Source organism: Henckelia pumila, chromosome 4, assembly GCF_033568475.1.
Source record: "Henckelia pumila isolate YLH828 chromosome 4, ASM3356847v2, whole genome shotgun sequence".
Lineage (NCBI taxonomy): Eukaryota > Viridiplantae > Streptophyta > Magnoliopsida > Lamiales > Gesneriaceae > Henckelia > Henckelia pumila.
In genome coordinates, this window is record NC_133123.1 from 39,407,485 (window position 1) to 39,468,432 (window position 60,948).

Genomic DNA, 60,948 nt, shown 5'->3' on the forward strand with positions numbered 1-60,948 from the left:
TTCGAGCTAATCGTCTCATTCATTCAATTGTCGTCTTCTTACCTTTTCAAGTTCGTCGAGGATTCAAATCTGAAAATAACAACGAACTTAATTAATATCGAATTGAATCAAAACAAGCCAAACAAGAAGTTAAATACTATACCGTCTTCAATCCTTGAAACGATTCAACTTCCAGTTCGTTCCAACCCCGAATCCTTTAATCAAACTCTGAAAAAGTTGAACATACGGATTCGATATAAATCTTCTAACTCAAATAAAACCCGGAAATCAAACCGAATAAACAACCGATAATCCAAAACTCAATTTCGACGGCATAACGGCTATAAACGGTCAATCCAAAAATCAACAACATCATCAAACCACTCAAACCAATCCATATCATCTTCTAAACCAACCAAACAATCAAAATCCAACCAAAATCTAAAGACCCATTTTCGAAATTAACCTCCAAAAATCATATAAAATCCAAACTTTGTTCTTTTTCTGAACCAACTTCGAATACACGATCTATGCTAGCTCAAGAACAACATACTCGAAGATTATCAAATTCTGACAACCCAACAAAATCAAAGTCTATGGATCGTAGCAAAAATTACGTCCAAACGAAGCCCTCGTTGCGGTGATCGTGAATCTCAACTCGAATCTGAAATCTGACGGTCGAATTGAGCGAATTGGACGGAGCAAAAACTTGGAAAAGAAAGCCATGGCGTCTCGGTCTCTCTATGGCGTGAGGGAGAAGGAGGAGGAGAGAGGAGAGAATGATGGGGAGTGATGGTGATGGAGATAATAATAATAACAAGTCAATGTCTTGACTTGGTCCAACTCCTCATCTTGCAACTCGGTCCCTAAATTTCCAAATTAAATCAATTCCATCTCGGCTCAACTAATTCCCATCAATTCAATTCTAATAATTAATAAATTCCACTAATCCCAAAATGATTAATTTCAGGGCCTTAAAATAGAGGCCACCCTTGAAGAGATGGTTAATATGCTTGTGTCTTATGAGGCCACATTAAAGAAGGATAAACCGGTACTCTTGGTTGGCTCCTCTTCTTACTCCAAGAAGGGGCCAAGTGGAAAGGGTAAGAAACGTTCTGCCCCACCCAAGAAAATTGTACCACAGAAGAAGGTCAAGACAAAAGCTTCAAACGTGAACATATCTGGAGATGTTTGCCATCACTGCAAGAAACCCGGTCATTGAAAATGTAACTGCAAGGAATACCTCGAGCAGTTGCGAACTGCAAAGGGTATGTTTTACATTGAAATAAATGTTTCACTTAATACTACTTTTTGGATATTGGATACCGGATGTGGATCTCACATTTGCAATGATTTGCAGGTGATGACAAGAAGTCGTAAGCTTAGGATGGGTGAGACCCAGCTGAGGCTCGGAAATAGTTCCAGAGTTGAAGCCAAAGCAGTGGGAGACGTTTATTTAGTTTTGCAGAACAATTTTAAGTTATTTTTGAGAGATGTTTTATTTGTGCCAGATTTAGTTAAAAACATTATTTCTGTTTCTATGCTTGATAGAGATGGTTTTTCTTGTAATTTTGTAAATGGGATTTGCAATATTTACAAGAATGAATGTTTGATTGGAAATGGACAACTTGAAAACGATCTATATAACTTAAAATTAAAAGATGTTCCAATTAATTATGTTGATAAACCGGTAACAACAAATAAAAGGAAAAACGATAGTCAAAACCCGGCAAACCTTTGGCATGCTAGGCTAGGTCATATTTCCTCAAGGAGGATGAACAAGCTAGTGGGAGAGGGCGTGTTTGATATGTCTGATATTAACTCTCTACCTACTTGTGAGTCCTGCCTAAAAGGAAAAATGACTAAATCTCCTTTCAAAGGGAAGCCTGAGCGTAGTCAAAATCTGTTGGATTTGATCCATACAGATGTTTGCGGACCATTTAGTATCGGTACTAAATTTGGTCACACCTACTTCATTACCTTTACTGATGATTATTCTAGGTATGGGTATTTATATTTAATGAAATATAAGTCTGAATCATTTGAAAAGTTCAAAGAATTCAAGGCTGAAGTAGAAAACAAACAAGGTAGAAGTATTAAAGCACTTCGATCGGATCGAGGTGGAGAATACTTAAGTACCGAGTTTTTGAGCTATCTAAAAGAGAATGGGATTCTCTCTCAGTGGACTCCTCCTATGATACCTCAGCTGAATGGTGTCTCGAAGCGTCGCAATCGAACTTTGTTGGACATGGTTCGATCTATGATGAGCTTTACTGAGCTCCCTCCTTCGTTCTGGGGCTATGCACTTGAAACGGCGGTGTTGTTGTTGAACAAAGTTCACACCAAAGCAATGAATAAAACTCCATACGAGTTATGGAATGGCAAAGCTCCTAAGTATTCGTACTTGAGGATTTGGGGATGTCCTGCTTACGTGAAGCAGACTGTGGGAGATAAGTTGGATAGTCGATCCACCTTATGTTATTTTGTAGGATATCCGAAGAATTCAATCGGATATAATTTCTATCATCCTACTGAAACAAAAGTGTTTGTTTCGAGGAATGACACCTTCATGGAGAAGAGTTTTTATTAGATAAGAAAGGCAAGATGATGGAACTCGAAGAAATTCGAAAAGAACCTGAGATACAAAATAACGATCCCACACCTCAAGAACCTTCAGTGGACACGCCTACATATAGGAGATCCGAGAGGACTTCTAGACCTCCTATTCGATATGGTCTTCTTCTTGAAGGGGATCAAAGTGAACCCGACATTGGATGTGATCCAAAAAACTTCAAGGAAGCAATTTCTGATGCGGATTCGAATTTATGGCTTGATGCTATGCAGTCGGAAATAAACTCAATGCATACAAACCAAGTTTGGTCTTTAGTAGATCCTCCCGATGGAATTGTTTCAATAGGGTGTAAATGGATCTACAAGAGAAAACTTGGGCCTGATGGCAAGGTACTAACCTACAAGGCACGATTGGTAGCAAAAGGTTATACTCAAAGACAAGGAGTTGACTATGATGAAACCTTTTCATCAGTCGCAATGTTCAAGTCCATAAGAATCCTTATTGCCATAGCAGCATGGTATGACTATGAGATATGGCAAATGGATGTGAAGACTGCATTTCTTAATGGAAACATTAAGGAAAAAATTTATATGACGCAGCCCGAGGGATTCACATCCATGGGAAGCGAGCATAAGGTATGCAAGCTTCAGAGATCAATTTATGGTCTCAAACAAGCATCAAGAAGTTGGAACCAGAAATTTGATGAAATAATAAAGGACTTTGGTTTCATCAAAAACCCGAAGGAACCGTGCGTGTACAAGAAAGTAGTTAAGGATGCGGTGACATTCTTAGTGCTTTATGTTGATGACATCCTACTCATTGGAAATGACGTAGGAATGTTGCAGTCAACAAAGATATGGTTATCAGGTAGATTCTCGATGAAGGATTTGGGTGAGGCCTCCTATATTCTAGGGATAATGATCTATAGAGATAGATCTAAGAGAATGATAGGACTCACTCAAGCAACCTACATCAACACCATATCGAAAAGGTTTTTTATGGATGAGTCCAAGAGAGGACATCTACCTATGTGTCATGGAGTTTCTCTATCCAAGTCTATGTGTCCCAAAACTGACGAAGAGATAGAGAAAATGACACACATACCATATGCGTCAGCCATAGGTAGTATTATGTATGGGATGATATCTACCAGACCGGATGTAGCCTTTGCTCTGAGTGTCACGAGCAGATATCAGGCCAACCTCGGTCAAATGCATTGGAAAGCCAAGAAGGATATTCTTAAGTACTTGAGAAGGACTAAGAATATATTCATGGTTTATGGAGGAAGAGAATTGAAATTGGAAGGCTATACCGACTCTAGCTTCCAAAGAGACGTGGATGACTCAAAGTCAACCTCTGGATTTGTATTCATGCTCAATGGCGGTGTTGTCTCTTGGAAGAGTTTCAAGCAGGACACCATAGTGGATTCCACCACTGAGGCAGAATACATTGCAGCATCAGCTGCTGCTAAAGAGGCCGTTTGGATGAGGAATTTCGTCCAAGAGTTGGGCGTAATTCCTGAAGCTGTTGGTCCAGTTCCGGTGTACTGCGACAACACTGGTGCCATTGCTCAGGCAAAGGAACCAAGGTCTCATCAAAGATCCAAATACGTACTGAGAAAATACCACATCATCCGGGAGATTGTGGAAAGAGGAGACATCACTGTCGAGAGAGTGGCCTCTACAGACAATATCGCTGATCCACTTACTAAGCCCTTGCCAGGACCATTGTTTGACAAACATCGCGAAGCAATGGGATTACGTAGTATGACTAGTTGGCTTTAGGGCAAGTGGGAGATTGAAAGAGTGGGTGCCCGGTTAGCCAACTTGTGGCTAAGGGCTTTTATGACTCTATGTATAAACAATCTTTGTTTAATATAATTTACATTCATTAATGGCATTTTCTTTGTCTTTCTTCATATTGTTATATTGTGATATACTATTGTTGTTTTGATAAAGACCTTGAATATACTATAGTGTAAGTAAGATGAGATAGTGAATAAAGAGAGATCACTATTATGAAACACATCTTATAGTCACTGTATATTCTAAACAGTTCCTAGTCAATTGAGCCGTCCGCTAATAAGGATAAGGATCGCTCGAGATTGAGACTAGCATTTGTGATGCCAAGTACCACGTTTCATTGGTAATGGACATGAAGATGTTCAAAGCATGCAAATGGATATTCATATGATGAATGATCGAACTACCCTATTCGGACTTTCCAAGTGGTTATTATTATTTGAGTGGATAAGTCCGCGGTTTTGGTTGTACACCATTAGTCCTTACTACTTGAAACATCATTGAGACTCTATATGCTAGTACTGTACTTTGACTCATTTACCGACTCTATTGAGGTCATCAGGTATCGGGATTGGGTACAGTTAAGACACATATAGGAGTCGATGCTTTGTTGTCAAGGATTCACCACATATTTGCTAGTGTGGATATCCTATGCGATCTGAGGAGATATTAGTGTGATGAATCTCTGGCCAGAGTACATGATGTGTTTTAGGTTACTCGGTTTCCTAGTAGCACATGCGATGTCACTATTTGATCTTCAAGATGCATTGCATAGTTATCGAATCTCGAACGACTCTCGATGCACCAATGATTATTGATTCGATCGGGATATATGGATGAAGGGACCGTACTGTACGCTAACCAAAATCTACTGGTTCTTGCAGGCACTATCAGTGATACCTAGGGAATCATGGGGCGATGTTGCTAGGCGCTCTTACCATGATTCGATGGGTAAGTCGGAAATTGTTGTTTCGAGTCACAAGGAGTTGTGAGCCCACGGCTAGCTGTATCCCTGAACCATTGAGGGTCACACAAGTAATGGATTACTAAATCCCGTTGAGATAGTTAAATTTAAAGAGTTAAATTTAATGAAAGAGAAGTTGGACTTCTTAACTAAAGGGAGTGAAATTTCCTAAAATGACATATGGATGTGCATTTTTGGAAATCACTGAATTCGGATTCAGAAAAATTATCTTGACTTTAAAAGATGCAGAAATGTTTTCTGTGCACACTGGTGAAATCAGTTTATCAATCGGAGTCATGATAAATTTTATATTAATTTCTATAATTACAGGCTTGGCTTGTTGGGCTTAAGTTATGGATTATGGGCCCTAAGGAGTTAGAGTCCTAATATAATTATAACTTAATCTAGTCTAGAAATTATCTATAAATATAGGTGTAGTGTTTGAAAATTAGATGTATTCCATCCTTGAAATTTTAAAAAATCACTTATAATATTCTAAGGGAATTTTCGAAATTCTCTTCTCCTTTTTGAGATAATTCAGGCTGTGATTTTTGTGAAAAATTACATTCTGAATTGACAGATCAAATCTGTTTATTCTCTTCGATAAACATCTGATTGATTTCTAGTGCAATCAATCAGAAGGTTTTAGTTTTTCTGTTCGTGGACCTAATTCCGAAGATTGATCGAGCAAGTCATCGGTTCCTGGGATTTACAAGAAGAGCAGATTAAATTCTGTTGGAGTCCATAATCAAGCCTTAGCTTGAAGAGGTAAAAATATTTAATTGTGAATTTATATTTTTACTTGCAAAATTTTAATCGTTTGGATTTGATACCCACGATATGGAATCGTTTCATATCGAAAAATAAAATTTTAAACTTCCGCTGCTCCGGGTATCACATCCGTGTGATCAGAGAACGCGTGTTCCAACAAATATCGCATGCTATCTCTTAAGTTTGATGAAGTCAGAACAAATGGAAAGAGCACAACAGATAAGTCAGATCAAAGTAACTCGAATGAGTACACTGGATCAGACAGTCTAAGAGCTCAGATAAATTTGCTAATGACCGAAAACAATGATATGAGAAGCAAGCTACAAGAAACTTTATCTGAAAATCAGAGATTAACAGATCTAGTAAACTCTTGGAATAAGGCATCTATATCCTTAGATAAACTTACCGGAATGCAAAAGCAAGCTGGAGATAAATCTGGCTTAGGCTACAGCACAAATGAAGGAATTTCATCTACTCCAATCACTCAATAGTGTGTGAAAAATAACAGCTTAAAGTATATGAAGTTTGTGAGATCCAGCACGATATATGAACCAGAGATCCCTATGACATATTCAATACCTCATCAGAGCAAACTCTTATACAAAGGGCTGGGATATGTTGAGCCAGATAGATCTAAGTCAGGATGGACTAGATCTAGATCAAATTGGTCTAGAAATAGTTCTGAAAGACAGAGAACTTTGTCAACTCAACATAAACCACATTCTAACAGCTCGTATAGAAAGTATTGGAATTCAAATGGGAATAATTGATCTAATCACAACACGTGGCAGACACAGCACAAAGCACAAAGGTCATCAGATAAATATGTTATTCCCAAAGGACAACATCATGGAAAGCCTGTAAGGATAATCCAAGTATGGATTCCAAAGGGATTAATCCAGCATGAACCCAAGTAGGAATGTGGACCAAAGTTATTTTACTTTCTTTTTGTAGGAAAACAAGGGCGAATTGATCAAACAAACAGTGTGGTATCTGGATAGTGGATGCTCAAGGCATATGACAGGAGACAGAAGAATGCTATCTGAATATATACCAGGATCAGGACCTAAGATTACTTTCGGAGATAACTCTAAAGGTACAACCATGGGTAAGGGTAAGCTTATCCATGGAAATATTCATATTAAATATGTATTACTCGTAGAAAATTTTAAATACAATCTGATTAGTATTAGTCAATTGTGTGACTATAACTACTGCGTAGAGTTCCAAAAGCACACTTGCACTGTAAAATATCAATCTGGACTAATCATTATGAAAGGTGAAAGAAATGGAAACACTTATAAAGTCAATTGGTCGGATCAACCATTCACTTCAGTCTATCTGGTAGCAGCAAAAGTGAACCAAAATTGGTTATGGCACAAGAGACTCAATCACTTGAACTTCAAAGCTTTAGCCAATCTGAGTAAACATGAATTGGTTACAGGTCTGCCTAAAATTGAGTTTTCAAAAGATAAAATTTGTTCTGCCTGCCAACTAGGTAAGCAGATCAAATCAACTTTTAAAAACAAAGGATGTAATTCATCCTCCAAAAGCTTAGAACTATTGCGCATGGATCTTTTTGGTCCTATACCAGTAACAAGCTTAGGGGGAATGAAGTACACCTTGGTTATTGTTGATGATTTCTCAAGATTCACTTGGGTGATATTTTTAAAATCCAAAGATCAAACTGTCACCCAATTGATTAAACTCCTTTTAAGACTTCAAAATGAGAAATCTCAATCGATTGATAAAATTAGAAGTGACAGAGGAACCGAGTTTACAAATCAAACTCTGTCTACTTATCTTGAAAATCATGGAATCAAGCATGAGTATTCAGCAGCTAGAACGCCACAACAAAACGGTGTTGCAGAAAGGAGAAATAGAACTCTAAAGGAAGCTGCTAGAACAATGATTGCTGATTCAGGTATTTCACAAAAGTTTTGGGCAGAATCTGTAAACACAGCTTGTTACACTCAGAACAGATCAATTAATAATAAGAAAGTTGGAAAAACACCTTATGAGATCTGGTATGGTAAAGTTCCAGTGATATCATACTTCAAGGTATTTGGTTGCAAATGTTTCATTCACAACAATGGTAAGACTCATCTGACTGCACTCGATGTCAAATCAAATGCTGGTTTGTTTCTTGGATATTCATTTGTTAGTAAAGCTTATAGAGTATATAATACTAAATCTCTAACAGTTGAAGAATCTATACATGTTGTTTTTAATGAAACATCTGTCACTAATGAATCTTCAAGCCTAAATGATCTCAGTAAAAGAATTGAGGATGCAAAGCTTGATTCAGATGATGAAGAAGAAATCCAGATCATACAAAATATTAAATGTGAACCAGATCAAGTTGAAGAATAGAGACCAGAAGAACCACCAGTTGAGAATGAGATTACTACAAACACAGATCATATTCCACATCACGATGATCAAGATTGATAAGTGCATTTTGTGTGCATTATTTCATGTTATTTTTATATCTATTTTATGTGCATTCATATTGCTTTTATGTGTTTTTATGTGTTTTAGTTCATGTGTGTGTATTTCACTCCTCGAATTAATTTTGTAGGAAAATGGATTTTTGAAGAGTGAATTACGGAGCAGCCTTGATCGAAAAATCAAATTTAATTTTAAAGAGACCCAAATCCGATCTCCACCGTTCGGAATAAATTTCAAGATATTTAAAAGTTGCTGTCCAAATTTCAGCTTGATCCGACGGCTAGATCTTAATATATGAATTTTTCCAAATCGTCGCGCGGAGCAGAAAAATTAACTCGCTCGAGCGAGAGTCTATGCTCGCTCGAGCGAGCGAGACCTGGACTGAAAAAAAATATATTTGGACAGAGATTTGCTCGCTCGAGCGAGACCTGTGCTCGCTCGAGCGAGCGGAGCGTGCAGAATCTGTATTTTTAGAAACTCTTGCTCGAATTGGATGCTATCTTTTGAAGACCCTTGGGCATTTAAATACGAATATATTCATCAGATTAGGGGTTCCAACACGGAGAGAACACAGACAAGAGGCGAGAGGCGGCTACGGGCGTGGAGATTGAAGACGCTCCATCAGAGTTTTTCTTCTTTTCTTCTTTTCTTTCTTAATTTTTGTTTGACTATTGTTTTAAATTATTGAGTAGTTTATTTTCAACCAAGACGGCGTGATTGGACCGAACAAATTCATGTAGAAAATTTGGATGTTTGTTTGGGATTTTTCAGAGTTGATTTTGTTTTATTGATTGTCAGATTTATATTTGTCTTGTGAATAGTCTGATTAACTGTTTGCTTGCATGTTAATCGATTCCAAGTCGACAGCGGAGGTTTCGATTTTGATCACTTTGATAATCAACATATTGTAAAATCGACTAGAAATTGAATTCGGTTTCAGTGTGCAGTTTGGGTGTAAACTGAATTTTCACAAATTTTTAATGCATTCAAATTTGATTAGAATTACGAAAGATTAGTTCATCAATATTTGAATAGGTTTGATTGTTTTAGAAATAGTCCTTTGAACAAATTAGGAGAATTCCCGTGAATTAAGATTAAATCTGAGTCCTGAATCAACTACATGTTACATGATTTGTTCGGTACCTACGTGTGTTTTGGTTGTCTTTGTTTTAATTATTTTTATCTTCAGTTATTTTTATTTTTATTTCTTAAGCAGTTTTTTATTTTATTTTCTTATTTTATTTAAATCAAATTGTTTTTTATTATTTTGTCTAGATTAAGTAAAATAATTAATTCTTGAGAATTGACAACAGTCCCTGTGGGATCGATACTTGGACTCTCAGTCCACTTTACTATTACTTGACCTGGTACGCTTACCAGTAGATTTATATCATACCGATTTAGCCGGTCAAAGATCAACAAGGAAACACAGATCAACTTGGTCCAAATTACAGATGGTCCAAAACTCATCCACCAAACTTAGTAATAGGTAATCCATCTGCACATTTGAGAACCAGAGGTCAGATGATTAATGAATTCATGCATGCTGCTTTTATTTCTCATATAGAACCTAAGAAAGTAAAAGAAGCTCTTCTTGACAGTAATTGGATAGAAGCCATGCAAGATGAATTGAATCAATTCGAAAGAAATTCTGTCTGGCATTTAGTTCCTAAACCTTTAGATAAATCTATAATAGGAACTAGATGGGTATTTAAAAATAAACTAAATGAAAGTGGTAATGTAGTAAGAAATAAGGCTCGATTAGTAGCACAGGGTTACAGACAAGAAGAGGGCATTGATTTTGACAAAACCTTTGCTCCTGTAGCTAGACTTGAAGCTATTCGAATTTCCTTGCTTATGCTGCTTTCAAGAATTTTAAGGTATTCCAGATGGATGTTAAAAGCGCATTTCTAAATGGTCTTCTCCAAGAAGAAGTGTTTGTATAACAACCCCCAGGATTCGAAAGTCAAACTTATCCAGATCATGTATTCAAACTAGATAAAGCTCTTTATGGGTTAAAACAAGCTCCACGAGCTTGGTATGATACTCTTTCTCTTTTTCTTAATGATCACGGTTTTACTATTGGCTCTGTAGATAAAACTCTTTTTAAGTTTGTCAAAGACGATCATACTTTATTAGTACAAATATATGTTGATGATATCATATTTGGGTCATCTAACCTCAAATTATGCAAAAAGTTTTCTAAGATGATGCAGGACAAATTCGAGATGAGTATGATGGGAGAACTAACATTCTTTCTGGGATTGCAAGTCAGACAGATGGAAAAGGGAATATTCATTAACCAGGTCAAATACACAAAAGAACTTCTAAAGAAGTTTGCAATGGAGAATTGCTCTGCTGCTAGTACTCCAATGAGTGCTTCAATCAAATTGGATAAAGATGAAGCTGGACCTTCGGTAGATCAAACTCTATTCAGGGGACTTATATGAAACGTCTAAGACTCTTTAAACTTAAATGCGGATTTTTTATTTTTTTTTTTATAATAACAATACATATATGTCCATACATATATGTATCACATTTAAAATAAAATACTACTTCTTAATTAGTAGTAACTTAAATAAAAATAAACAAATAAATAATTAAAAAAGGTTTCATGCATGAAACAAAAATAGTAAATAATACATGTTTGAAACTCTCATATGGGAAAATAATAAAATAAAAATATGCAACTTGTTTTAAAAACTCAACGTCATAAAAATAAATATATCTTAAAACATCATCTAAAAACTACAACGGTCACGGGGCCACTGTTCCGTGAGCTCATATATCCTCACCACCGGTAGGAGCTACATAAGTATCATCTGACTCACCTGCACCATATAAGCGTAGTGAGCCTAGGGGCTCAACATGTCTAAACTTGGATATCAAGGTTTAAAATAACGCATCACATAATCATACTAATACATATACATGATACATGAGCATGCAAGGAAACATTTTTCATAACATAAATGTTGAATCATAAATCTTAAGCATAAACATCATCTTTCTTCATCATACATAACATAGTTGAGCATGATATTTTTGAAACAGTCTATGGTCCTATCCGTAAGTGTGACGCTTATCTGTGCCGACTGATCAGTCTCATGAACCAACGTACGTGGCGGTGATAAATCACCTCCTATGGTAGTAAACTACCTCATAAATCATATGATGGATAACCACCCTTATGTCACACTACTTCAATTTCCATCATGAAAATATTTTATTGCTCAACACATTCATAATCATAAGCATGTAAAATTTCATGAATGCATGCACTGAAAATTTGTCCTTGATATATATTTAATTAGTTTGTCATAATATATACTTATACTTCAAATATTTTCATGCACTAAAATAATTAAATATATATTTCGGACTTAGGGATTTTTCATGGTTTCGGTCCAGTCTGCTGGTCTCTCTACTAAACCCCTTAACTGACTTAAAGCCCATTATCTAACTTAACCTCATAATTCATAAATAATTTTAAAAATTATAATTTTTACTAAAATAAAATACTTAAATGTTATTGGGCTTAAATAAAATATTTAGGCCCATTAACTAATTAATTCATAAAAATTCCTGGACTGGCCCAATAAAATCACTGACTGGCCCAAAAAATTTTATGGGCCCACAAGCCCATAAAAATCATCGGGCTAACTTAAAAATAATTTTGAAAGCCCAAATAAAATTATTTGGAGGCCCAAATAATTTTATTTCTAATTAATTGTCCTAAAAACCAATTAAAACATAAATTACTTAAAAATTAAAAGACTCGAGGCCCGGCCCACCTAACCCAGACCCAGACCCTACTGACCCGACTCTTGACCCTACAGACCCGACCCAGGCTCCTGACCTAACCCGGATCCACCTCAGAACCCAAAACCCGAACCCCCCCTTTTCCTCTCCTTTCGGCGGCGGGCAGCAGCCAAACAAGGGCTGCTGCCGCCCTACTCCGGCCGCCCCTGGCCGGAGTACCATCGCCCAGACGAGCCCACGTCTGGGCGGTCCTAACCCACCATGGCTCAGCCAGAGCCATGGTCCCAAACCATGAAGCCGATGGCTTCTTCCCCTAAGCCCCAATCTGCCACACCCTTGACCAAACCATGCTCCAGTTTGAACCCAGCCCAAACCAGCCCTAACCACCTGACCCTGCTCGACTCTAAGGCATCTCAGGACACCTCTTGACCGAGCCCTAACCTCTGGACCGAACCACACAAGGCAAAACATTAATTATGATCGTGAATTCTCATATACATGCATCAAACATCAAAACTTATATAATTTCAAGCTATCCGTAAAAAAAATCTGAAATAAAAACATTATGCATGAGTAGTAGCTTATATGGTGGCCAAACAAAAGTTTTAGACATGCCTTTTTAATTGATTGACGAAGGTTGATGCGTATACGGATCTCCGGGACAACGAACGGACCAAAATCTTCACGAACGAGGTTTGATCGGCTATGGGGCTGTGATTTTTCTGAAGAAAGCATGAAGAATGGTTGGAGAGGGGGATGGAGACAGCTGTTAGGATTTGGAGTAGATTAGGGATTGATTTGTTTTAAATTTTGGTAGATAATAGGTTTAAAAAAAAAGATATTACTAATAATATAAATATTATTCCATAAAACTAATATTTAAAAACCCCTAATAATAATAATAATCTGATGGGAAATGCTAAATCCCGAAATATTATAATAGGGAATTTTTAAAATTTAATAAAGGTCATTAAAATGACTTATTTTAGCTAAAAATCAACCCTTAAATAAATATATAATTAAATACTAAAATTTTTCTGACAAAATACCTTAAAATATTATTTTAAGGCTCATAAAATCATAAAATATTTTTGGCTAAGAATTTTGGTATTTCGTCCGTCCACGGTCCCGTCTACGCGATCAAAATAATAAATTCTTTAAAAATCTAGAATTTCCATAATTATGGATTAAATGCTAAAATAAATTAAATCATGCATAAAAATTACGTAATATCACATAAATACATTTAACCCTTAATTAAAAATTAATTTCTCCTAATTATGCATGCGGATTTACGTTTTAAAATTTTCGGGTGTTACAATTCTCCCCCCCCCCCCCCCCCCTTAAATTGAATTTCGTCCTCGAAATTAAAGTACTTACCCGAATAGCTCTGGGTAGCGAGTTCTCATGTCTGCCTCGGTCTCCCAAGTGGCTTCCTCCTCGGAGTGATTCAACCACTGAACTTTGACCATCGGTATGACCCGCGTCCTCAGTCTCCGCTCCTCTCTGGCTAAGATCCGAACAGGCCTCTCCTCAAATACTAGATTCGGTGCTAACCGCAAAGGCTCTTAATCCAGTACATGCGTCGGATTCGAGACGTATCTCCGTATCATGGATACATGGAAGACGTTATGCACTGCCGCAAGCCCTGGTGGCAAAGGAAACGGTAGGTCAACATGTCAACTCTCTCCAAGATCTCAAAAGGTCCAATATACCTCGGATTCAGCTTACCTCTTCGATCAAATCTCATCACCTCTTTCGTAGGTGATACCTTCAGAAACACATGATCACCAACAGCAAATTCAAGATCTCGTCGTCAAGTATCAGCATAACTCTTCTGACGACTCTGAGCAGTCCTCATACGATCCCGAATCTGAATCACAACATCTGCAGTCTGCTGTACAATATCAGTACCAAGAAGAATTCTCTCGCCAACCTCATCCCAATGCACGGGAGATCTGCATCTCCTCCCGTAGAGAGCTGCATAAGGAGTCATACCTATAGATGTCTGAAAGCTGTTGTTATAGGTAAACTCCACCAACGGTAATCTAGTCTCTCAAGAGCCCTGAAAGTCGATGACACAAGCTCTCAGTAGATCTTCTAGAACCTGGATCACTCTCTCAGACTGACCATCTGTCTGGGGATGGAACGATGTACTGAACAATAATCTAGTCCCCAATGTTGTGTGCAAACTTTTCCAAAAAGCAGATGTAAATCTCGGATCCCTGTCTGATACTATCGACACTGGTATGCCATGCAATCTAACAATCTCCTTGATATAAAGCTCTGCATACTGTGTCAACGAGTAAGTAGTCCTCACCGGCAAGAAATGAGCTGACTTGGTGAGTCTATCCACGATCACCCAAATAGCTGTACATCCTCTAGCACTCATCGGAAGGCCAACTACAAAGTCCATCGTGATGTTCTCCCACTTCCATACTGGAATGGGTAGAGGATTAAGCAATCCTGCTGGACGCTGGTGCTCTTCCTTGACCTGCTGACAAGTTAAGCACTCCGATACAAATCGACCAATATCTCTCTTCATGTCGGGCCACCAATATAACGACTGCAAATCTCTATACATCTTCGTACTTCCGGGGTGAATGGAATAAAGAGATGTGTGAGCCTCTGTCAAGATCTCAGTCCTCAACTGATCAACGTTCAGTACCCACATACGACCTCGGTACTGAACGATGCCATCAACAACAGTATAAAGAAGACCGCCCTTAGCTTCATCCCTCTGCATCAGTCGCTGTAACTCCTCATCTGCAGTCTGTCCAACCCTGATCCGATCTCGAAGATTCGGCTGAACTACTAAAACTGCCAAACTCGGTGCGTGACCGCCCGAATAGTACTCCAAACCAAATCTCTGTATCTCCTCCTGAAGTGGCAACTGTACTGTCAAACAGGATACCACTTAAGTCTTCCGACTCAACGCATCAGCCACTACATTAGCCTTACCCGGATGGTAGCTAATGTCACAGTCGTAGTCCTTTACTAACTCCAATCATCGGCGCTGTCTCATGTTCAACTCCTTCTGGGTGAAGAAGTACTTGAGACTCTTATGATCTATGAAAATCTTGCACTTTTCACCGTATAGATAGTGCCTCCAGATCTTCAAAGCGAAGACCACTGCAGCAAGCTCCAAATCGTGCATCGGATAGTTCTGCTCATGAATCTTCAACTGTCTCGACTCATAGGCAATGACTCTGTCACTCTGCATAAGCACAGCGCCTAAACCCAGTTTAGACGCATCTGTGAACACCACTAACTCCTCATGGGGCACTAGCATCGCCAACACTGGCGCAGAAGTGAGTGCTTCTTTCAGCCGATCGAAGCTCCTCTGGCAGTCTGCACTCCATATAAACTTCGCATTTTTCTTGGTCAAGGAAGTCAAGGATACTGCAATGGAAGAAAAACCCTTGATGAACTTCCGGTAGTAGCCTGCTAAACCCAAGAAACTGCGAATCTCAGAAGCATTATTCGGAACTCCCCAATTCTACACTGCCTGAACCTTAGACTGATCCACCGCTATCCCATCTCTCGAAACTATATGGCCAAGAAACGCCAGCTGCTCTAGCCAAAACTCGCACTTACTGAATTTCGCATACAGTCGATGCTCCCTCAAAGTCTGCAATGCTGTCTGCAAGTGCTGTCTGTGCTCCTCCATGCTCCTCGAGTAGATCAATATATCATCAATAAAGACTATAATAAACTTATCTAAGTACGGCTGAAAAACGCGGTTCATGAGATCCATGAAGACCGCTGGAGCATTGGTCAACCCAAATGGCATTACTAAGAACTCGTAATGCCCATAGCGTGTCCGGAAAGCAGTCTTGGACACATCCGCATCTCTGATCCTCAACTGATGATAGCCAGATCGCAGATCAATCTTAGAGAAAACCGAAGCTCCCTGCAACTGATCAAACAAATCCTCAATCCTCGGCAGTGGATACTTGTTCTTCACTGTGACTCTATTGAGCTCTCGGTAATCGATACAAAGCCTCATGCTACCATCTTTCTTTTTCACAAACAACATTGGAGCTCCCCAAGGAGAAAATCTAGGGCGAATAAAGCCCTTCTTCAACAATTCCTGAATCTGCTCCTTTAACTCTTTCATCTCTGTCGGAGCGAGTCGATACGGTGCCTTAGAAATAGGCACAGTGTCGGGCATTAACTCAATACTAAACTCCACTTCTCTCGCTGGTGAAATTCCTACAACATCATCGGGAAAAACATCTGAAAAGTCACGTACCACCTCTATATCTGCTAGGGAACTGGTAGGTGGCTCTGCTGTTGTGACTACACTGGCAAAAAACCCCTGGCAACCACGTCTCAATAACTTCCTCGCACGTGCATAAGAAATCACAGGCGAGATCTCACTGCTCGGAGATGCATAGAAAACAAACTGGTCGCCCTCCTCTGGTTTCACTGCCACTGTCCTCTGCCGGAAATCAATCACGGCTCCGTTGACTGACAACCAATCCATACCCAAAATCAGATCGAATCCAGTCAACGGTAAGACCACTAAGTTTGCCCTGATAGTATGCCCCTGCAAATCCATTCCCAAGCCTCTGCAGACACTAGTGGTAGACAGAATCTGTCCAGACGGCATGGTCACATCATAACCCGTCTCAGCAACCTCGGGTCTAATGCCTATCTGTCTGATAAACTCCAGGGAGATAAACGAATGCGTAGCCCCTGAATCTAGCAACGCATACGTGGAGTTTCCTCCTACTAGAATTCTCCCTGCACGCAGAAAATCCCAACAATCGCATACTAAACTTACTCTCTCCCAATTAAAGTTATAAATATTTCTCCTAATTAAACACAAGTAGAAATACGTCTTACTCTAATCATGCAAACAGATAACCCATGCAAATTAAAATCATGAAGTAAATTCCCAAAAATTTCTTAAAAGAATAAGTTAGGATATACCGATGATTAAGGAGGTATCTGGGTCTGCCTCCTCAGCCTACATGACAAACACCCGCCCAGTGGTGTTATTCTTCTTCGGGCAGTTGTATGACACATGCCCTGACTCCTTGCAAAGATATCAAACATTGGAACCCACTAAACACTTCCCGGTGTGTGGCTACTGACACTGCGGGCATATCAGAACTCCTCCAGTCTTAGGGGCCCTGCCCCTCTGTTGTTGCTGGACCTGCGGCCTCTGCTGATTTGGGCCCTTAGATGACCCTACGTACTGCTTCTTCGCAGGAGGCTGCGAAGTCGCCCTCTGAAATCCTGGCTGAAATTGCCTCTTACCCTGCTGCTCTCTCTGAATCTCCTTTCTGCCCTCCTCATAACGCAAAACTCTGCTAACTGCAGCCTCATATGTAGTGACGTCCATCATCTGAATGTCATGCTTGAATTCAGCCCGTAATCCCTCAACGAACTGTCTAAGCTTCTCTGGTGCACTGTCCGCAATCAAGGGCACAAAGTGACAGCCCCTCTCAAACTGATTCACGTACTCCACCACTGACTTGTCCCCCTGACGGAGCCTCATAAACATAGAGATCATGCGACTGCGCACATCCTCCATGAAGTACTTGGCGTAGAAGATACGCCTGAACTCTGCCCAAGTCAAGGTAGGAAGGTGTACTCCCCTGACAGCGCCCTCCCACCATAGAGCTGCATCTCCCTTCATCATGTAGGTTGCACACTTGACCCGGTCAGCATCAGTAATCCCCATGTAATCGAAGATGGTCTCCAGGGATCGAATTCATCCCTCAGCAACTAGCGAATCGGTAGTGCCCGAAAACTCCTTCGGTCCCTTCTTCTAGAACCGCTCAGCCACGTCCTCCTCGTGGGATAGCCTCAGACGTACCGCCTGCTGCTCCAATAGAGCAGTAATCGCAGCCATCATGTTTGCATTGGCCTGCTCCAATGCTGAAAGAGGGTTCTGCGGAGGTGGAGATCTCCCACGTCTGTTAACCGGTCTCGGAGGCATTCTGCACTACCACATGTTTCTTTACGTAAATCGCAATGCATAGCTAGGGTTTCAAAGTTTTACTAAGTATGAAATTCTTAAACTAATACATAAGCTCCTAATAAATCTTATTAAAGCATTTAAAACTTACAGACCGATAGTGAGATTTCTGAGCTTCACGTGGCAGATGGACACCCTCCAAGGACCGTGCTTTGATACCAATTGAAACGTCTAAGACTCTTTTAACTTAAATGCGGAATTTTTTTTTTATAATAACAATACATATATGCCCATACATATATGTATCACATTTAAAATAAAATACTACTTCTTAATTAGTAGTAACTTAAATAAAAATAAACAAATAAATAATTAAAAAGGGTTTCATGCATGAAACAAAAATAGTAAATAATACATGTTTGAAACTCTCATATGGGGAAATAATAAAATAGAAATATGCAACTTGTTTTAAAAACTCAACGTCATAATAATAAATGTATCTTAAAACATCATCTAAAAACTGCAACGGTCACGGGGCCACTGTTCCGTGAGCTCATACATCCTCACCACCGGTAGGAGCTACATAAGTATCATCTGACTCACCTGCACCATATAAGCGTAGTGAGCCTAGGGGCTCAACATGTCTAAACTTGGATATCAAGGTTTAAAATAACGCATCACATAATCATACTAATACATATACATGATACATGAGCATGCATGGAAACATTTTTCATAACATAAATGCTGAATCATAAATCTTAAGCATAAACATCATCTTTTTTCATCATACATAACATAGTTGAGCATTATATTTTTGAAACAGTCTATGGTCCTATCCGTAAGTGTGACGCTTATCTGTTCCGACTGATCAGTCTCATGAACCAACGTACGTGGCGGTGATAAACCACCTCCTATGATAGTAAACTACCTCATAAATCATATGGTGGATAACCACCCTTATGTCACACTACTTCAATTTTTATCATGAAAATATTTTATTGCTCAACACATTCATAATCATAAGCTTGTAAAATTTCATGAATGCATGCACTGAAAATTTGTCCTTGATATATGTTTAATTAGTTTGTCATAATATATACTTATACTTAAAATATTTTCATGCACTAAAATAATTAAATATATATTTCGGACTTAGGGATTTTTCATGGTTTCGGTCCAGTCTGCTGGTCTCTCTACTAAACCCCTTAACTGACTTAAAGCTCATTATCTAACTTAACCCCATAATTCATAAATAATTTTAAAAATTATAATTTTTACTAAAATAAAATAAATGTTATTGGGCTCAAATAAAATATTTAGGCCCATTAACTAATTAATTCATAAAAATTCCTGGACTGGCCCAATAAAATCACTGACTGACCCAAAAATTCCTATGGGCCCACAAGCCCATAAAAATCATCGGGCTAACTTAAAAATAATTTTGAAAGCCCACCAAATAATTTTATTTCTAATTAATTGGCCCAAAAGCCAATTAAAACATAAATTACTTAAAAATTAAAAGACTCGAGCCCGGCCCACCTAACCCGGACCCAGACCCTACTGACCCGACCCTTGATCCTACAGACCCCACCCAGGCCCCTGACCCGACCCGGATCCACCCCAAAACCCAAAACCCGAACCCCCCCCTTTTTCCTCTCCTCTCGGCGGCCGGCAGCAGCCAAACAAGGGCTGCTGCCGCCCTACTCCGGCCGCCCCTGGCTGGAGTACCACCGCCCAGACGTAGCCCACGTCTGGACGGTCCTAACCCACCATGGCTCAGCCTGAGCCATGGTCCCAAACCATGAAGCCGATGGCTTCTTCCCCTAAGCCCCAATCTGCCACACCCTTGACCAAACCATGCTCCAGTTCAAACCCAGCCCAAACCAGCCCGAACCACCTGACCCTGCTCGACTCTAAGGCATCTCAGGACACCCCTTGACCGAGCCCTAACCTCTGGACCGAACCACGCAAGGCAAAACATGAATTATGATCGTGAATTCTCATATACATGCATCAAACATCAAAACTTATATAATTTCGAGCTATCCATAAAAAAAATCTGAAATAAAAACATTATGCATGAGTAGTGGCTTATATGGTGGCCAAACAAAAGTTTTAGACATGCCTTTTTAATTGATTGACGAAGGTTGATGCGTATACGGGTCTCCGGGACGACGAACGGACCAAAATCTTCACGAACGAGGTTTGATCGGCTATGGGGCTGTGATTTTTCTGAAGAAAGCGTGAAGAAAGGTTGGAGAGGAGGATGGAGTCGGCTGTTAGGATTTGGAGTAGATTAGAGATTGATTTGTTTTAAATTTTGATAGATAATAGGTTAAAAAAAAGATATTACTAATAATATAAATATTATTCCATAAAACTAATATTTAAAAACCCCTAATAATAATAATAATCTGATGGGAAATGCTAAATCCCGAAATATTATAATAGGAAATTTTTAAAATTTAATAAAGGTCATTAAAATGACTTATTTTAGCTAAAAATCAACCCTTAAATAAATATATAATTAAATACTAAAATTTTTCTGACAAAATACCTTAAAATATTATTTTAAGGCTCATAAACTCATAAAATATTTTTGGCTAAGAATTTTGGTATCTCGTCCGTCCACGGTCCCGTCTACGCGATCAAAATAATAAATTCCTTAAAAATCTAGAATTTCCATAATTATGGGTTAAATGCTAAAATAAATTAAATCATGCATATAAATCATATAATATCACATAAATACATTTAACCCTTAATTAAAAATTAATTTTTCCTAATTATGCATGCGGATTTACGTTTTAAAATTTCCGGGTGTTACATTATAGGTTCCTTACTCTATCTGACAGCAAGCAGACCGGATATTATGTTCTCAGTCGGTCTGTGTGCAAGATTTCAATCTGATCCGAAGCAATCTCACTATATTGCCGCAAAAAGAATCCTAAAATATCTCAAGGAAACTCAGAATGTTGGATTATGGTATCCAAAAGATTTTAGTTTTAATCTAATTGGTTACTCAGATGCAGATTATGCAGGTTGCAAATTGATCGTAAAAGCACAAGTGGGGCTTGTCAATTTCTTGGTGACAGGCTTATTTCTTGGTTCAGTAAGAAACAAACATCTATTGCTACATCTACAGCAGAATCAGAATACTTAGCCGCTGGAAGTTGTTTTGCACAATTGCTCTGGATACAACAACAACTCAGAGATTATGGTGTTGATTCATCTGAATCACCAATTTTCTGTGATAATACAAGTGCAATTGCTATCACATACAATCCGGTTCTACATTCCAGAACAAAGCATATTGATATTCGTCACCATTTCATTCGAGATCATGTTCAAAAGAAAGATGTTCGTCTGGAACATGTTTCAACCGATTTGCAAGTTGCCAATATTTTCACCAAACCATTACCCGACGCTAAGTTTTCTTATTTTCGAAATGTTCTTGGTTTAGTTGATATCGATTAAATAAATCACATGTTTAGGGGGAATATCTGCTTAACACTTAATTTTTATATCTGCTCGTTCCAGTACATTTAACAAATAAAGAACATAAAACTTATTACATTTCACTGATTTGTCTCATAAGCTATACAAGCTAGATCTATTCTTCTACGCATCTCATGGCTTCAGTTGATCATCCAAGGACTTAGGGAGCCTTGACCATTGCAGACGTCATCTTCAAAGCAAATGTTCTGCATTTCATCTCGCTCTGTGAGGAGAATGACAAGACGAACTCCAGAAGACTTCAAGACATCTCTAGCACGATGAGTACCTAGCATGATTTTACACCACTGCATCCTAGCACAATTTCGACTATGCATTGCCTGAGTCACCGGAGGAGGATTCGGATGAGGACAGCGAATGGAATCAAGGAAATTCCACATCCTCATTCCGCGCTCAAACACCTTTCTCCTGTATAAATCCTTCCGGATTTCATACTCTTGCTCAACAGATGGAACAACGGACAAAGATGACGCCCATTACCCAAAACGTTCTTCTCATCGATTTTCACACAATATTCGATCTGAAAGATCAAGGATTGGTGGATATGTTCAGAACGATTGAAGCATCTGGGCTGCGAAAATTTCTCGAAGGCGGGAAATTGCTTTACAAGCAAGCCTTACCCAAATTCTTTCAGACGGCCAAAGTTAAAGACGACTCCATCTCTGCAAGTCTTGGTGGAGAATCTGTCCGCATCACCTCTACCCTTTTCACTTCGTCATTTGATTTGCTAAGACAGGGTATCACTGATTTCTCATCAATCTCTGCTGAAACAAAGAAGCAGATGAAGAGCATGTACTCCTTGACAAACAAGCCAATTTGCATTTCGTGCAAGAAGAAGGAATTGAAGATGGAATTCAGGATTCTGCACGATATTGTGGCCAAATCTCTTCTGGCCAAAGCAGGTTCTTTCGATGCAATTACATCTGAGAAATTTGATGTTATGGTTGCTATATCTGCTGGTATTATCGTAAATTGGTCAGTTGTTCTGTTCAATATTCTATCTGCTATGATAACTACACCTACAGAACAATCTCAAGGATTTGCAGTTCAAATCAGAGATATTCTGAATGATCTTAATGTTCATCTGGGACTCTCGTCTGCACTTCATCCGCACAAGACTTTAAATGAAAGATCCATTGATGTATACAAAGCTAAACAGCTGATTATTTTCAAGCATGGTTCATCTCACTCGGATGAGATTGAAGACTTAACGCTCTAGGATGAATCTAAATCATTGGCCATCACATCAACAAAGAAATCTATGCCTACAAGGAGAACAGTTCCTAGAAGGAAGACTACAGCAAAGATAAAAGTTTTAGCAATTTCATCTGAGTCTGAATCTTCTGAATCGGATCAAATTACTACTGCTGTCATCATTCCACCTCATCCGCAGAAAAGAAGAAGAATAGTCAGGCTTCCTCGGATTCCAATGCCTATTCCATCTGCACCAGTTCCAGCTATTCCTCTCTCTATGGTAGAAGATGTTGTTCCACCAGTGACTCAACTTAATGTATCCATGCTCCAGTCCAGATTCTTCAAACAGCCTGACGATGTACCAAATCTACTGTCAAACATTCAAAGGATTATTGATCTGACTGCTGAACACATTATCAAAAATGTGGATCTAAAAATGAAGTCGTTTGACATATGGGTCTTTCATCGGACTGAGGATCATTTCTTCAACATCAAGGAATTGAACACACTGAACAAAATTGCAGTCCTTGAAGATAAAATTCTTGAATGGGCTGAAACAAGAATGGTGTCTAGAGCCTTGAACAGAAGAGATTTTGTTCAACTTAGGCTATGGGGAAGCACTCTTCGACACATCATTCGAACACAGAGAGCCAAGTTCAATCCAACCAGTCTGGATATTTTTTATAAGACCGCCGCATTTAACCAACTGGAGAATGATGCTAATCTGATGACAGCAAATGCTCAACTTATGAGATAAGAATTTCCATCAGAAGCACCAGTCAGAGTTCAACCTTCATCTTCAGCTCATCCGTCTGAAACAGATGAACTATCTCTGATAGATGAACTCACTCTCTCTGCCAAACCAATCGATACGAGCATTTCATCAGCTAAGGATACTTCTGTTTCAGAAGAGTCATTAATCATTGATGTTGTTCCCACAGATCAGTTTGCTCAGGAATTTGAATACAAGGAACCACTGATTCCTCCGATCTCTGAAGATGTGTCAGCTGATCGATCATTCAATACAGAACAGCCTGACTTTTCTGTTCCTCCTGACCTTTCAACCACTGAGAAAGAAATAGAAGTACCACTAGCTGCATCTACGGTTCTCAACACTCCACCAGTTGAAACTATTATCTCTGGTGAAGAACAAGTTGCAGATGAATTGCAAGTGGATACCTCTGTTCTGAATGATTCCCATATTGAAGATATCATCATGGACTCTCCAGAACGAACAAAGACCTCTGCTATTGATCCGCACACAGCACTGGTACCATTTGTTCCAATGGAAGAACAAAGTTGTCTCTTATCTGACGAGTCTCTGATGATAGATCCTTCTGAGCAATTGGTAATGGATTTGCCTCCTATCTTTGAGATAGTTAGAACTGATCTTATTCATAGTATATTCAGGCCTATTACCATTATGTTCAAAGACAAGTTGGATCTTCCATCTACATCTCTCTCAGAGATTTGCATCACAGATCCAGAGAGAACATCCGAGCTTATGAAGGACATTACACTTACACCTCCTGTTGCTTCTGCTTCACTACTTCAAATTAGTGCTTCTACTTCTACTGCCGCCACTGAAGCTCATCTCTCTCATCTGGTTGACATCAGACCAGATCAACACTTGTCTAATTCACTCACTCAACTCTTTACTATTGTCGGTGAACTGCAAGCTAATCAGCTGCAAACTTCTACTGAGTTGCGTGATTTCAAATCACATGTGCTGACAATGGTAAACAACATTAGTGAATCTGTTATGCATGTCCGAAAGCAACACACTGCAGAATATATAAATATTCTTTGGAAGCTTGAAGGTATCGAAGCCTCCACTGAAGCTCACACCAAACAGATTCATGACACTTTTGGTACTCAGCTCACAGTTATTCTAGATCTTTTATCTGAGGGTGGTGCTGCCAAAAAGGGGGAAAAGACTAAAGGCAAGGGAAAGAAGTAAAATTTTCAGATCAGAAGAAAAGCAGAGACAAGCAGATCTGAAGAATTAATTTTTGACATTTATTTTGTCTAAAATTATTATTTGATCTATGACAGAAAATTTTTGAAAAGATTTTCGATCTATCGTATTCATCATATTTTTTTATCCGAATATTAAATTGGTTTTGACATCACCAAAAAGGGGAAATTGTTGGAGATCAAACTCTAGAATTTCGGTGATTACAAAGTCAAAACAAAACCAAGTAAATAAATTAATCGGACTAATCAAATATTAAAGACTAAAGATTTCTACGAAAGTTGTCAGATCAAAGTATCGTGATTAAATCAAGATATAGATCAAGCTCCACAGATCTTATTACACCGGATCGATTGACACAAGATCAAATGGTCAACAACCAGATCGAAGCTTCATCAAGAATCTATCCGTTGCTGTAATTGAAGAAAACGACAAAATCATTTAATGAGAATTTGAACGTTGATCGGCCTTCGCTTTAAGTCAAGATTTGTGAGCTATTTATGAGATATGCTGGCAGCCCAATATCAAAAATTGTTGGCGGCTCACTGTCTACTTTTGGAAACTATAAATACTCAAGCATTTCGAAGATTCAAGACACGAGACCAAGAGTGAAAATTACAAAGCAATCAAATTCAAAGTCGAAAAAGTCTTCACTCAATATACCAACTCAGATACTTATTTCATCAGATCAAAGTCTCGATATTCTGAGTTAGAACACAACACAGATCGATCAAGCTCAAAGATACACTTCAAATCGATCCAGATCAAAGCTACAGCTTCCCAGTTCAAACCATCGAAGCATACTCTGTTGCTTCATCTTGTAAACTCTAAGTAGAAAAATTGTTCTACTTCGAGTTAGAGTATTGCTAGGAGTTCCTATCAAAGGATTGATTGGATTGGATTTGTACAAAGAAATTGTATAAGTCAAAGTCTTCTAGTGGAATCCTTCTGGAAATAGAAGAAGGGGTGACGTAAGAGAATTCATCTCCGAACATCCAGAAACAACTCTATCTCTTTACTGAAATTATTTTATTTCATTTGCATTAGTACTATTAGGCATCAATCTGTGAGAAAGATTATTTCCGCCTGACTTGCTCAGATCTTTCGAACATATCAAAAGTTTTAAGCAAACGAAACTTCTGTCTGATTCTTACAAATCAGATCGAAGTACTCGCAAAATTTTATATTGTGTATTCAACCCCCCCCCCCCCCCAACACATATTTCAATCCTAACAATTTATGATCATTATTTTTCTATATTTACATTATCGGTTTAGGATAAAACATTTCAATAACTCATGTAAACTTATTTCAAACAAAAAAAAAAAACAACAATAATAATAACTCATGTAAGCTTATAAATAGAGTGTATAGATGTAGTTTTATCTAGACACAAAAAATTAATATTGAAGTTTATCCAGTTATTACATCTCCAATTTTTTATTGTTTTATTGATTGATCTTGAGCAATTACTACATGCTTCGTGTAATAGATTTGCCTTTTTTTTTTAATCTAATGTATGTATGCATATTGAAGCAATATGATTTGTTATATAATTGTTAATAAGTAGTATAAGTTAAGTCAAATTAAATCCTGATTTTGTAATTTCCTATCTCATGTTCTATAGAATGTCATTTATAAAATATTCAAGATTTTATTCGTGAAATAATAAAAATAAATTGAAATAATAAATCATAGTGTACTTTTTGTAGATGATTAATCTGGTTGATAATTTGCCTCAATGTAATTTTTTCAGGATCTTTAATTTGATGTGAGACGTGTTGTTCGGATGCAATAATTGTCCATACCGGATCAGCAGTCGAACCAAGGTGCTTGGGCTGATGTGCGATTTAAAATATTTGAGTTGCATCATTATCACCAGCTATAACTTTTGGTAGAGTGATAAGCACTCGGTCCTAAAATTGGTGTAAGAGCCAAGGTCATGTGTTAATTCTCATAGATTGCAATTGGTGTAATTACTGAGGGAGATTGTTTGGATACAATAATTGTCCTTACTGGGTTAGCAGTTGAACCATATGGTGCTTGGGCTACAGTGCGATTTAAAGGAATTGAGTTGCATAATTACCACTAGCTATAGATTTTGATAAAGTGGCAAGAGCTCGGTCCTACACGTGTTATATATCCATAATATTTTGTTAAAACGTACAATTGAAGATATTCATACCATATATGTTGTTTCTTTTTCTATGCAAGACGGGTTTGGGAGCGTTGTTGTTGTTTTGAGGTGAAGTTTTCATACTATTAGTCATAAGAAGAAGTAATGAGTAATGTAAATAACTAATATTTATAAATATTTATTTACAAAATATTTTTAAAAAATATACTTTCAAAACATGTATTTTTAAGTTACAGAAAGTTATAACTGGTTTATACATCTCCATATTTTATAAAAATATTCATTCGTTAATTGCAGGATCATCTCATAAATAATTATTATAATTTAGCCTTTATAATGAGGAAAAAATAGATAAAATTTTAAATTTCAATGTTTACATATATGCTATGAGTGTGTTTGGTGTGTTTTTTATTTATTATTTTTGATTGAAACTTTACTCTATTTGAATTGATTTATTTCAACACCGGTGTGTAATTTAATCCAAACATATATTTTAATAACCTTTGAAAATCTTATATTTTCTAATATATAATTATGAAATCATGATTAATTAAATATTTATCTCAATAAGTCATTGCACAAATTTTGCGAACGTCGTTTTTTTGATCTGAACATTTTCTGTTATTGGTCATAATGAGAAGTAATGACTAATGCTAATTATAATTTTTTGTAAAGATTTATTTATAAAAAAATTTAAAATTTTACCTTCAAAACATGTACTTTAAAGTTACAGATAACTATAACCGGTTTATCCATCTCCAAGTTTTGTAAAAGTATTTCTTCTTTAGTTGCAATATCACCTCAAAAAATAATTGTTATAGTTTTTAGCTTTTATGAGGAGGAAAAAATAGTTAAATTTTTTTAATTTCAACTTTTACATATATGATATGTGATTGTGGTTTTTATTATTATTATTTTGGATTAAAACTTACTCCACTTGAATTGGTTTATTTTAACACTGGTGTGTAATTTAATTAATATATATTTTTTTAATAACTTTTACAAATATGATATTTTTTACTAAATATTTATGAATTTAGGATATAATTATTTAGCTCAATAAGTTTTTTTTAGCTCAATAAGTTCTTATACAAATTAAAATACATAAAAAAATTTGTTGAAAAAATCTGTTCATTTCATCTACAAATAAATAAAAAAATAAAGTATTTAGGTGTTTCAATTTTTTAGGAAACTGGATAAGTATTAAATTAAGATTTTTGTGAAAAGTTTTTGTGGAAAAATTTGTTCACTATACACCTACAAGAAAATAAAAACCAAAGTATTTTGATATTTCAATATTTTTGAAAACTGGATCCTTATCTAATAATATATGCACATATTTTGTCGATTTTGACCTTATCATAATAATTGATTTTACAAAAACATTCTCACAAAATTTATCAAGTGTGTACAAAAAAACAAAATTAAAAATACACAATGAAAAACTTTGACATTGGTTCATACTTTTATAATTGGTATAGACTTTGAGAAATTTTTGATATTATAAAATATTTTGTATATTTTATATAATTAATTAATATATTTTTTAAAAAACACCACCTAGCATTGTCTAGGCAACCGCTTAGGCATCTAGGCGCTAGGCGGTGGGTGGTCGATCGCCTAACGCTTAGCCACTCATCGCCTAGCGCTTTTTAGAACATTGATTGTTCATAAAGTATTATTTTTCATTTGAAAAGCACATATCATTTTTTTGTTAGTTTTGTTATGGAAAATATTGTATAATATATGACGATTTGAGTAAAAGTAACTCATTAAAAAGATTAATTTTATGCCCAAAATTAAAAAAATATTATTATTATGTTAAAATTATATTGTTAATATATGTTGATGTGATGAAAAGTAATATTGTTTGTGTAAAAATTATTATTTTAACTGCAGGTATATATGGACTATGTCAATCCATCTCAAAACTATATATTCGTGAGACCGTTGCACATGTGATCTATTCAGTAATATACTCTCCAATCAAGTGGAAACGGATTCCACATATATTTTATTTATGAGTAACACTCTTGTGAGACGGTCTCACAAATGAGACGGGTCAATCATACCCATATTTATAATAATAAGTAATACTTTTGGCATAAAATATAATATTTTTTAATGGATAACCCATATAAGAGACACGTCTCAAGAAAATGACATTTGAGACCGTCTCATATGAGTTTTTGCCTGCATATGTTGCTATGTCTAATTAACCAGCAAATTTATATCATTCTAGTATTCGAAGAGGAAGGTATAAGTTAGTGTCTGGAAATGCTAAAAAAAAGTGATTCTTAGCTTTTCTTTACAACAAAAAAAAAAAGTAAAGAAAAGCTGAAATCACTTTTTTTTAAAAAAAATATTTTCAAACACGGCCTAAAACGTAGATATTTTATGATTTTACAGGAAATGGATAAAAAGAGATATGATAATTATATTTTTAATCCCTCTTGTTTGATGTGTTAAAGAAACCCTCGACTGATCATGAATCTTGGATGTTTGTGTCCCACGTCAATTCATCGTAAAAAAAATAATGATAAAATATGGGGTGGATTCAGAAATTTTGTCGAGGGGGCAGAGATCCAGAGATCATAACTCCGACTCAAAATTTTTTGAAATAATTAATAACAAAATTTAACAAGCTGCAAAATATATCTCTTTCAATATAAGTAATTAAATTATTATTCAAATATTCACTTTTCATTTGATTAATTGATGAAAACTTTGGTTAGAATACCGACAAAAAGCAACATAAATTAATTTTAATAAAAATAAAGAAAGACAATTTTGTCACTCTTCAAATGTATATTGTTGGTCAATGGCGGAGAGTTATTTTTACTAAAGCGTCGCATAATCGTTTGTCGGAAGCCATTTCCATACGGTTTTTTAAAAATCGTCGCAATTGCTACGGTTTTGCTACGGTTAAATCATCGATTTTTTAAAAAACCGTCGCACCAATTGCTACGGTTTTTAAAAAACCGTAGCAAATATCAATATAATTTTTCATAAAATATTTCTGATTATTAATTTATTTATTTCAATTTATTTTTGAAATTTATATACACACTCACACACACACCCACACACACCAATACACACACACGCACACAGTACACCCACATACACACACCCACACACACACACGTACAAACACACACCAATACACACAGTACACCCACACACACATCACGCACACACAAAATAATACACACGGCGAAAAATATATGTAATATACGCATCGAACGATAGATCTCGTCGCGAGCTTCCCAAATCTATATTTATTGTTGAAAATCGATCAACAACACCGAAGATACACCAATATTAAGGGGCGGCAGCGATGGTGGGAGAAAGAAGAGAAAGTCGTGGAGAGAGAGGAGAATGTGGGAGAGGAGAAACATAGGCCCCGTTTGGTTTCAAAAGCCAGACCAAAAAAACACTTTTTTTAAGTGCTTTTCATTTAATAAAGTGTTTGGTTGACCAGAAAAGTGCTTAAATAAGCACTTTTTTAAGTCAAAATTAGAGTTTTTTCAAAAGCCAAAAATTATAGCTTAAAAAAGTGCTTTTTTTTTAAAAATGTCTACCAAATCCAAACGGGTCCATAGGCGGGTATTCAAACCCTTAACATGCGACGCTTTTTTAAAATGTGTCGCACCAAGTTATATGCGACGGTTTTTAAAGGGTCGCAATTGCGACGCTTGTTAACAAAGGTGAAAATATGCGACGCTTTTTCAAAAAAGCGTCACATAGGGTAGTGCGCATATTTCGATGGTGTATTAAAATGAAAAAGTGTCACATAGGGTAGTGCGCATATTTCGATGGTGTATTAAAAATCGTCGCAAATCTTTTGCAACCGTTGTAAAAACTCCGTTTTTTGTAGTGTTCATTGTTTTATCAGTAATAAAAACCTAATATATTTTCGTACGTAGGAAAATTTAAGAGAGCGTGTAGCTGCACGTCGTGGAAACAAAAAAATATCAAAACGATTTTGATCACAATCATTAAAATGAAAAGTGTAATTATTATTTATTTAGATTAGAAAAGTACCAAATTTTGTACGAAATTGGGCACATGCGAGGCACATATTTTTCCCGTCTATTTCTAATGACCAAGTAAAATGGGGAACCAATAAGAATCTAATATTCATTATTGAGGAACATTTGACATATCATAGAGAAGAATGACCCGAATAAAATGGTTTTGGTTCAAAAAACAATTCTTTTTATAAATCTTACAAGAAAATTTTTGGAATAAGAGAATGTTTGTGATCACTAAAAAATAATTATCTCGAGGGTTAAAAAAATTAGTTTTGTGTTTCTTAAACCCATATTTCATGTCATTTTTTGTTCAGTATAGTTGAAATTCAAAAAGTAAATTAAAAAAATGGTAGGATGTTGATTTACTTGATTATACTTCTCCTCTGATACAAAGTTAGAATTAGAACCATGAATTATTTATCAAACATTACAAACTTCTGATTTTAAGTTTCATTTTTATTTCAAACACCGCTCACTTTTTGATTTTTTTTTTTTCTCAATTGTACGTAATTTATAGATTCAACCACTTCTTTAAAGTAAGAAGAGTCGTAAACACCCCCTTTGTGTTTTAGAGATTAGTAAACTATTGAACACCTGATAATTTATTTGCCGAATTGACCAGGAAAATATAAGTAACGGAATTGGTGATTGACATGAAAGGATTTATATATTATTGTTCTTTTTTGTTTTTTGAGGGTATATTATTGTTCTTTTTAGTTTTGACAAAGTTATAAATTATTGCGTATGTCATGTCATTTCGGTGCATTGTCATTTTTCGGTTTTAAGGTACGACGAAGACTTTGATTGTTGTGAACGATATCAATCCTATATATAAATGTTTATCACGTCGAGCCATATATGTAAATTTATGTCTTAATTAATTGGTCATGATCATTTTGTCGTGGATGGGGACCCTCGATCTCCCTCGGAGCCATTCATTTAATCTTTGAGACAATGTGAACGACGAACTTAAAGACATATTTGCATGTCCATGCCAAGGAGCATGATATTGTATATGATGAGAACCCCGCCTAATGCCGACATACAACGTGTTACACGTGAACCCCACCTAATGCCGATATACAACGTGTTACACGTTAGGAAGATAGTGAATTAGTAATACATCAAATATATTATGATAATGTTTAAGAGAGTTTTTAGCAAACACATCTCAGTTTTTTTTTTCATAAATTTTCAAAATTTTATGAACAAAAAACCGAGTAGGGTTCCTAGAAGCTCTCCTAAATAGGGGTGATCAAACTTTATAAAAAATCGCTCAAATCGACCGATCCGAACCACACCACACCGCTAATTGTAATTTTTTTGACTAAAACTGCGATTGAAAAATAAACTATCAAACCGCACCGCATATAATGGTGTGGTGGCAATTTGAATGAAAAACCGTGTCGACCGCACCGCGTAGTGTTTTAATATTTATGATTGACTTTTATATTATTTATTACATATTTAACATTAAACAACTCATAAATAAAACACCATTTTTTAGAGTTTTTGTCCAAATTTGACTCAATTTTACACAATGTTCAAAATAATAATATTAAATTCATTATGCTACAAAATAAAAACTTAGATATAATAAACGGAACTTGAGGAATTAAAAATTAATGATATTATTTCACATTTACATTTATTTTTTTATATTCTCATTCATGATGCATGCACATTTAAAGAAAAATTTGGAGGCTGGAAAAAAATATCTTTTTAAAACTCTTTTATAAATTAAAAAAATTAGTATATGAGCAAAATTAAATATTAAATAAAACTTAATTTCATCTCACTAATTTAATCATGGTCAAATAATTCATTATATTTTCTCAATTGTCAACCATATGTATTTTTCCCTTGGAAAATTCGTTGAAAACTTTGAATATTTTTTGAAATAAGTAATACCAGTTATTTGCTAAAATGTTAGTTTCTTTCTTTGTGATTGATATTGTTTTGAATAAGATTGCATGGTTCAATTATTTTTTTATTCTATAATATTATTTTACATAATTTAGATTATATTTTTATTTGAAAGACATTTTTGTTCATTATTTATTTATTTATTTATTATCATTATTATTATTATTATTAGTATTACTAACTTAATTTTAGCTTCTATTTTATTAAAATTTCTCTTTTGTTTGTAAATTTTTTTATCATTATTTGTTCATAATAAAAAACCGTATAACCGTCCGAAACCGCCCGAAACCGAATATGTACTTCTATATAAAAAACCGTGATTAAATTTTTTTTTTCAAACCAAACCGTACATCACAATTCGGTTTGAATTTAGTGATAAAACCGCCCAAACCGTACCGTGATCACCCCTACTCCTAAATAGTACCTATATTGTTAAAATTTTTGACGCAATAATTTAAATTAAATTTTAGAATGCATTATTAATATTTTTTCCGTAAATCAATAGTCACAAAATATGTATTAACACATAAGATTTGAAATTACAAAATCAATATTTAATTTGACGTGGTTAACGTATCCCACTTATTAACAACACACAGAATAAATATTGCTTCAAGGCATACATACATGATATAGAAAATAAGACGAATTCATGGTACAAAGCATGACATAATTACTCAAGATTAATCAACAAACAATATAATAGAAAACCTGACCTAAAATAATTGCATAAGCTTCAATATCAATATTGTGTTAAGATAAAACAACATTAAATACTATAATTATAAACTTACATGACTTATTGATAATGTCATATTCTAAACTATTAATTTAGATATATAATAATGTGATTGTAAATAATAAAAACATTGAAATGCATGAGTTACATTATTCGAATATGTTGCAATGTTTTTATTAGTTGCAATGTTGAAGATTATATTGATTACATCACTAAGACATGTAATAGTTTATTTTCAAATAGTATATATTATTATCAATTATTAATAATATCTACTTTATCTAAAGAACTACAACACTTCAATATAGGGATGACTATAAGCTTACACGAGTTATTAATACTTTCTTATTTTAAATTGTTAATGTAGATATAGAGTAATGATGACTGTAGATAATAAAAATTGTAACTGCAAGGGTTACATTGTTCGAAATATTGCAAAAAATTTTATTAGTCAACGTTGAAATATATTGATTTTACACTAAGACATGTAAATAGTTTTTTTCAAAGAGTATATATTATTACCAATTATTAAAACATCTATCCATATGACGACAATACTTCAATATACTACAAGTTTTTATAGACACCAAAGAAAGAAGGATATACATTTTTTTCCCCTCAAAATGGACAAGACAATTGAAAAAAAAGACGGAATATTAGCATTTGTAATCGAAAGCATTCAAACAATTCAAGCAAAAAAATTAGCAACAAAATCATTGCAACAGTATATTCGAACAACTTAACATGAAATTAAAAGAGAACATCCAATAACATCATTGATTAGTAAAGATATTGACTTACAAGTAGTAGAAGACAATAACACAATAATGAAGATTAGAGACTATGAAATTATTTCCACTCTTGCAAAGAAATATCAGGATAAAAAGAAAGGAAAAAATAAATAAAGAGACCGTCTAACAAAAGAATCAAAGAAAAAATATATAAAAATGCAAATAATTGATGAAGATAACATCACAAAAATTGTTATTGAAGATGAAAATTTTTTTGTTTTTTTAATTAATAATAAAAAAGGATGTCAAACGAAAAAATCGTGGAAGAAATAAAAATAGTTATATAAAGGAAGAAAATATGCAGTAATTTAATTTAAGGTTTAGAATGCATTGTATATTATTTTTGTTCATAATTAATAGTGGTAAAATAATTTTTCAATAAAGTATTATTATATTTTTTCTTAAATTTATTTTATTAAATATGTCATAATATCAAATTCTATATTTTTCTTAATGTCTAATTTATGAAAAAATTATAATATTTATTACAACCATGATTTTCAACAACTATAGATTCAATTAAATTTGTAAAACATAAAATATTTGAACAAAATTTTTTTGTACTCATTTTATAATAAATGTTGTACATATTATATTATATTATATATATTTAATTTTAATATTGTCTAAATTACCATAAAAAATATTAATTAACTGCACGGTAATCTCTTCTCATCTCAACCAATTTATTTAACAAAGATTATGAACAATAAAAGGTGTCCTTACGTGCATCGCACGTGTATTTTGCTAGTATGTATATACGTGTTCAACATTTTCATTACTATTTTTCAACCATGGTTATTACTTATTAACATGGATATTTTTTTTATGTGCATATATATATTTCAAAAAAATATGCATAAATTTGTTCAATCATTTTAAAAATAAATTATTAATATTTTAAAATTTTTTATAAAAAAAAAACGCCAAAATGGTGCCTAGAACCGCCTGCACGATACCTAGACCTCCTAGATGGTCAATTTTTTCAACGCCGCCTAGAGCCACCGATTTTGTAAGTTTAATGTTCTGAAAAAATAATGGAAAATTATTTTTTTGGTCCTGTAAGTTTGTCACTTTGCGATTTTGGTCCTCTATATTTTCACATTTCAGTTTTAGTCTGCTATCTTTATTTTTTTGGAAAATTTTAGTCTTTTTTTCGATGTGGTGCTGCCACGCTGATGTGGCACCAATGCAGCGCTGATGTGGAGTTGACGTGTAAAGTGTCACGTAAGCATTTTCGAATAAAAAGGACTGAAATTGCCAAAAATTGTAACATGCGGGACTAAAACTGAAATATGAAAACATAAAGGACCGAAATCGCAAAGTGACAAACATACATGATCAAAATTGCAGTTTTCTCAATAAATAATCACTAACTTAAATATTATTTAAAATAATTAATAATAATGTTAAAAATATATGCATGCTAGTGAGTGTGTCTATATATATATATATATATATATATATATATATATATATATATTGACTGGGTTTAACAACATATTTAAAATGAAATAGCAATTCTATCTGTTTTTTTTTGGGTCTCGGAATACTTGATTTTGGTTTGTTTGAAAATAATTTCAAATGATTTAATAGTTAATTTGAAACCCATTTTATAACATGGATGATGCTAAAGGTACAACGAAATTTGTACATCAAATCTTAATTACAATACAAAAAATTCAATACAATAATTTAATATATATATCAAAATCTCACGATATATTAAGTACAAAATCTCACAATAAAATATCAAAATCTTAGAATATTATTTTTATAAATATCGTTGTTCATGATATTTCTTGTATTAAAGAGAAAACAAATACAATTCAATAACCAACTCCTTGGCTCGAAGTGTCAAATCACAAATGTACATGTGTGTGCGAAACATTTTTACGTACCAGTGTTAATTAAGAGTTTGAATTAATTACGCAATACTCAGCTCTCTTACTCGTACATCCTTTTGTCGTTGCAAAATGTTTCCCACGATATTACTGATAAAATAATGTGCATCAGTACTTTTCTTTTTCTAAAAAAATAAAATATATAGGAAACTATACATAATGTGCAGCAAATTTCAATTATTGTTTGATTTTGCAGTTCAATTATATTGTTCTCATGTATTAATTTGCACAATTAATTAACTTTTATACACGGCTTGCATGAGCACCATTAAATCATTATTTGAGTACCTCTTGTCCCGCAAAGGTTAGAAAAGAATTAAACATGGTTTTATAACGGATTACAATATATTTTTATAGCAACTTCATTATATTAATTATTTTCGTAAAATGAGCTCGACGACGAAACTATTGCTGTAAAAGTCTATTAAATATACAGTCACTCTTGCGCATAGACCTGAGGTGGGCGCCGGCGTGACTAATATCTTTCGAGCTAGGTTTCACATTAGGATCAATCGTTCATGATCAATAATTCCAAGGACGTGTTTCTATCTGATGTCTATATTTTCACTTGGAGCTAACAAAAATCCAACCTCAAATACAAGATTGCACTGATTGTCTGATTCACCAAAAAAAATTGAACCATTCATGATATGAGAAATATTATATTTTTACCAGATAATTTTTTAATAACTAATTAAAACAGTTAAAAAATCGTAATATTTCCAATAACTTTATTTTATAATAATTTAATATATTTAATATTTTATTAGAAAGAATTAAAAAATATGTACATATTTGTTCTGTAAAATATTTAAAAATTATAATTACATTTTTTTGAATTATTTAAATTTCAAATTTTAAGAAATATATATCGATTAGTATTGCAAAATTTGTAGTTTCTACATATTATTTTAGTAAAAGTGTAAAGCAACATGATGTTATATTTGAAAGAAAAAAAGGAAGAAATTTCAATATATTTATTTAGAAAACATAAGATATAATATTTTTTAAAAAAATTTATTTTAGGTTAATATCTACATCTATACTATAAATTAAGTAAGAGCAAGTGGTCTCTTTGACTTTTTGTATGGGCACCATCTTCATTTTTGCCCTTAAATATTTATGTAATTATGAATATGCCATTTTCATTATTATTTTTTTCATTTCATGAATATTTATTTACGAAAATACAATTTTTAATCTAACTATTTATTATAATAACTTTTTTATATTTTTAATTAAAAAAATAGACAATAAAAGATACGCAACGCGTGCATTCGGGTAATAGTTATTTATTGGACACGCATTCGGGTACTAGTTATTTATTGAACAAAAAACACCTTAGTTGGTCTCTTGGTATATTCAACCTTAAATAACAAAAAAAACCCACAAATTATCAAATTGAAAAAAATTAAATGACATATCATATTAAATTCAAACACTTTTAAAAACAAATATTATATTACATACACATAACACATAATTTTGTTAGCAAAATTATATTACACACGCAATGTATGTACATTGCCGCTAGTATATCTTGGTGAAAAAATTAGTTATCAAAAGGCACTCGTCACTATTGTTGCATTGGCTCAATCAATCGTGTGTACACATGCATGATGTCCCCATGTATACATAATCTTATGATAATTCACATTGAACCATCATTGTCAGGCACCGAAAGGTTGGTTTAGGCATTGCGTCAGCACCCGCAGAGTACAATTATTTTTTCGCTAATTTATAATTCAGTCTTTAAACCTAAACTTAAATCAGTGATCAGTTCCTGTCAGAAAAAAACTTTGTTTAAACTTAATGGACCCACATGTTTTGTTTCGGATGAAATTCGATACAAAACATGAAAAATATGGTACAAGTACATGATATTTGGGTATCAAGTGTTTTAAATATGTTACTAATTTATGATTTTTGAGTACTCAAATATGTAAGTAAATATTGATATAATGACACATTTGTTTTCTTTATATGACAATCGGTACAAAATATTAGAAATACGGTACTAATATATGAGATTTTGAGTATCAAATGTGTTAGATCTGGTACAAATATATGATTTTCGAGTACTAAAAAAATATTGATATTAATAACACATTTATCTTATTTGGAAGGAAATCAGTACAAAACATTGAAAATATGGTACTCATATATGATATTTGAGTACCCAATGTGTTAGATCTGTTACAAATATATGATTTTTGAATACTCAAACATATGTTGCAAGTTCACATTAATAACGATGTTTATATTTTATACTCAAAATCTTATTTTTTGTACTCGATCTTGAACAATTAGTGCTCAAATATCATGTATTTGTACCATATTTTCAATGTTTTGTACTCAATTTTATCCGAAAAAATAATGTGGGCCCAGGGAGTGCAAACAAATTTTTTTTCTGACAAGGAACTGATTCTTAATTTGACTTTTGGTTTAGAGACTGAACACCAATTCACCCTTATTTTTTTATAGCAACTACTTTGTATTGGTTTTTTAAGCCAAAATTATTAATTTAAGATGCTAAATTAAAGGTATCAAAATGGACTAGGCCCATGACCCATCAGGCTGGCCCGTTTAAGTCTTAACCCACCAAATGACGGTTTGGTCTGCCCCGCCCTGTCTAATAGTGTGTTACGGTGGGTTATGGGTCAGCCAAACCCAACCCGTCAATATACATGTAAGTCTGTCGGGTTGGCCCATGCACCCTGCCACCTAAAACAGGACAGATGGGTTGGGTTGATGTTTTTCCAACCCACCTAGAAGGTGGGCCATCCAGCCATGCCTAATGATGAGTTGCAATGGGTTATGAACCGGCTCGTTCCGCTAGTCCGTTTTGACAACTCTAGAATCTAGATGCTATAGAGTCTAATGTGACCTCTAATAAATAATTTTAAACTTTCATTTTTAAACAAAGGACAAGGTACCACAATCATGAATTAAAAAAAAATATTTTTTTGGTCTATTAACTTGTCCATTTTTTTTGTTTTGATCCATTAACTTTTCAAATTTTGGTTTAGGTATACTAACTTTTAGTCTTCGGTTATTTTGGCCCAACTGCTAATGTGACACCAGAATATACTGACATGACATCGGAAAATGATGATGTGGTACCGAAAAAATGCTGACGTGTCTAGCTGTCATGTCAGCAATTAGACCAAAATTTTTGAAAATTAAAAGTTAGTATACCAAAACCAAAACCTCATTAAAAAAATAATGGAAAGATGGGTTTTATCCTACACGATTACAGCTTCTTCATAATTTTGGTTGTCTATGTAGTCAAATTCCTATTTTAATTGTGCATCTTTCAATTTTCAGCATATTTAAATTTTAATCATTTTTATACACATTAATGTCATGAGGTCACAATAGAGCCGTCAATTTAGGTTAGGCCCGTCGGATCGGCCCGCCACACAATTTAAGTGAGTTGGGTTGAAAAACCCAACTAAAGGTGAGCGTAGGTGGGCCAACCCGCCTAGGCCCGCGACCCGCGCGGGTTAGCCCGCCGCTGGCCTGAAGAATTATTAATTTATTTTTATTTTTATTGTGATATATGTATTTTTTAATGAAAGTTGTAATTTTTTTGTATTAATTACTTTATATAAAATTTACACATATGAAATTAATAATTAAAATTTTTTATTAATATATTTTTTATTAATACTTATTTATGAAATAAAATTTATAATTAATTATAATAATTTTTATTTATAGTTAGTCAACCCGCGGGCCGGTCCGCCTAATCCGCAACCCATCTTGGATTGAGTTGAGTTGGATTGAGGATTTTCAGCCCGTCGGGATGGTGGGCCGGCCCACCCTCAACCGCCAAAAAGTGGGTTTTTGGTAAACCAGCTCGCCCCGCCATGAGTTGCCCGTCTGACCGCTCTAGTGACCTCTAGCGCCTCGTAGCCACGGAACTAAAACAATTATAATTGGAAAACCACAAACGATGCTCGCTATATATAGATTGTCCGTGCATGGAATATCCACCTATAAATAACCCACTCTCGTCCTCCTTTGGACACAGTCTGCCAAAAACGAAAGAAATTAAAATTGTATAGAGAAATCACACACACACACGCACATATATATATATTGGTTGGTCAATAATGGAAGTAAAGCAAGTGCTTCACATGAATGGAGGTTTGGTGGCGACCAGTTACGCTAATAACTCCTTGCTTCAGGTACAGTATCATCTGTCGTGTACCCTTTTCTCTATAAATTTCAAATAAAAATTACCTTCTTAATTTTAGTACACAACTTCATTGAGCAATATAACTACTTTTTTTGGTTTATATATAAAATTTATTACATTTTTTTGCAATAATATATAACTTATCACGTTAAGTTCAAGCACACCTCAACTTTAATTCCTGGATATATCCGCACGTACTTGAATTCATCCATGTTTTGCCATATGAACCACATAATTTAATTGATGATACTCAAAATATTTGGTATTAAAACCATTTCCAATATCGCAGATCATAAGTAAATATAGCGTGACGATTGTTGTCCAACAAATTAATAGTACCCGACCAACATTCGAGTACCTCAGTGTAAAATACACTAGATTTATTGTATTCAAATAGCTTGTGATATATATTAATTTTGGAATGCATGAGTGCAGAGAAAGGTGATATCCATGACAAAGCCAATAACAGATGAAGCCATAACTGAACTTTACATTAGTATGAATGCCCCCAAGGACTTGTGCATGGCTGAATTGGGTTGTTCCAGTGGACCAAATACAATGGCTGTGGCGACGGAGCTCGTCAAAACCGTCCGCGAATTATGCCGGGCACTAGGCCAGCAGCCTCCTGAGTTTCGGATACATTTGAATGATCTGAATGGGAATGACTTCAACTCCATTTTACGGGACCATTTGCCCAAGTTTCAACTGGAGTTACGAGACGAAAGGAGTCGCGGCGGCCGAGTCAGTCCATGCTTTGTGTCTGCGGTCCCTGGATCCTTTTACGGCAGACTTTTTGCTTCAAACACTCTGCATTTTATCCATTCCTCTTATAGTCTTATGTGGCTTTCCAAGGTTAATTAGTGGAACACGTACATTTCATTCCAAATTTGGTTCGATTCGGAATATCCTCATACTAGAGTCACAAGTCTAGACATATCATCCCTTGATATAATATAATTCCAGTTGTTTTTGTTTTTGTTTTTAATCAGATTCCAAAAGAGGTGGAATTGCTGAACAAAGATAATATTTACATGGCAAGTGCAAGCCCGCGGCAGGTGATCCACGCATACTACAATCAATTTCGAAACGATTTTTCGACTTTTCTCCGGTGCCGTTCGGAGGAAGTAGTCTCCGGTACTGGACGAATGGTGTTAACTGTTCTGGGAAGGAGAAGTGAGGATGCTCGTAGCAAGGAGTGCTGCTATATTTGGGAGCTTTTGGCCCTCGCTCTCAAACAAATGGTAGCTGAGGTATATCCTATAAATATAAATATAATATATTATATATGTTTTTGTACGTAAATTCAAACATATATATGGACTATAGAAATACGCAAGCAATTAAGTTGAATTAAAACATGCAATTAATCTTATATATTCAAGTACCATAATAAAAAAAAAATATACGTACATGTAGGGGGTGATAGAAGAAGAAAAGCTGCATTCTTTCAACATCCCTCAGTACACACCATCCCCTACAGAAGTGAAGGAGGAGGTCGAAAAGGAAGGTAGCTTCGGCATCAACCACCTCGAGACGTCGGAAATCTCGTGGGCCGCTTGGGGCAAAGGCTTCCATGCCGCCGCCGCCGCCGAGCCTGATGGGAACAACGTGAGCGGTTGCATGAGATCCGTGGCGGAACCGTTGTTGTCTGAACGTTTCGGAGAATCCGTAATGGATCAAATATTTGACAAGTACAGCAAAATTCTTTGTGATCGCTTGGCTAAGGGAGAGGAGCCAAAATTTGTCAATGTCACTGTCTCCATGACGAGGAAGTAATTAATTAAAATGTGGACTATTATAATTATCGGAATAAATTCGGTGTGTGATGTACGCATTTCTTTGATGGTGTTCACTTTCTTTCCTGTATGTTGAGTATCTTTTAAAATGTACTGTTTTGTCCAAATATTGAAGGGAAAATTATGATGAAATCGAACTGAATACACGTTTGTATATATTTTAATTTCTTATGTAGCAAAATTAGAAATTTGCACATGAAATGAAGTTGAGGAATGGCTAGCTAACGATTACACTTTGTCTCTAGGAATTAATGATCTCTTCCACATGAGAAGGAAAAAAAGATATTGGTGGTTTAGGTTATTTCTTCTCCAAATTTTTATCATATTTAAATGATTTTAGTATTGTAATTTGTGTTTTAGTCATTTAGAGATAAGGTATTGACGGCTTCCATTATCTTCTTGCTAGCAAATTAATACCACCGCTTTTAGTTTTGGATCTTTCAAAGAGATCAAAATTTTCATTTTTCATAATTATACAAAAATCATGCTATTAAATATTATGTCTTATTTAATTTTTTAAATATAAAAAATATACCAAATATTTTACAAAAAAATGTGTCTAATATATATTATTCATATTTAACTGAATTGACTACTAGTAATAATATAGTAACTTTATTTTTTTTTATTTTCGAAGATTTGTTATAATTGAGTTTTTTAATCGAGACTAATTTTATTTCTTTTTAAGCCAGACTAATTTTATTTCTTGTCAAAAGTTTCAAGATGAAAAAAATAATTTTCCTAAAAATTAATTTAATTTTTTTTAAAAAAAAGTGGCGCAACAAACATAACCTCGATTTCAAGCAGTTCGATGCAAAATTCCACAAAATGCTGCCCAGACAGAACAAGCAAATACCCAACACCGCCGATATAATCGATATCGACAGCAGCGACGATGAGTCCGGCAATGGCGTAGGCGGCGGACACGGTGGAGGAGTTTATGGTGGGCAAAACGCTAACGGTGCTAAACCATCAAACGTAGTGGGATTGCAAACCAAGGAACGTCTCATTAATCAGTCTCCACCCGTGATCCGTAGCAGCGCCTCTGAGGCCAAATATCGGCCTCTAGACTCTCGAAGTTTCTGGAAAGCAGGAGATTATGAAGTTGGCCCAACTAAATTTACTTCAGTTCAAGGTCAATTCTGTTTAAATTTGGTTTCTTTTTGCCTGTATTATTATTTTATTAACTTCTTCCTTATTTCTGTGAAATAAATTTTGGGGCCTTGTGGTGTGTATCGTGCACTGCAGGTGATCTGGAACATGCACGTGTGCATCCCAAGTTTCTGCATTCAAACGCTACTTCTCACAAATGGGCATTCGGAGGTAGTTGCCTAATTGAGGCTTATCTTTTGTTGGAGTGTTACCATTTTTAAGAGTAATCAACTTGCAGAGTGTGTGTATATTTCATCTATGCGCGAGGCACAACTGTGATTCCCTGCTTTCTCCCCAATTTGTGTACTATTAGGAGATTTTAATGGTCTAGTGCTACTAGAGACAGACCAATATCTGACACTTCTATAGAAATACGAGGAAACAAAACATGGCGACTAATTATGAGGGATATTCTAACATATCAATTCTTTGTTGCAGCCATTGCCGAACTCTTGGACAATGCAGTTGATGAGGTAACCATATTCATCATCGTGCTCTAACGTTACCATGTTTTCCAATCAATTTTTGAATGAAATGATATAAATTACATATAATTATGAGGCTATGACCAACTTAGCATGAATGCTAATGGGAGGGCCTTGAAATATTTTTGTGGTGGTTATCTTGTCAGGTATAATGATTACTTATGTGCCTCTTGTTCTTGTTTTATTTTGTTACAAGACATGTTTTGGCGGTCTTGCTTTGTGCTTATGGAGCAAATTTGTGTTGTAATAATCCTCTCTAATTTCATCTCTTATTTCTTGTACGACTGATAACTGTTTTTAAAACTTGCCAATGTGACTAGAATCATCATGCAAGCTTCTAATCTGCAATGACTAGAGAGTAGAATATATACTTTAAGTTAGAAATGGGAAACATACAGGTGCATTTACTTTTGGATGTAGCACTTAAGATCTTTTAGCATGTGTAAGCATCTACTTGCTTCCTCGAGTTCAAAGGCTCTTTGTATTGGACATTATATCGCATGGTGGTCTTTTAATATCTTTTTTTCTTCGGAAAATCAATTTACTGATCTTATAGAATGGCCCGAAAACCTAACAACATCTCTTAAATCGTTTTTGTCTGGTGCTTCAGGTAAGCATGTTTTAACAATTGGCTTTAGGTTTTGTCTTCATAATTGAGGTCTGTAATATGTATTTAATTTTTTGCTATTTTGTGATGTTTGGGCTTTATTGAACTTTGGACAGCATGACAATGGCACACATAATAAGTTATATGTTCGTGATGTTGCCTCTAGTCTGGCAAAATCGGTAGAGTTGTATTGAGTTGATGACAAAACATATGCTCTCTAAATTAGAGTTGTAAGCATTAGTTGGAGTCTGAAATAAGCTATTGGAGGTATTTCTTATCACTGCATTGAACACATGCTGTGAAATTGGTGTTGGTTTAGGTATGATCGTTGTAAGGATTTCCGTGTCGTTGAATATCTAGAGCTTCACTAACTGAATTGAGCAACCATACAAGAACTGGATTGAATTAAAAAGTTTTCAATAAGTTGGGTTTATACAATTTATTTCGTTTCTATTTGTAATCCAGACTGGCAATGGTGCAACTTTTGTGAAGGTTGACCGAACGTATAATACAAAGGACAATTCTCCTGCCTTACTTTTTCAAGGTACTGATCATTCCAGTTTTAACTTCACGTATTGGTTATTTGGTTTGATCATTGACGTGTTTCTCAAATTTCGGATTTAAAGTATTTCAGCATCTTTTTCAGATGACGGGGGTGGAATGGGTCCAGAAAGCATGCGGAAGTGCATGAGCTTGGGATATTCTTCAAAGACATCAAACACCACCATTGGACAATGTAATGTTGCTTGTTCTGCAAATCCCTTCCAGTTACTTTATTCAATGTTATATTTATGTGTATGCCCGTACCAATTTCTCAGCTCTTATTTGTGCAAATATATGCCAACTAATATTCCTACTAAGGTTCGACTTGGTTCTCTGACGCTGTGGGCTTTTGTCCTCTTTCTTTGTCTTCACGAATTGTGAGTGTGCATCCTGTTTTTGTGTTTCACACGATCAATATTCATCAAAGCATTATTTTATGAACTATAATCTCTGTTCATGATATAATCGTTGATTTTGGATCAGTTCAGGAATCTTAAATATTTTTAAATTTTGTGTACTAATGATTTTTTATGCCCATAATTTGTGATAATGTTTATCATAAACATCATAACTCTCAAGTCAGAACCAAGCATTTGGGACACTAACCCCATGATAAAAATAGAGTTAAAGTGCTTTTCCAAAGGACATTACGCCAAATGACAAGTGATGCTGGCCAAAAGTGGAAGACCCAAGATCCGTGATTCCAATTTTGCCCTCCCATAGAACTGGTCGCAGGTTCCTCTGATCTTGCCTCACCAATCGTATGCCCCATGCAAAACACTCATTGCCAAAGAGCGAGCAAAGCACAGTATGAAATGACAAACAACAGTCCCATATGTTTCCCAATTCCTCACTTTAGTCAATTAGCCTACATGGCAAAAATCTCTGGGAAACGAAGGTTCGATGAGCATACTTAAATGAATCAATGATGCAACAATGTATCTGACTATCTGTGATATTCAATTACTCATGAATAGCTAGAAAATTCCCAAGCATCATTATTCACAGAATTTCTGTAACTTCATACTTGCGTTAATATGTAGCCTACAGTGCATAGAACATCACTCCGAGTTTAGATGGTCAAGGATAGTTAAGTGTAGAGGACGATGTGCTAGAGAGGAGGAAATGTGCTGGTGTCTATCCCTAAAGCTTTTGAAAGTTGGCTATGGTTGAAAAGTGACACATATTATACTTATATTTTTCAAATCCTGGCAAAAAAGGCTTTTAAAATGATCTGCAAGCAGGACAACAGAGTTATGCCATTTCCATGGCAGGTGCATGATAGTTTGAGAAACAAAACCCTAGAGACAAGGCCCCATAATCATCTCCATATCACTTCCTTGTATCCTACTGGTTGTGCTACAAACCTCCCTTACCCTCGTGCATGCACCTTTGTGGTTGGACGAAGTACACCACCATGGACCCGTGGCACGTCCATGCTGATCTGTGGCACGCCTCTGACACGGATCCATAGACCCATGCCAAGTCCATGGCACGTCCGTGATGCTCCAGTGGCCAATACATCCGAGATACAACTTTCCACATGTATAAGTGTACAAATCTATGAGAATAAGCTATCCTGTTTGAATAACCTCCAGTTTGAACTTCTTTTTAGTGGATGTTACTCTCTGTTAAGATGCCTTCTGTTTGGACTTGACCTATGGCTTAGTCAACTGACATTACATAAGTAAATCAAGTGGCTCTAGTTTTCAAAGCAAACCCTGTGCCAAATTCTTCTTTTATACTAGGATTTTGGCTTCATTTGCCGCTTATTTACTAAAGATTGCAGTTAAGGTTATCTAATCAGTGAATTTCGTATCAACTGAGCTAGTTGGACGAGGAAAGTATTTTGCTGTAAGGTAGATTAGAAATCTCTGAAATTTTTAAGTCTTTTAGATTCTAATCTTCACCATGGAAAATGGGACCTCATATGGCTTTTTTCGTTCTTTGTATTTGTCCTATTTTCTTGTATTGTTTTGTCTCCATTTCCAATGGTCTTTGGAAAACTTTCCCTAAACAAATTTATAGATTATTTGCAGTTAGTGAGGATTCCTAGTTAAATAGTGAAATACATGCATTACTGATCTGCCGTTGATGAGTCTATCAAAGCAATAATTAAGTGTTATTTGTAAATAATTTGCAAGAGTTAGATTGCTAGCCTATTCATATCTCCTGACATCTAAAGCCGTATGTTTTCTCATGCTAGATGGTAATGGGTTCAAAACAAGTACCATGCGACTAGGAGCTGATGCCATTGTTTTTAGTCGTGCATCGCGATCGAGGTAATATCTTTCTTTCAATAAGTCCTGGAGTTATTTCATTATCTCTTGGCATAATCAAACATGACACAGCCACTCTTCATTTAGTTGTTGAGTCAAGTCCATCATACTGACATTTATACGTGGAGTTATTATCAGTTTATGTTTTAAGAACTTTCAGTCTTATTCTAAAATATCTGTGTGTATGTAAATGACTTGATGCCTTGGCCATCTGTATGTGTGAGAAATATGGCAATGTACAATAGAAGTGGGAAAGAAAACAATATCAAGTTCATTGAATTTTGGGGTTAATTTGTTTTCTCATCATGTTTGGGTGTGTTCTTATTTCCGATTTCCGAGGACATTAATCACATCAGTATCTTGTTGTGTCACCATATAACACACGATCATGTTAGTTCGATTTCTCTGCATTTGACTTGATATGTTTTTTACTTGAGTTTGCACTTATATCCTTCAGTCGAACCACTCAAAGTGTCGGTCTTTTGTCCTACACATTTTTACGGAGAACAAGACAAGATGACGTAATTGTTCCAATGGTAAACTCTTGATTCTGAATATCCTAAGTTTTCCTTTCGCTGTGATATACAGTTTTCAATAACATGACATTGAATTGTTCAAGTATTTCTCATACTTTGAGATGGAATTATGTATTGCAGATTGATTTTGATATCTCAGATAATTGCGCACAGCCTATATTCTATAGTTCCAAGGAGGATTGGTCCACAAACTTGAGTACCATCCTTGAATGGTCTCCATTTGCAACAAAAGATGATCTTATGCTGCAGGTTAACTTTACAATGAATTGCAAGATTCTCTGATTCATATTTTTTTGATTTTTTTCATTTTTGTTGTCCGTGTTGCGGTGTTATTGCTTATCCAAAGCCACTGTCAAGTTTCAATGTTGTTTTTTATATGTTTGGTGCAATTATTTCTAGCTGCATTACATGCTGATGTTTTTAGCATATAATTTAATATTTTATATTCCATGTAACCTAGCAACTGCTTACTTACTCAGCCTTAATCTTGTATTTTTAGTGAGTTTAGACTTTGTACTGGTACATTTTCTCTGTAACTCCCTTTCACCACAACCCGATCCCATGGGTTTAATTTGTTGTAGCTCCGGCAGAGGCCAAAAGGCATTTGACTGAAGCAAATGGAGGCACTAGAGCAGAAGAATGGATGCTAAATCAGACAAAATGAGTTGGGCCATAACCATTAAATTCATTTCCTGAATATCTGAGTTCATAGGAACCATAATTTAATTCTGAGAATACCTTTTTCTGACATTCGTATGATGGAATGTGCCTATTGCCAGACCAGCTGCCAATTGCCATAAGTCATGACCTCTCTCTACTCTTAGGGATCTTCATTATCTAAAAAATGTTAGGCAAATTAGTAAGTAAAAAAAATAAGGCATACTGAGTGGAAACGAAATTCGTATTATTACTGAGTACAATCGTAACAAGTTAAACAAAAATATTAAAAGTTCAAAAATTCGGATCTATTACCACAGTTTTGTTCCTGGTTAATTTCATCCCAGCAGTAACACATTGAGAATGTACAATCTTATTCTGCCAATACAGAGTCTTATTTAATCGGAGTAACGGCCGTCATGGGTCGAATGCATGGCTTTACCCCCATCGATATGTGTTTCTATAAATATACATCTGAGATGTCATACTTCCTGAATTCAGTTCCCTAAAAGGCTTCAACATAAAATTTGTTGTGATGACTAAGCACAGATATGATACAATAGAAGATAATGGAATATGAACTGTATTATATTGATTGAAATCGAGAATTGCAATGATAAAACCCAGAGACAAGCTCTGTACAAGAGTATTCATGCACCCGCACCCCTAGGCAGGCCCTAGCTATGCTAGTCACCCAGTTGCTCAGTGAGCAAAATAGCATAATGCAGTAGCCAACTCGTCACCTCACTCTTTATTCCTCCCTTCCCTACGTGCCCTCCCTCTTAAGGTTGTAGAATAAACCTTTCTGGTAATGGCCTCTCTTCCCCACGTGCCTTCCCTCTCAACGTTGTATAATAAACCTTTACGGTAATGGCCCCTCTCTATTAATTTCTTGGCCCTTTTCCTCTAAGCCCATAACAAAATTCATATTTGCAATTCAAAAGATTTTTTGCACTATCCAATTTATGTTTATGAAAGAGTTGTGTGTTCTGAAAATGGAGTATATCAAATCACACATGGGGTACAAGATCTTACTGAAGGCATTTTCATGCTAAAAGATATGAAATTTTAATCAAGAATTGATGGGATATGCTTGTAATTTTCTTCCTGATTTCTGATTATTCTATTCTGAAAAAAATTCCCTTTCTTACCAAACTTTTAAACTGCATATGAGTGTACTAAAGCTTAGAATTGGCAGGAACGAAAGTTGGTGTTAACCTTTCTTTTTATAGCTGAAAACCCGACTCTAATATCCTTATGTCTGAAGAATCGGGTTGTCACCCTACGGCATTTATGAAACACCTACCAATAAAACTGACAAATTCACCCCTATGGTCACAGGGTGGTGCCACGGCAGCTTAGGTTTTATGGAAAATCACCTGTCCCTCTTTTATACCTTTGAAAAGATTTACCGACTCTGAGGTTTCCATATCACCCGGGGGTACACTGTTCTCATTCAGCCAATTGGTCACGGCTATTTCCGCTCCTCCAGAGGGTATACTGAGCTTCCTCTTTCTGAAACACCTAGGATCGTGGGCCACAAGTATCTACTGTTTATATTGCCTGCTGTCGCCTTCTGTTTCCTTTTATATGTCACTCCAGGTTTCTTTACCTCTTTTGGACTTCTTTCTACCCGTTTCTGTTTTCACTACCTAGTCAGTTCTTGGTTCGATGGTTGTTGCCCAACTGGCGGTTGATCTTTAAATGGCAGTATGACGAATGCTTGGACGAGAGGTGAAATAGATCTCTCTTCCACATCCGCTAAGAGGATATGCAGGATTCAGGGCGTCAACAAGAGATGAATTTTTAATTATCTTTATTATTTATTCCTCACACCCCGATCATCTTCGTGGGGAAACAAATACTGTACCTTGGATTTGTTGGTTACCCACCTACTGAGAAATGAGGTTGAGACAATTACAAATAATGGCATTATTTTCTGAAACTTAGTTGCTTGTATTGAGTGGTGTTTTTCTTTGTATGTGATGTACCTATTGGATTATTTGTTTGTCTGACCTTTGTTCGAAATACAAGGTGTTACTTGTTCTCCATCTTTGATTTTTTTTCCTTCAATTTGTTTTTCTATTTGGAATATCATTAAGAATCTTCACCTCCTGCTCTAAATATTCAATCACATACACGGAGTTTTTGGCACTCAAATATGATGTGATATTCTGGAAATTTCCGAAGGTTCTAATACTTATCCACTTAATTGTGGAGTATTTAAATGAATATGGTGCTGAGGAAGTTGCACACAGTCTTAAACCGGCATTTTCCTCATTATTATGTCATATATGTGCTTTTGTTGTTTCACCTCTATTTTTATCAACTTATTCCAGTTCGATGATATTGGTTCTCACGGAACAAAGATAATAATATTTAATCTCTGGATGAACGATGAAGGCATTTATGAATTATGTTTTGATGATGATGATGAGGTAAACCAATTTCTTTTTTCAGTTTGATGATGGTTTTGCAGTTTGCAACTGGATTTGGTTCTTTTATATTGTTTTTTTGTTCATTAATTCAGGATATAAGGCTGAGAGACGAAGCTAGTCAGGGAACTAAGTCCAAAACGCACAAGAGAGTACTTGAATTGCAATCTCATATCTCTTACAGGATGCGTTACTCATTAAGGGTGGGCACTTTTATTATGGTTTTTCAGTTATGTTTTTAAAACTTCTTGTGTTTTCGCCTGTTGGATATCATCAGAATTTTCTTTTAAGCCTGAATTGTCAAGCCTTTTCGGACTTACATTTAGAAAATATAATATAATTTGATAGCTGTTCTTTTAATTAATCTTTTTTGCCAGTTAGCATAACTATGCTTTACACTTTAATGTATTTTTTAAGTTCCATTGCTTTACATTACCTCAAAGGTTTAATTCTCCATTATGTTTGATTTCTAAACCTTCATTTCTCTTGGCACACCGGAAGTTTTCAACTGTTGTACCACATTTTGCAGAGCGTTTCCATACTGTTTACTAATGTATTGTTCCCGATGCGTCAGTATTTATGCATTACATGCATGCTGCTAAACAAAAAATGGACGTCTCTGGAGCTTGTTCTCTTTGTTTATTTGCGCCAATTTATTTACTAAACTGATATAAACTGTGTTAACATATACTTTCCCAGGCATATGCATCCATATTGTATCTCAAAAAGTTTATGAACTTCAAAATAATTTTAAGAGGGACACCCGTCGAGCAGTACATTATTGCAGATGACTTGAAACACTCAAAGGTATTCATATACAGGCCAATTTCTGTTGCGACATCAAAAGAGGTATGGCGTCATCATCTTTTACAATGTTGAAGATATAGTATCAGTTGTAGAGAACCCGAAAGAGGTTTTATTTTGGCTACTAGCTGCTACTTGTGTAATTTAAAATTGGATGTCTGGACAGGAAAATGAAGTGTCTTTCTTTAGAACGTTATCTAAAGTTGTTAAATCAAATTTTACTGGATTTTTGTTTTATTTAGCATTGCCTATTTTCTGTTTCTCAATGACTTGTCTAGAAGCAATCATAATAGTGCTAACAGTTTATGCAAATTGAGTCCATTAAAAAAATGTTAAACTGGCCTTTTCAAATCTTTCTATGTCGATATGAACCATGAAATCATTTCAGTCTGCCGTTGCACTGGCCACCATGGATGATTCTGTGTTAATTTTTAGTCCAATTTATAATGTCTTATCGTCTACACATGCTTTGATGGTGTTTTTGCTGCTGCTGGTTGATGAGTTTCAAGGGGATCATAAACCCCTGGATTCATGGCGGTGCTCCAGTTATGTGAACTGAACTGGAATATGCTTATGGCCCAAGGGTAATGGGGTATAATTAGGTGTACGACTTTAAGGGGATTTTGAAAGGAGGGAAAATTCAAATTACGAGGATGATGGATTGTCAAATTGTTGGTCAATTTTTTTCTTCGTCTGTGGAGAGCGAGAATTGAACTTCCTAATTTACCCCTATGATTTTAATTCTCTATGGCTATACAACCATTTGGAGATCATATTTTAAATTACAATTAATATATGAAACATTTGCGGCAAGTGTTTTTTTACATAAAAGATGCAAAAATATGATTTTGTTCTTTCTTGTTGATGGAAGTACTTGTTAATTGTTTGTTTAGCTAAATATTTAGAAATCATACCGAATTATCACATGGATGGTGTAGGTGATCGTGGAGACCACCATTGGTTTCATCAAGGAAGCACCTGCACTTGGAGTATGTGGATTCAATGTATACCATAAAAACCGTCTCATCAGGGTATGGTATGTTAATAAGTGGAAGATTATTCTTATAACTTTTTATCTTTTACATAGTGTATATATATATGTATGTGTATGTATGCATATAGAGTTTGGATATGCTATCCACCCACCGTGCCCACCATTGAGGTGTCACTCATCTATTTGCTGTACAATTCATCACATCCAATAGGTGAGTGCCACCTCAATGGTGGGCACGGTGAGTGGGCACGTTGTCTGTATGTATATATCTGTATGTATGTATGTATGTGACTGATAATTTTTAATCAGGCTGTGGTGAGAATTAGTATCTGCAATAAAATAATTCTTTGGTAGAAAGTTCAAACTCTCTGAGCTAACAAGAAGTCTTATTGTAAATTCCAACTCTGAACATAAAATTGGTGGGTGCCATTGATGTTTTGATTCTTTATTATTTAATTTTTCTAACTTGTAACAGCCCTACTGGAAAGTGACTGCAGATGGTAGTTCCAAAGGACATGGTGTTGTTGGTATGCTAGTATATCTAAAATTACTCATCACATTTTCTCCTCCGAGTACTCTGCAACTAACTTTTGGCATCCAGGAGTTCTCGAGGCAAATTTCATAGAACCAGCACATGACAAACAAGATTTTGAGAGATCATCTCTATTTCTTAAGCTGGAGTCGAGGTTGAAACAAATGGTTGTGGACTTCTGGTACCCATCTTTCCTTTACTTTGTACACCGTAAATGGCAAAGCCATGGCAAGTGCACCTTCTAATGGACTCCTGAAATGTGTTTTGTGCTTGGTGGATTTCCCTGATCTTCAAGATTTTCCCTCCTCTCTGTGTTTGTTGGAACATGCTTGCTTAGTCATCATTAGTTTCGACTGTTACCATCTCCTTTTCCATGTGTTTAGATTATTTCAATTCTTTTTATATTAATGGTTTCACGCAGTTGTAATCTATGTTAACTTATTTGTTATGATAACACAGGAAGGGTCACTGTCACTTGATAGGACACCTACCTGATGGCACACGGAGGAACGACTTCAAAAAACAATCAGACGCTCAGGTGGATACCGATCTCGCTGCAAATCTGCAGCGATCCAGCGAGGTAAGTGGAAAAATATATTGTTGTCTTGGTATTTGAAAGTTTGTATACTTGAGCAGATTGTGTAATGGATTAATGAGTAGCACTCATTGTTGTGGACATGTACATACACCACGTCCACTGGACCACTACGGTGGTGATTTACTCAATTTTAGAGATACCTTGCCTTTTATGTTGCCTATCACTGTTCTATTCGACTGATTGCAGGGTTCTGTTCTGGAAACACCTATGGATGCATCACTTGATCAGATATGTGAAGAGAACATTCAGTTGGTCATGAGGTAACTATGAGGATCATATAGATAGGCTGGCTGGTATTAGAAGTTCTATTATGTACGTGTATTTCTCAAGTCAAGGGTGTCCTTTCATGCAGCTTAATAATCATTTTTGGCTTGCCTGTCCACTTAATAATAATGTTGATTATGTTGCTACAAGTCAGTCTGGTAGGTCTTGAGTAAGAAATTATGATAATATTTTCTCTAAGGACGATGAGTTGAAAAGCGTCAAAGCTAATCCCACTGCATCTGTTGTGTAGAACTGCAACTTGTTTGTGAACTATCGCAGACTGCCCATGTCCTCGACTCATCTTTCAAAGATGGGTTAAGTAACTTCAATATTGTTGTCAAATATTACAATCCTTAATTATTCGTCCATCCATAATAGCATTTTTATATTTGGTTACTGAAGTTATTCCAATTGAGTACAAACCTGCTTTCAAAAAATAAAAAATAAAAAATAAAAAATTGAGTACAAACCTAGCATTATGACTCCTAGAAATTTATTGTCTTTTGGATAGTCACACCCTTGCTTATTTTGCTGCCTAGAATTCTGGTCAATGATCACCATAGCATTTTCTCAAATAAGAACAGTCTCCTTTCGATCGTTGATGGCATCATCTTTCCAATCTTCCCTCAACCTCTCTTATGAAAGCATGTTGATTTTCTTCATCACCTCTGTTCTTGATTTATTATATTCGGGCCATTTGAGGTCACTAACATGTGTTTGTTTTGTGTGTCATTATAGTTTACCAACTTGGATTCTTTAGGGGCCTAATATTATTCAACTTTGAACTTTCCCAACAGGTGTGAGGAGCACATCCAAAAGGAAGCTGAACTGAAAAGGACGGTAATTATTTAGTTTCCATTATGCATCATCAGTTTATTAGCAGCTAGATAAAATATATTAGTCGTGACAGAAAATGCTTGTACACTTGAGTTTATTTCATAACACACAGATAAAATAACGAGTTTATATCTGTTGTGATGAAATATAAATTAGATTGGGGAACTGGAGACCGAGTTGGAGGAAATCAGAAACAAGTGTGCTAGACTATCGGCTCATTTGGGGATTCAGAGGAGGCAAGTACTCCTGTCGAGTAATGGATCATAAGACGTAATTGCGATTGTTCTCATGGATATATATAGCATTCTGTCAATGATGCAAGAAACTGTACATACGCCACGGATTTATGAGAACCGATTAAACTTTTGAATTTTCTTTCCGAGTTTCAATTGATTTTGTTAGGGCTTCAGATGAGGTGAATTACGCATTGCTCGGTAAACTTTGCCAATTGTGTGGTAGTAAGCATGCCATATTCTTTAAAATCATTTTGATTGGTGTGCTGAACAAGGGATGGACAAAGTGCCTACACTTATTGGAGGTGTGTTCATGTTGTTTCATCAAATGATCGTCACGAGCATTGGGAAGACATCAATCTATTAAAAACTTGGAAGCAAAGAAAAATGGCTCGAAATAGTAATTTTATTGGAATATGTACGATAACAAAAAACCAAAACTTATCCATAGTGTGCGACCAAGGCAACCTCGTTCGGAAGAAAGAGGTGCGAAAATTGTAATTTTAGTAATGCATTTTTTTTATTATGATGATATGATATTGCATTTTGTAAAAATTTTAGTTTTAATAATATGTTATACCTTGTCGTCTTCCATAATTTTATTTTTAGTATAAAACGTCGTGATACTTGATGCATTCAATGCAACATTAACGTACGGTATCACGTAAAGAAGGTTAAAATAGCAAAAAAATCAAATGATATAGTATCGAGATTGAAATTTGATAATAAGAATGACTAAATTGCAAATGTACATTGTTAAAAAATTGTAGAGGCATAAATATACAGTCGTAATTGTAATTTTCTAAAAACGAGTTTAACTCTTGTAATCAACCAAATTTAATCAAATTATACTCTTAAATTAAATATACATTTAACCGACATATATTCCCTACTTTCAAACACATTACACACTAGGTGAAGGGTTGTAATTTTAACAAATCGTCAATTGGAAGAAAACACAATTTATTAGCGTAATGACACAATGATTTCAAATGCTAGTATAAATACTCCCACATGCTTGGATTAACCCTATCTAGAGGCTAGCTAGAGCTACGTTGAACCACCGAGTGATAATAAAGAAAACCAATTTGTTTTTTTAAAATATATTATATTATATATTTTTTGAAAGGAATTATATATATATATAACAAATCATGTTTATAATATAATATAATATAATATATTTTTTAAAAAACAAACAAATTGGTTGTCTTTATTATCACTCGTATGTATATATATAGAACTTTAATTTATGTTCCGAAATAACCCAAATAACTATATTGGCATTTGAGTCCCATCATTCGCATAACATAAAATTTAGCCTACAATCATAGCCTAAACCCAATTTGCAGCGTTTATTTATAATATTATTAAATTTGGTGAACTTATCAATGACTAATCATGAAGCTAAATAATTGCACAAAAATCCATGTTCTTCCTATATATATGTATTAATTACTTCGGCCTCTCTGTATATATAGGTAGCTTAGCTTTGTGAGGTTGACATGCATGTAATTAAATGGAGACAAATGTCTTCGTAATTAAGAAAATATATGGCCAATGAGTGGTTTCATTGTTTCAAGAAAAGCTGATATACTTTAATCAACTATTTCACATAGAATACTTGGACTAAAATCATAAAAGCAATCAAAGAGAAACCTGAAGAAATAAAATTAGATAGCTTAAACATGACGAGAGTCACGAGACCAAAATAGGGTTAGAAAAGAATCGAGACGATTTATGAGCTTTTAAAAGTTAAGTTATTTTTTCTTGATTAGCATCAAAACTATAAAATTATGCGCCAATTTCATCAATTGGTTTTGAATATATATGTTTGCTTTATGGTTCAAGCTAAAAACGAGCTCAAACTAATTCATTTCTTAAGCATCTATCAATTAATTGCTTTAAAATTTTAACTTGGAGAAAATAAAAATGTGAATATTTTCTTAGCTTGATTTATTTCATTCACGTATGCGGAATTTAATCATAAAATTGGGATATAATAATGTTTGGAAATGCAAAAGAATGGTAGGAGGGAAACCCTTTTCTTCTTTTTGTTGCTCGAGGAAAATTGAAATCTTGGATACGAGGAAAAGTGTAAAATATGTTGTGTTGTTTGTTTATTTGGCATAGAAATGTGAGACTAAAATAAAATAGGGAGTTAAAGTTTGTGTTACCATAGTGCATAGCTAGGTCGTACGGACGGTTTTGTACATTGAGAAACGAAAAAGTTCCTTCCAAATTGTGACCTACTTTCGGCTACATGTTACCTTACAAGGGGGACTAACATTCATGCAATGCATGTTCTTTACATTATATATGTTTCTTTTTCTTGTATTCCTTAAAATATTAGTATTCCAAATTAATTCACTTTTGGGCATAGTTTTACTTTAAAAATGTTGTCGAGGATGTTTAGGATGGGATCTCGGATTTCATATATTCTTTGTAATGACACAAAATTTTTAAGTATCATGACGGGGATTTCACATACCCTCTCGGAGGTTTGATTATTCACTGTAATTCATGCGAGACGGTCTCACAGATCAATTTTGTGAGACAGGTCTTCTATTTAGATCACCCATAAAAAAATATTACTTTTTAGGAAAATTGCAATTTTAGTCCGATAATTTTGTGACTTTGTGATTTTGATCTTTATGTTTTTATATTTCAGTTTTAATCATGCATCTACCGATTTTTGGTAATTTTAATCATTTTTCATCGAAAATGCTGACGTAGCATTGTACAGTCAGTGTTGCATTGATGTCACATCAGGGCTACGTCATAAAAATGATTAAAATTACCAAAAAAAAACGAAGATAGAGAACTAAAACTGAAATAAAACGTAAGAGATCGAAATCGATCGCAAAATGACAAACATACGGTACCAAAAATAACAATTTTCTCTACTTTTTAAGCCAAAAATATTACTTTTTATTATAAATATAAATAGAGTTGACTCGTCTGAAAAATAAATATATATGAGCTCGTCTCACAACAGACTATTTGATACTATAGAAATGGAATAGTTAATCATCGAAACAACTCTATTCTATTTCTGATAGTCCTCAGCTAGTCACCTTTCTGGGATGAACATACTTGCTAAAGACACATCTAAACATAAATATATTTCAAGGCAAAGAATGAGTTGCCTAATCATATATTGACATGACAATGTAAGTGTTATTTCAGTATTTCATTGGTGTCACATCAACAATCTCGATAACACCTTCTTATCACACAACAAAAGAAATTTAAAACATTGATTGACTGTGAAAACATAATTCCAATTGTAATTGCAACTGTTAGGTTTGGACAGTCTAAAATCACAAAAATACCAAAAAAAATTTTGAGTGAGTGTTATCTGTTAGTGTTGTCAACACTTCACGATAACACTGTGCAGCAGATTATTTAACTAATAGCAAAAGTAAACAATAACACAGATAATTATGCACAAGTATCAAGTACTTGCGCGATGCCTCATGGCGAAATAATCACTAGAAAAATAAAATCAGTTTACAAAAACCAACTAGTGATTGTTTTATGAAAAACTATTTTTCTCAACAAATTGAGAAAATAAAAGACTTCCTAAAAACTAGTAAGAACTAGAATAAAACATCAATAGGAAGTACTAAGCCGAAAAACGAAAACCAAAGAAACACTTTCTGAACAACACTTCACTCGTGTGTTCTTCAGTGTTTCCAACACTACTCGGCAACACAGTGTAGTAGCGATGAACACTTCAGAAATTCTTCAACGATTGATCTTCAATACTTTAGAATTTCTGCAGTACTTTCTCTATGTATTTTGCTCTCTATATTTCACTCTCTTAATTGTCTTATTTGATCGATCCTATGCACTCCTTTAAATAGAACTTCAAATTGTTTTCATAAATAAGAACCTACATATCAGGGAAACAAAATATCATTAGATATTGAATATTTCGTATCAGATTTAATCAATATTACCAACTTTAATACTTGTCTAAGAAAGGCAAAACTCCAAAGATAGAAATCGAATGTAATAAGAAAATAATTTAAAAGACATGTGCACAACATGATCTTTCAAACTCCTTCTTTTTGCCTTTCTGGACAAAACACACAAATAAGTGCAAATAGCTCCCCCTATCTTTATGCAACTAATGCTCCCCCTGAATTTAAGCATCTCAGAAACAGTGTTGTGTGGTTGTATTGTCAATACCGACTCTCAACACACAAGATCAGAGTATCAGATAGTGCATTTGCATATCAAAGATTGATAAATATTTTCGAACTTAAAGCAAAATAACAAACTAAAAGATAAGGATAAGAAAAATCTTAAAACCAAATATCTAAACAGCTTCCTCTTCAGCTTGATCAGCACTTGATCCTACTCCCCCTTTTTGTCCAGAGGGCCCTGGTAGTCCAAGTTTAAGCCTGTACTCAGCCATTAAGGCTTCATAATACTCGAGATCAGCTTTGGCTTGAGCAATTTTCTGTTCAGCATGAGCCATTTGAGAGCGAATAGCAGTAGCATTCAACATAATCTGAGCAGTGTTATGAACGGTCATAGGTGGAACTGACTCAGTGTTGGCAACACTGGGTACAACACCAGTCCATGGTAGATCAAGCTTCCTATTTCCCTTCAACAGTCCAGGTGCAATCTTGATAAGCTCTTCTCCTCCGATCAATTCTTCATCATCCTCTGGTTTGAAACCTTGAGATTCCAGCATACCATAGATCAAAGAAGGAAACAGAAACTTTGTTGCTTTCCACCACCTTCTCTAAAAGTCATAATATTTCCAAACACCAAATTTCCAAAGTCCAAAGATGCTTGAGTTCCAATAGCAAACAATGCAAGTGCTTGTGGCTTAGTTACCACGGTTGTATTGGTCGATGGCGTCCAATTCCTGATTGCAATCTTGTGAAGCACAGAAAAGAAAAAGGTAAGCTTTGCAGCTGACAACCTGTCTGGGTGCAGTGGAAATTTGTGAACCATGCCACCAGTGATCACCTTTGTGACTTGATCAATGTCTTCAGTAACTGCATCATCTTTGAATCAGCAGTACTGTAGTGCTCATTGATCAAAACAGGAGTAAAATCATACTCCTTTCCCCTGATGTATACTCTTCCAAACTTGAATGATTCTTCATCTCCAGTCTTGATGTTCAGGTTGCAGTAAAATTCTAAAACAGTTTTCCTGGAAAAAGGTCCAGCAGTGGTGACAGTAGAATATAAATTCTGCTGTTTCAAGAATGTCACCAAATTCTGCTTTTCGAAGGACACTTCATCAATATTCCTTTCTTCCAAACAGTCCTTTCCAGACAGACTCTCCCATTCGTCAGCAGACTCTTTTGAATAAAACTGAAGATTGTATGCTTTATCAGGATCAATCTCAGAGTCAGATTCAGCTGTAGTGTTGTCATCAGTGTTGGCAACACTATCATCAGCAGCTTGTTCCTCAGAACTTCCAGATTCATCAGAAGCAGCATCCTCATAATTTTCTTCTTCAGAACTTGAAGAGGATAAACTATCAGACTTCTGGGGCCTGTTATCCTC

General features: G+C 35.1%; 2 protein-coding genes across 2 annotated transcripts; both read left to right on the forward strand.

Moving 5' to 3' along the window:
* The first annotated feature begins 40,478 nt into the window (after positions 1–40,478).
* LOC140866278 (salicylate carboxymethyltransferase) lies at positions 40,479–42,651 on the forward strand. Its single transcript, XM_073271239.1, has 4 exons — positions 40,479–40,651; positions 41,098–41,514; positions 41,652–41,912; positions 42,079–42,651. Exons 1-4 carry the CDS (start codon positions 40,577–40,579, stop codon positions 42,436–42,438), a joined length of 1,113 nt encoding a protein of 370 aa, XP_073127340.1. The 5' UTR covers positions 40,479–40,576; the 3' UTR covers positions 42,439–42,651.
* A 583-nt stretch (positions 42,652–43,234) lies between these two features.
* On the forward strand, positions 43,235–55,930 carry LOC140863234 (protein MICRORCHIDIA 2-like). The gene is made up of 18 exons (XM_073266520.1): positions 43,235–43,593; positions 43,707–43,781; positions 44,049–44,083; positions 45,168–45,246; positions 45,349–45,438; positions 47,452–47,527; positions 47,982–48,060; positions 48,181–48,309; positions 51,057–51,155; positions 51,248–51,355; positions 51,852–52,001; positions 52,895–52,987; positions 53,426–53,477; positions 53,552–53,663; positions 53,942–54,062; positions 54,267–54,340; positions 55,142–55,184; positions 55,338–55,930. Exons 1-18 carry the CDS (start codon positions 43,287–43,289, stop codon positions 55,446–55,448), a joined length of 1,833 nt encoding a protein of 610 aa, XP_073122621.1. The 5' UTR covers positions 43,235–43,286; the 3' UTR covers positions 55,449–55,930.
* The last annotated feature ends 5,018 nt before the right edge of the window (positions 55,931–60,948 follow it).

Excerpts from the sequence above, each read along its gene's own strand:
- LOC140866278 (XM_073271239.1), top strand. The coding sequence starts at position 40,577 with ATGGAAGTAAAGCAAGTGCTTCACATGAATGGAGGTTTGGTGGCGACC. Across the intron at positions 41,515-41,651 it reads GTCTTATGTGGCTTTCCAAG|ATTCCAAAAGAGGTGGAATT; the intron begins GTTAATTAGTGG and ends GTTTTTAATCAG. Across the intron at positions 41,913-42,078 it reads TCAAACAAATGGTAGCTGAG|GGGGTGATAGAAGAAGAAAA; the intron begins GTATATCCTATA and ends ACGTACATGTAG.
- LOC140863234 (XM_073266520.1), top strand. The coding sequence starts at position 43,287 with ATGCTGCCCAGACAGAACAAGCAAATACCCAACACCGCCGATATAATC. Across the intron at positions 45,247-45,348 it reads TCCTGCCTTACTTTTTCAAG|ATGACGGGGGTGGAATGGGT; the intron begins GTACTGATCATT and ends CATCTTTTTCAG. Across the intron at positions 55,185-55,337 it reads AAGCTGAACTGAAAAGGACG|ATTGGGGAACTGGAGACCGA; the intron begins GTAATTATTTAG and ends AATATAAATTAG.